At 34.7% G+C, this 72,089-nt stretch overlaps 1 non-coding gene and 2 pseudogenes across 1 annotated transcript; all 3 read right to left on the bottom strand.

Moving 5' to 3' along the window:
* Window positions 1-6,653: 6,653 nt before the first annotated feature.
* LOC129287633 (ribosomal protein S12, mitochondrial-like) lies at window positions 6,654-7,032 on the bottom strand (annotated as a pseudogene).
* Window positions 7,033-7,085: 53 nt separating this feature from the next.
* LOC129287634 (NADH-ubiquinone oxidoreductase chain 3-like) lies at window positions 7,086-7,429 on the bottom strand (annotated as a pseudogene).
* A 26,075-nt stretch (window positions 7,430-33,504) lies between these two features.
* On the bottom strand, window positions 33,505-33,611 carry LOC129289717 (small nucleolar RNA R71). The gene has a single exon (XR_008588207.1). It is a non-coding gene; the product is annotated as a small nucleolar RNA R71 (small nucleolar RNA).
* Window positions 33,612-72,089: the final 38,478 nt, after the last annotated feature.

Here is a 72,089-nt window from a genome sequence, read left to right on the forward strand (position 1 = left end):
AATAAATAAATAAATAAAAATATATAAAATTAATTTAATTTAATTATTTTAAGATTTATTTTATTTTATTTTCTATTTTTAATATGCTCGATTTTTGGAAAATTTTAATTTAATTTTAAAAAATATATTAATTATTCAATGTTATTAAATAAAATTTGTTAATATTTTTTTATCTAGACACAATTAATTTAACTTAGATATTACATTATTTATTACGAATATAATAAATAATTTTTATTTATTATAATAGTCTCTAAATAAAATTCATTTAATATTTTTTTATTTTAGATACAATTAATTTATCTTCTATATTACATAATTAATTATGAATATAATAAATAATTTTTATGAAGTATAATTATGTTCTAAATAAATTTATTTTAATATTTTTTAATTTAGAAAAAATTAATTTTCCTTAAATATTAATTTATTATTAATAAATAATAAATAATATAATTAATAATTGATTTCAATTATAATTATTTTGTAAATGAATTACATTTATGTAATAAACATTTAAGTAATAATTTATTTTAATTATTTAATTAAAATATTTAATTTAAATATTTTCATAAGCATTTATGGCGACAGTTTATCATGGAACTGTCGCTGTAAATGATCTACTTTTTAAGTTAATTACCAATAAGCCATTATCTCATGTATTACCACTACCATAGGTTTTTTTCGAACTGTGGCAAAAAATATATCGTTAAATTACTATTTTGCATTAGTGTATGAAAGCCTCTATACTAATGTCTGGATCAAGAGCTATAGTACTACTACAAGTAAGCAAGATACTGCCTCATCCAACCCTGATATAAGGACCCCTCAAAGAAGTCCTTCATACTAGGATAAGGAAAAGCTACGTCTGGAGGGCAGTTGAGGTCACGAGGAAGAAAATGTTTTCGCAGCCTCTCAACCACCTTACCAATCACACTAGGTGATGGGATGAATCTTATAGAGACTGCTAGCCATGGAGAACATGGCAATATGCCATAGTACCTTATAATCAATAGCCGTCTAGATCATTTTCTGTGTTTGGATGAGCTGATAGGTCTTACAGTAGCTCTAAACTTGAAGCCAATAATTTAAAGTTGAGTAGAAATGCGCAACTTTCTAGGACATGTCAATATATAATTGTACCATCCAAGTAGATTTCGAGTTCAAACTACTTTCTTAATCGACAATGGTGACACATCAACCGTCATCTTGTTGAGGTGAAAGCCTTTCGAAAACTCGCAAGCACCTCCTCTCGAAGTAAGAAACTTCATGAGTGATATGAACACACCAATTCTCTCAAGGAGAGAAGTCATGGCTACACGATCATCCATGATAATGATATCATCTTTGAGGATGGCGTATCACTAAAGGTTGCTTTAAGGTAGCATTATTTTGCCGTGTGCCACACCAGGACATGGTGGGATAACGCGAACAAGGCTATGAGGAAGAGTATCCTAACAGCTAATTGGTGACAAAGCAGATCTTTCATCTTTTCTTAACAAATGCTATGTCAAAGACGTTTGTCCTAATGCTGAATTAATAATAGCTGATGCAAATGACTTATTCAAAGAGACACTATACCAACTCAAACAAGAGTAAAGGAGGCCATCTATTAGTAGCCGACTTCACTTTGATATCAGCAAGATGATCTAGAGATATTAGTATTCCTATCAATTCCTTTTAAATAAACCTATACTCCTTTAAGCCTTTGAAAGTATTTCAAATAGAATATTTTCAGGCCTCTACCAACAGTAAAGATGTATGAAAGTAGTTTTTGGCACTGCTAGGCAGAAAGACATGATGGCATGAAACTCGATTACATACGCTGATTATTCATCCACTTCAAATTCTCAAAACATACCATTTTTTGTGTGAAATGATAAGGATTGGTTGGTTACTTAGGGAATTCCAAGCAAAGCAATCTACACAATTTTCAGGTTCAGTAGTAGGAAAGAAAGGGATCTTTCACTCAATTCAATAACATGTATATTCTAGGGCATCCTTTTAGAATAATAATGTTCACATTTTACCAGGCTTTTCAGGCGTTCCATGATTAAACTGCCTAGGGCGCTTTCGAGATGCCACCTTTTTTTAATAAAAAACAAGTATTTTAAAATTCCATTTGACTCGGGGCAACAGGGACCCTCCAATAGAAACCTCATCTTTTTTGTCATCAATAAGTTCTCCCTTATTGCCCTACTATTCATTAGAGATACTGATTTATGAAAGCCCGATGAGGCCTCAAATGATAGCTAACTGTGGTAGTTTTCAAGCTATCACTCATTTCAAACTTAAATGTGAGGACACATGAACTGTGAAATCCATAAGAAAAATTTTCCTACCCTACTTAGCCTTATCCAAAGGCTTGGGTGAGTTTTTAGTCTTTGGTTAAGGGCTAGAAAAGTAAAATCATTCGCCAAAGGAGAAAGAAAAAAGTCCAGGCTTGCCTGCATGGTTACATGACTTCTTAATGTTCTTACCTATAAACTTATAAAAGGTCCATATTTCACCTGCTTCGACAGAATTTCCTTTAAAATTCTTTTTTATGGTTGAATTTCTCATTCTCTACTTTTATCAGGTCAATCATAAAAGAAAAGGAGAAATCCCTGATCATCTTTCATCTTGGATTTGTCACATCTGAGAAGACTAAAAAAGTGGAAAGGCACGGGCTATCAAGAAGCCAAAAAAGTAGATGGCGAAGAAAAGGAACAACCCATGAGAAGCCTTATTTATAAAAAGAGAAACTACAACACATTCAGTTTGGCTCTTTGCCACTAAGCGTCCTACCATGCAATATGGTGTTCACTTTGCTTTTGGCTTTCGAGCAAAGATCGGGAAACCCCGGCAAATCTAGGGGGTATGCTATGCTTGGCAGAATAGCCAAGAAAAGTCATGTCTAAGATAGAGAATGGGGAAGATGACCAGCCTAAAGAGAACAAGGCTGGTGAGTTTTTTGGCAAACAATAAAGGGAGCAAATTGAGCCTATCGCTTGGATTAAAGGAAGTCCCATGATTACTATCATCTAAAAGAACCAAGACATGACCTTCCTTCAACTAGTTAGCTTAGCTTGAGTCCTCACAGATTGACCCCCCTTTGCTATAACTATACACCTAAAGCTGCTCTATCTATATAATAGAAAAGTATATCTTAATGGAGTTTCAGTGTCTTGGGTATTGGTCGATGGCAGGGCCATAGTTAATATCTTACCATGGTCTGTTCTAAACTGACTTGGGAAAAACAATGATGATTTGCTGCCTACGGATTTATGCATCATTAATTTCATAAGAGGAATTTATAAAACAGTAAGGGTATTCATCGCAGATGTGACAGTTGGCAGCATAACCATGTTAATAGCATTCTTCATCCTTGCACCAACTTTTGGTGTTTTGGAATGGAAACGATGCTGAAATCATCTGGGTAGATGAGGAGCCACTCATTGTTAAGGTACACACCTTAAAGGCATTCTTGTACTAAAAGAATATGGGCCCCGTACATTTTTTAGGATAGAGCTAGTATGTTAAACCTTATAATGTGACTTAGGACAAGAAGGTAGACATAGGCATGCATATATATGGCTCTACCTCATAAAGCCAAGCTCTTTAAGGCCAGCAAGGTTTATCCCCAATCCTCAAACCATGAATAGATCAAGCCCTTGAAAGCATCAACAAAAGGGTCATGGCCTATAAGGCTTTGACTAAGAAACTCAAGATATATGCTTTAGAAAGACAAATGGCGACCTTAAAATGGATTGGCCAGGTGAAAATTTAATAAAAACATATATATTTGAGGAGGTAATCCAGATCAAAGAACTTGAACTTGTATTAGCAAAGCTTGATGTTAGCCTGGCTCCGGTCTAAAATCTCTGGATGAGGTCAATTTGGTAGATGGCATCAACCTATTTACATTAGTGACTTAATAATAGGGGAGTTTAAAGAGACGTTAAGAAACCTTCTCAGGGAGTTCAAGGACTATTTTACTAAGGAATAAGATGAAATGCCTAGTCTTTTCCAGAGACCTAGTAGAACACTGTCTTCCTACCATAAAGGGATATAAGCCTTATAAGCAACCACCAAGGCGGATGTCCACGAAAATCATCCTGAAGATAAAAGAGGAAATAGAAAGGCTCCAAAATGCTAAATTTATTCGGATCTAAGGTATGTTGACTGGATTTTAAACATCGTACTTATAAGAAAGAAAAGAAGAATGGCAAGCTATGAATTTGCATCAATTTTAGGAACCTAAATGTTGCTACTCAAAAGGACGAGTAAACTATGCCAGTTGCAGATCAACTTTGCACGTGGTATTATCCTTTATGGATGAATACTCTAGCTATAACTATATTTTCATAGCTGAGGAAGACATCCCTAAAACAACTTTCTAATTCCCAGGGTATCTATTGGAACTTTTGAATGAACAATTCATAAAATCAATCTTTCTAGGATATTCAGTATATTCTATAGTTCCATACTGTGTCAATTTCCAATTCTTGGTCATTGAGATTCATAGGCAATACATATTAACATTTAAGGATATATATTACCTCCTTTTAAACAAATAAAAATGATTAAAGTTTTTCTATTTGGAATTGTGTTAGGTCTAATTCCTATTACTTTCGCTGGATTATTCATAACTATATATTTACAATATTGACGTGGTGATCAGTTAGATCTTTAATTAATTAACATTTTTTATTGACTTCCTATTTCTTTGTTTTAATCTTAATCCACAGGAGGTAAAATTAAGACTTTAGACTACTATTACATTATTTAAGTATCATTCTTGATCTAACAAGAATGGAATCACGCTCTATAGGATTTGAACTTACAACATTGAATTTTGGAGACCGCATTCTACCAAACTAAACTAAGAGCACTTTATTTTCATAAAATCAATTTATGTGACCTTAATTCATCTTGCATGCATATACTATCATAATCCATATATATAGAACTCTCATCATATATATATATTAATAAAATATCCATCTATTTCTATTGAGTATGTATGGTCTACTTTTAATCATCTCAATTAATCCCTTGTTACTGCTGATAAGATAAGTAATAGTTAGGGATAGGGATGACAGGATTCAAACTCGTGACATTTTGTACCCAAAACAAACATGCTACCAAGCTGTACTACATCTCTTTCAATTGGTATATGGGTGCTCGTTGTAGAGAATCCCTGGCCCATTTTCAAATTTATTATTTCCTACATCGATATAAAATTTATCTTGCCATTTCTTCTTTTTGATCTTTGTTGATTTATATACTAGTCATCATGCCACCACGCCTACCAACGCTCACTTACTTATAAAAAAGGTTATAAACAATCAGCCCTTTGAAGAAGCAAAGCGAGCCTAGAGTAGCAGCTTATCTTATTATGTTTTCAAGCTCGCTTACCTTTTTTTTAATAAATAAAGAGCTAGTGCCCTATCCTATAGAGTGAGTAAGGCTCTTCTACTATCAATGAAATTGAAAGAAACATAAAAACCCAGTGCAATGCATTTTGTATAGATCGAGACTTATAGCTTGATTCTTTACTCATTCCATACTGGGAAGAATTACAGGAAATCATTCAATAACACTTCTTCCTATTTTTTAATGATATTCGATGATCAAGACAATTTCACAAAAATCTTTCATTCTATATTAGTTTCTTCTTCTTCTTACAATGCAAATAGCATTTCCTATTGATTTTGTCCCCTAAACTGGACCTATTTGGATTCTGAATCATCCATCACTAGGCTGTTCCCAAGAACTAGTAAAATCGAAATAGCAAAATTCTACATATCGACTTAGAGGAAGGTCTTTTCGTAATGGATGACCCTCGAAACCATAATCAGTTGATATACAACATATATCCAGATGATTGATGGAAGAAACACCAAACATATCGCAAACTTCTCGCTCCCACCAACTGACTGATGGAAATAGATTGACTAGTGGAGATATTCATGTTAGGTTTGTACATAAATGCATGAGTTATAGTAAGTACTTAGTAAATTATATGCCACTTCAAATCTTCATTTTCGAGAGGGATAATCAACTCCGTAAATATTGATCAAAACTTGAACTCTTGTATAGGTATTCAATTTAAGAAAGCACAAAAATGGAAATGGGTAGTCCATATTGGTATCAGATCTATTCCCATGCTCCAATCTTTCCATTTTTTTGCTCATTTCTTGTGTAAAGTCTCCTAGCTATATTTTAAAATGGATTGTTTATCCATAAATATAAAGAAAGCTTTCTTGTAATTTTGATTCTTGCTCTAAAAAAAAATGAAGAAAGGCTTATCAGAAATCGCCAATTGGGTTAGTCCAACTAAGAAAGGCATAGGAGTAAAAAGGCATTGCTTGGGTCGAGTTAAGTAAAGCATCAACCCAAGCATGAATATAAGGACAAGCTACAATGAAATACCTTTTTTTTTATGATTCTTCCTTTACTCACCGGAATGGGCGAATGGATAGGATAAAAATAAACTCTTTCTTGTCTAGTTATTAGACTCCATTATAGGTCATTCGGACGGGCTCCGTAAAGTTCTATTTTAAGGCATAATATTATGGTTGTTCCCTCTTCTTACTTTATTCAATAGGGGCGAGTGACCTATTACGTTAGAAGGCCTCTCTTGACAAAGAAAAAGAAGTTCTAGAGGCTCATATCAATTTGGGTTTTTCTACACCACATTTTGATCTGCCTCTTCTTTGATCCAAAATTCCCAGCAAATCCTTGACTCCTCAAATATAATGGGATTTCACACCTGGAAAATCTTTCATCCTACCTCCTCTTATTAATACTATAGAATGTTCCTGCAAATTATGACCTTTGCTCAGAATGTGAGCAAATATATCATGTCGATTGCTTAACCATACTTTGGCTATCTTATGTGGAGATGAATTAGGTTTTTTTGGTGTTCTCATTGAAACATGCGAGCATGCTCCTTGCATATGGGGACATTGATTTTGAACCTCTAGTAAGGTTTGTGTATTGTTTTTCTTTTCTACCATTATGAATCAATTGATTTAATATGGGCATTGCTCTTTTCTTTGTCCATCCTCCTATTTTTGCCCTATTACTAGTGATTACTCTCAATTTGAAACACCCTTTTTCCATTCATAGAAAGATCCAATCGTCAAAATCAATAAAAAGGCCATAATAGACCAAGATCTAAATAGATCAATCTTGTTTGGAAGTACTGCCTAAGGAAAGGAAAAGGTTACTTCCGGATCAAGAATAATAAATAAAATTGAAACAAGAAAAAATCGTATATCAAAATGACTTCTGGCATCACTGAAAGAATCAAAACCACATTTGTAGGTCGATAATTTTTCTGGATAAGTTGAACTATTCAAAGAAAAGGAAGACTGAGTAGGATCAAAGAAACTAGTAAACTGATCACTAAATAGATAAAAATTGGTGCAATTTCTAACATTACCACTGTAATGTCCACCTTGACTTTACCAGGACAACACTCACACATTATTGTGATAACTAGGATTAAATAAAATCCTCTAAAAGAAACTATCACGACTTAAGGGTTTAAAAGATAATTAGTTTAAAACATTGCGATCCCAAGAAAAACCCTTTTATTTTAAAATATTGTTTGAGCTCAAACCATGGTTAAAAATCAATTTAGAACAAGTACGAAAGCATGGAAAACAAACCACATCAAAATTAGGCTAAAAATGCCATTTTTCAGTAATACTAGTTCGTCTGCTATGGCGCAAGCCATGCCTACCACGGCAGATGGCACAGAGGGATAAATCTCTCGAAGGCCTCTTGCACCATGGCACAACAATCACGCGCTATGGTGTGCACCTGTTGTCATGGCTTCTCTTTGAACTTTCAGAGCATGCCGTTTCACCATCAGACATCCAATTTGAGCAGTTCAAGTGTCCACATGAAGCTCTTTGAGCCCTCTAGCTAATGGCACCAATTTCACACTCAAACAATGATCCATTTAAAAGATAGACACCCAAAACCAAAGTGGCTCATTTTTACAATAAAACACACACCATGGTATCCAATTCATAATACCAAATGCCATTAGCCCCAAAGGTACCTTGACCACCTCAAATTGACCACACACCACTTAACACAATTGAGTAATCATGCTCAAAATGAACAACAAAGCCCCAATTAACAATAACACAATAGGGCGGATAAAATTCAACATACAATTAATTGGTTATTTTGACACTCAAAACACTTGAAATATATATCACTTGTAAATATTACTTGGCTAAGCATATACTTAATCCACAACATCAATCTTGGACCAAGATACACACATTTATCACAAATTTATACAAGTGATATCCAAATAATGTCATGTTCCTAAGTTGGCAATATTTAGTGACAATATTCATTACAATACCCAAAAAGAGAAAGGAAAATGCTATACAATGATATTCTTCACTCTTCAATTGCCCCTTCCTTCCCCTTGCCCCTATCGGAGCCCTCACCTGTAAAAATATAACCACGGGGTGAGATAAACATACCAATAACCAATATAGCTCATTAAATGTTTATTATTACAAATAACCATAAAAAGTATCAAAACTATAATAATAACAAGTATATTATAATTATGAGATAAGGGTATCTTTTCACAACAAAACATATAGTTTCATATTAGAATGACCATCTAACCACCGAACCTCTAATGCTTCACGACATGAAACTATAGGCTCTCCTGGATCAACCACTTATTGACCTGAGCACAATTTCGGTGGTAGAAATACCTGGCTAAAGGTAATCTAACCTGCCTACGGACTATAATTTTTCCCTCTTCACACACATGTGATAGAGGCATTGTTGACTCCTAACCACACCCTAACGGGTGCTAGGGAGTTGCCAAGTTGCCCAGATGTCCCATGGTAAAGGTCCCATATAATGCTACACCAGATGTTCCATGGTGTCAGCTCGACCATATGGATTTTTCACTCATATATCTCCACATACACATACTCCACATATCTTAAGTAAACTCCCACCCCCTATGATCATGCTCTTTCACAAATTTCCACTGCTTTTTTATCACATTTCCATATCACAAACTTATATAGATAGTATATACATTTCAATTTGAATCAATAACCATTTACAAATCAATTTTTCATGCCAAAAAAATCATTTACAATGTCAAATTAAGTACAAAACTCTTCAAAACCATAACTTCATCATTGGTAATTACTTCTACATAGTTATAATAGTTAATAAACACAATAAACTATATGGTTACCTTAACCCTTTATCACATAAAAAGGGTTACCATGGCTTAATGTTAGCTCTACACATTCTATATGCACGATATGGCCCAGGCAATGTTCAATCTACATCAATAAGTAACAATCGTTAATTATCACTCTTGATAACTCTGAATTTTCTAGGTTATAAGTGTCTAAAATACTTAAATTCCTTTTCTTACAATATCAACCATTCCCACTCACTCTAACCATCCTATTAAACATTTCAACACACTAAATTCGCTAATCAATGTCCCATATTATCTTAAAATCCTCAAATTATACTTAGGGTTCCAAACCCTTATCAAAAATTCTTAATCACCACAAACTCATAAACATAAGGTTAGAAGCTTGATTTAACTCTTCATGATCTTAAATAAACCAATGGGTTTGGTCTAAATCCAAGAGAACCAAAATCAAAGCCTCCATTACCCCAAATTTTATATTTTTTCATAAAAGAGGGAGAAGAGGAAATGTACAATTTACCTAATAGTGATTCAAGCTCCGAATGCCCTCAAAGTAGCCTAGGGATCGTGCCCTAGTAGACCATAAGCCTTCCTTTGTTACTCTCTCATCATCTATCCTTTTTTCTTCTATTTTTGATCTATTTTTTGCGTCTGATAAGTGCCAAGAAATGCACTGACTTGATCAATCGATCCACAATCACCCATATTGCATCATAACCTGCTTGAGTTCTAGGCAATGTAGTGATGAAATCCATTGATATGCTATCCTACTTCCACTGTGGGATCTCTAGTAGTTGCAACACACCACTAGGCCTTTGGTGCTCAATCTTAACCTTTTGGCACGTCAAACACTTAGTCACAAACTCTGTCACATCTTTCTTCATTCCTGGCCACCACTACATATGCTTCATATCTTGATTCATCTTGGTGATACCAGGGTGAATAGTATACTCACTTCAGTGTGCTTCCTCTAGGATCGTCTTCCTTATCTCCTCATCACTTGGTACACAAATCTGATCCTGATAAGTCACATATTCATCACCATTGAATCCAAATTCTATGGGTTTTCTCTCTTTAATATCCTTACGGATCCCGAGTAGAGTCCTCAAACTGAGCAGTTTGCAACTCTTTCCAGAATTTATTGGTAATGACCGTAGAATTGACATTGTATAATGTCATATGAGGTGCTTTCCTTCGAGTATCTAAGAAAGTCTTAAGTAATCAATACTCTTGAACCATCATATGAGCAACATGTACTGTTTTCCTAGTTAACACGTCCGCCACTATGTTGGCTTTAACCAGATGGTACTTGATCTCAAAGTTATAGTCCTTGAGAAATTCCATCCATCTGCATTTCCTCATGTTTACTTCCTTTTAATCCACTAAGTACTTAAGACTTTTGTGATTACTAAATACTTCAAACATAGACCTATAGAGATAGTGTTGCTAAATTTTCAAGGCAAAAACCACTGCTTCTAACTCGAAATCATGAGTCGGGTAATTCTCCTCATGTGGTCGGAATTGTCTTGAGGCATAAGCAACAACTTGCTTATCTTTCATTAAAACACACCCTAAACCTTTCAACGATGCATCCGTATAAACCACATACAGTAATCGAGGATTAAGAATAACCAGTACTGGAGCAGACGTTAGTTTCTTCTTCAACTCTTAAAATGCGAACTCACACTTATCGGTCTACATATATGGCTGATTCTTTCAGGTCAACTTAGTTAAAGGAGATGCAATTTGTGGAAATCCCTAAATAAATCACCAATAGTAGCTTGCTAATCTCAAGAAACTTTTAATCTCTATCACTGAGGTAGGCAGTTCCCATTTCAACACAGCATCCACCTTATGTGGATCTAGGGTAATTCCGTCTACTGACACCACATGACCAAGGAATCCCACTTCCCTTAGCCAAAACTCACATTTGCTAAGTTTGGCATATAACTTATTGTCCTTTAAAAGTTGCAGGATAGTACAAAGATGCTTTGCATGCTCTTCCTTGTCTCTTGAGTAAATTAGAATATCATTAATGTATACTACCACGAACTTATCTAGATAAGGATGGAATATTCTGTTCATATAGTCTATAAACACTATTGGAGCATTCGTCAATCCAAACAGCATCACTAAGAACTCATAGTGATCATATCTAGTGCAAAAGGCAGTCTTTGGTACATCATCGACCCTAACTCACAACTAATGGTAGCCTGATCACAGGTTAATCTTTGATAACACCGCAGCTCCAGCCAACTAGTCTAGCAAATCATCAATCCTAGGCAAAGGATACTTATTCTTGACTATCACTTTGTTCAGCTGTCTATAGTTAATGCAAAGTCTCATACTACCATCTTTTTTCTTCACAAATAACAGCGGTGATCCCCATAGGGACAAACATAGTCTTATGAACCCTTTTTCTAGTAATTCCTCCAATTGTTTCTTTAGCTCTACCAACTCTGATAGAGACATCCAATACAGAGCTTTCAATATGGGTTTTGTTCCAAGTACAAGGTCAATAGAAAATTCCACCTCTCACTTAGGCAGTAATCCAGACACTTCTTCTGAAAGTACTTTAGGAAATTCATTCACCACTCCAATTCTCTCAATTCCTTTGTCATAAGCGGCATGAATGAAAAAGAACATCATATATGCCTGACAACCCTGTTGAATGCACTTTTCTACTTGCATTACAAACAAGAATCTTGACTGACTAGATTCACTATAGTTACAGTGCACACTGGCAAGGATATTATCTTTCCTGCACAATCTAGTGTCGCATTATTTGCCGACAATCAATCCATACCCTCTACTACATCAATCCTGATCATGGGCAGACAGATCAAGTTAATGGTACTTGATCTATTCTTAAATCTCAAATCAACACCCAGACAAGCACGGTCAGTACTTATAGAAATTCCCGCTAACGTAGGCATATTAATCACATATGGCAAGGTGTGCACGGATAATTTCAACCTTAATACACAGTCATCAGAAATGTAAGAATGGGTAGCACCCAAATCAAATAAAGCATTTATATCACAGTTATATAGAGAGATTTTACCTCTAATCAAATTTGGAGACGCACTTGCCTCCTCCTAGGACAATGCAAATACTCTTCTAAGAATAGTCAATCTCTGCTCTGTGGTACCACTTTGCCCTCTTCACAATACTTAGCTATGTGCCCTGACCTACCACACTTGAAGCAAACCCAATACTTTCCCATATGATATCTCCTACACTTCGAGCACTGAGGGGTTTTGGCCGTATTAAGAGTAGGCACAGGAATTGTGGAAGCTTGCTGAGATGGCTGTGCACCACTAGCACTGTTCTTTGGTCCACTACTCCACTGGAAGGACCCTCGAGACTGTGATCTCCTTTGAAAGGTCTTCTTCTTCCTAAAGTTCCCAGAACTACTGAAGCTAAAACCAAATCTCTTGCTAACTCTGTAACCTACTCCTATATATCCGCATCGTATAAGAGAAGATTATGGTGTTACCACTACCTTAACTCAATCATAATAATCAAATTTCATTTTAAAAGCTTCAGCCGAAGACTTACTTTATAAAATCAATTAAATCTCAATTCAATTAGAGAAAACATAGTGGAAATAAATCATACACTTTCCAAATACATAGTAGACTTAACCCACCAGCATTACTAACTCAAATGCATGCATTTCAGCACATAAAATAAAACTAAATCTTAGTACGTGCATCGCGGCGGACAGTCAGTGCGCTGCAGCATGTGGCACAGAGCCACATGCTTATCCTGTCTGTGACGTGTGCCACGACATTTGTCTCTATGCGCCGTGACTCGCCTATCCATTTTTCTGCTATCATTTTGAAGCAAAAATGATGAACTTCCAGCATGCACCATTTTTGCATACAACATCTGATTGGAGTGATTTAAGTGTCCACATGAAGTTTAGCTCGTATACTAACTAATGAGATAGATTTGGACTTGATCTAATAGTCTAATCAAAATTTAAACACCCAAGTATAAAGAGTCACTTTTTCTAAAAATTTTACACACCCAATCTCTCAATTCAATCCCTTTCTCTTATTAAACCATACTAGGCCTTGAACCAAGTTCAAAAGGATCTATTACACCTGATTGACGTCAATTAATCATAATCACACTCATATATCAAAATTTGACCCTTCTACAGCCAATTTCCATAATTTAATAATTTCACAAACTATGCCATTTTTGGCATCACATAGCCCACTTGGCTATTTCTTAACTCATACATATGCAATCCTATTCATAATACAATCTTAGCCCCTAAATTACTCATTTCATCATAATTTTGGCTTTTGGTTTAAGATTCATCCATAATAATTAAAATACAATCCTAGCCCCTAAATTACTCATTTCCGCATAATTTGTCCTTTGGCTTAAAATTCACCAACACACAACCATTGTATCCAAAATATATTCATTAAAGCCCCTTTGTCTCAAACAATACATATACACATAATTCAGGCTTTATTTCACAAAAAACTCAATTCAATACATGCATGCAACCTATGGCAACTCATATACACTTATACATACAATATTTCAGTTCAGTTCATTACAGAAACTTAGAGTACATGACTTCACAACTCAAGCCGATCCAAGCTCTCTTCTCATGGCCTAATCACTTCCTGATCCTGTAAACATGTAACCACGGGGGTGAGATAAAAATCTTAATAACAAAATGACTCACTCCTATTGACTATCACATGCAATAATATGAAAGTAAAACTTAGTATACCATTAAACCTTCATAAAGTAGTATTTTCATCATATATCACATATCATTTTTAATCTTTTCATCAATCTCAAAGGATTCTGTGTTATCTCAAGATATTTCATTATATCATAAAATATTAGCATGATCTCTACTAACCAAACCTCCAAATCACCCCGACATGAAACCGTAGGCTCATCTTAGACCAATGTACGCCCTCGTTAGTCTTGAGCTCACCTAAAATGGTAGAATCACCCAACCAAAGATGTTCTAATGCACAATATGGACTATAATTTTCCTTAATACATACAATAGGGCATCGTTGACTCCTACCCATATCACAAAGATACTAAGGAATCTCTCATCTCCAACATAGTACCTTAATAGGCACTCAGGAGATCTTCTCTAACATAGCACCTTTCAAGGCACTAAGGAGAATTGTTTCCAACACCGCAGCCTAATAGGGTACTAAGGAAACCTTACCATATGGTCTTTATCATCTCCTATACTTGGGTGAACTCCTATCACTCATATCATGCTTTCTCAAACCATTTAGGGTTCCCTTTTCACAATTTACTTTTTCTTATACATAACATATATATATCACTTTACATTACAAAACATAATTTCAATGCTCATTTCAACCAAAAGGTATTTTACACACACAATCACTCAATGCCACAAAACATACTCAATTTAAAACCAGTTCATGTATTACATAGCATACTAGCATACAGCCTTTCTATCAGAAGAAAGGTTACCCATGGATTTCACTGTCACACAGCCTTATCTCAAGCTTCCTTTCTCTACTCACTCATCCAATATGCCAATTGAACATATTTGGAACATTTTAGTCATTTAGCCCATTTTGACTAAAAACTCATTTTTACTATTTAAGGCTATATATATCCGTAGACTCTTTTCCATTTATCCATTCTGAGTCCATAACTATCCAATTACTACTTTACATTACCTCAACCAGTCTTATTTCACTCAAATCAGATTTACCCTAACTTTCTTTCTCTAAAGGCTAAAATTGAGCCTCCAGGTTCAAAGCTCTACCGTTCAGCTTTAAAACAGTCACAAAGCTCTAATTTAACTTCCAAGAACTTTTTTATTACTATTGGACAAGAATTAAACCCCTCAAATTCCATCGATTCAATTTCCCTATAACTCATTTCTAGAGAAATTTGTGTAGAATGGAAGGTAAGAGTTATACGTAGCTTACCAGGCAAGTTACCGATCTAAATCACCTTCCACTACTCCAAAATGACCTAACCTAGCTCCTCAGCCCTTCTCCTCTCTCTGTCTCATGTGTTTCTCAAATGCTCTCCTCTGAAATTTTCTAAATTCTTGACTTATGAAGTGAATTTTTGGTCCATATGCCACGGTACATGTTGCACAAGCCGTGGCACAGTGAGATTTATTCTCACCACGTGTACTGTCTTTGACCCGAAATACACTCTTATCACCCATATATGTTCATATATCACATAAGCAAGTCAAAATGCTAATTAATAATCTAAATTTCTAATTCCACTTTAATTTATACTTTACCCTTGATTAACCTATAAACTTAAGATTAAGAAATTCAAGATGTTACAAACTCCACCGGTAGGAACAAGCGACTGTGAGAATCTACCCTGACTATCCCTTCTCTTTTCAGTCTCTATAACTCTGCCCCTTCTCATAGCTATTCTCAAGTTATTGCACATCTCATTATAAGATGTGATCTCAAACAAGGCCAACTGTTGTCGGTACTCAGGCCTCATTTTCTCAAGTAACCTCTCAACCTTCCATTTTGAGTCACCATTCCTTATAAGGTAGGTAGAGTACTTCAACAATTGATTGAACTTGGTGATGAAAGCTTTTTCATTAAGATTCCCTTGCTTAAATTCATGAAACTCAGCCTCTTTTTCTGCTCTAAAGGCCACTAGGAAGTAAAAGTTGAAAAACCTCACTTTATATTCATCCCATGTCTACTTAACTCCACCCGTTGGTCTTATCGACTTCTACCAATGTTTAGCCTCTTTTACAAGCAACATTAAGGCTAAAGTCACCTTTGCTCCTCTGAGTATGGCACCACTTCAAATATTGTCTCAATTCTTTTGATCCACTCTTTAGCTTCGCCCTTCTTCATTATTCTAGTAAAGGTAGGTGGATGAAGCTGTGAAAAACTCTTTCATGCTCAATCTATGGAATTATGTAAATTACTACCATGCACAGCTCCAGATTGCTTGGGTGTGCTCTCTTCATAAAATTCATCTTCTTGCCCATACATCTCTTCTTCATTCTCAATTGTTTTACTGTCTCCTCTTTCCCTATCATTCCTTAGTATACCTTGTTCCCACACTGAATTACGTATTTCTTGCATCAAATTCTTCATCTCTAATAGCAAGACTTTATTACCCTGTGCTCATTCCTTGATTGTTCCAAGTTCTGACTAACCAGAATATGATTCTTTAATGGTAGCTCATTTGTCTCTGGTACCACATCCGTATTAGATGGGTTACCACCTGTAGCTGTTTTGGCGATTCTTCTTCTTGCCATCCTCTCTCTCCTCCTAAGGATGAAAGTAACCATACAAAGAGTAAGCATTAAATGAGATAACTATGCAAAGGGAAGGTATGTGTAACAAATATATATGCCAACTTCTAGACATGAATGCAACAAGCAAAACCAACAAACACAAGAACAACATATACTAGTCTCAGAATGCTTGATACTAATACCAAATTGTAATGTCTACCTTGACATTACCAGGATAACACTCACACATTATTATGATAACTATGATTAAATAAAATCCTCTAAAGAAACTACCACAACTTAAGGGTTTAAAAATAATTAATTTAAAACATTGCGATCCCAAGAAAAACCCTTTTATTTTAAAATATTTTTTGAGCTCAAACCATAGTTAAAAATCAATTTAGAACAAGTATGGAAGTGTGGGAAATAAACCACATCAAAATTAGGCTAAAAATGCCATTTTTTAGTAATAGTGGTCCGTCTGCCATGGCTCAAGCCACAAAAGATGGTACAGAGGGAGGAATCCCTTAGAGGCCTCTAACGCCGCAGCTCAATAATCAAGCACCACATCACGCACTTGCTATCATGATAGCAAATTGCTATCATGGCTTCTCTCTAAACTTCCAGAGCGCGCTGTTTTGCCATCTGATAGTCAATTTGAGCTATTAAACTGTCAACACGAAGCTCTTTAAGCCCTTTAGCTAATGGTACCAGTTTCACACTTAAACAATCATCTATTTAAAAGATGGACACCCAAACCCAAAATGGTTTGTTTTCACAACAAAACACACACCATGGTGTCCAACTCACAATACCAAATGCCATTAGCCCCAGAGACATCTTGACCATTGTAAATAGACCACACACCATATAACAATAGCACAAATTGAGTAATCACACTCAAAATGACCACCAAAACCCCAATTGATAATAATACAATAGGGTGGATAAAATTTGATACACAAATCAATGGTTATTTTGATACTCAAAACACTTGAAATATATATCACTTGTAAATATAACTTGGCCAAGCACACACTTAATCCACAACATCAATCTTGGACCAAGATACACACACTTATCACAAATTCGTACAAGTGATATCCAAATAATGTCATGTTCCTAAGTTGGCAATATTTAGTGACAATATTCATTACAATATCTAAAAAGAGAAAGGGAAGAGCTATGCAATAATGCTTTTCACGCTTCAATTGCCCCTTCTTTCCCCTTACTCCTACCGGAGCCCTCACCTATAAAAATATAACCACGGGGTAAGATAAATATATCAATAACCAATATAGCTCATCAAATATTTATTACTACAAATAACCATGAAAAAGTATCAAAACTATAGTAATAACAAGTATACCATAGTTATGAGATAAGTATATCTTTTCACAACAAAAGACATAGTTTCATATTAGAATGATCAACTAACTACCGAACCTCTAATGCTCCCCGACATGAAACCATAGGCTCTCCTGGATCAATCACTTGTTAACTCGAGCAAACTTTCAGTAGTAGAAATACCTGACCAAATGTAATCTGACCCGCCTACAGACTATGGTTTTTCCCTCTTCACACACTTATGATAGAGGCATTATTGACTCCTAACTGCCTCTTAATGAGTGCTAGGGAGTTGCCAAACTATCCAAATGTTCCTTGGTAACAGTCCTATATAATGCTGCATCGAATGTCCCATCATGTTAGCTTGACCATATAGATTTTTCACTTATATATCTCTACACACACATATCCCTACATATCTCGGGTGAGCTCGTAGCCCCTATGATCTTGCTCTTTCACAATTTCCACTGCTTTTTTATCATCCACATCACAAACTTACATAGATAGTATATACATTTCAATTTGAATCAATAACCATTTACAAATCAATTTTTCATGCTAAAAAAATTATTTACAATGTCAAATTAAGCACAAAACTCTTCAAAACCATAACTTTATCATTAGTAATTACTTCTACAAATTTATAATAGTTAATAAACATAATAAACTATATGGTTACCTGAACCCTTTATCACACAAAAAGGGGTTACTGTGGCTCAATGTTAGCTCCATACATTCTATACACATGATATGGCTCGAGTAATGATCAATCTACACCAATAAGTGACAATCGTCAATTATCACTCCAAATAACTCTAAATTCTCTAGGTTCTAATTGTCTAAAATAATCAAATTCCTTTTCTAACAATACCAACCATTCCCAGACACTTTAACCATCCTATTAAACATTTTAACACACCAAATTCGCCAATCAATGTCCCATATTGTCTTAAAATCCTCAAATTATACTTAGGGTTCATCCAAACCCTTACCAAAAATTCTCAATCACCACAAAACTCATAAATTTAAGGTTAGAAGCTTGATTAACTCCCCAAGATCTTAAATAAACTAATGGGTTTGGTCTAAACCCAAGAGAATCAAAATCAACACCCCCATTACCCTAAATGTTTAGATTTTCACATAAAAGAGGGAGAAGAGGGAATGTGCAACTTACTCAATAGTGATTCAAGCTCCAAATGTCCCTCCGTTTCTTTCTTGTTATCTTTCTTTCTCTCTTCTATTTTTCAATTATAATTCCCGATCTAATAAGTCTTAATTTTTCATGTGCACTACGGTGTGTCAACACGCCTGCCGTAGTGCATGTCACAGAATACCCCATAAAATTTTAAACTCCCTTCCATGCCATGGCCATCTTGAACATCAACTTAGCCCTTTTCTAAGGCTGTTCAAGGATTTAATAACCATATTAGTCTTCATAAACCTTGCTAAATTAACAATTTATCCAAATTGACTAAATTGCCCTTGAAAATATTGATAATTACTAATAAGGAAACTTAGGATGTTACAACCACAACACACTTAGTTCTTTCATTTCGCTCCTTTCCTGTCTTGCGGAGCGGCATATCGAAAAAAAGAAAGAAAGAAAAGTCTCATCCCATGCTTTTAGGCTTAGTTCAAATAGGATTCATTCAAAGAGAACCCTTCCATAATAACAACGATCACTCACAAAACACTCTTTATATCTAGTTTTTCACAAAGGGTCATCTTTCTAGCTTAGCTATGATCTTGATGGATTAGCCTTTAGGGGTTCAACTAGTTAGGCCAATTAGGAAGACTCCCTAATCAAAGATCAATTAGCCAAAACGGAGATCATGTCTTATCTTAGTGATAAAAGCCATTATGCTTAGAAGAAGTGCAGAACTTAAATCCCTATGGGAGAGTTCCTGTTATGCTCTGTCATCTACTACTATTGGTTTACTTTTCTCCTTCCTCCTTGGCCAATCCTTACTCAACAGCCTAGTCCTTACTAAGGAAAAAGATAGATGTTTGGTCAAACCACTATCTCTTGATTGATCTATTTTTTTCTACCTTTACAGCTCGTTCTGTAAGTTTACTAGCAACGTACTAATACAGTACTAGCGCTAGTTATAGCAATAACTAATACAATGAGTTAGGGGTAGGGTGAATTTAATAATAGATGCTTGTTGGCAGTCTTGCCTTCTTTCTCTATCTGCCTAAATAAATCTCTTACAATTTTCTATTACCCTATAGGTAAATAAAACATTGTTGTCTTGCTTGGCTATGCCTCCTTTCCCATTACCATCCATCTTGGCCTGGCCCGATCGTCCCTCGTTCTCCTCTCCCATCACTTAGTCCTTATCAAAACCTTAGGGCTAATTCTTCCCCAGACATTCCCCTTTTGACTCTACCCTCCCAGTTCACCTAGTTCCCTATGTCGGCTTACTATGCTATTAAGGTAAAGCTATTCAGTCAAGCACTCAACATAAGTGAAAGACATAAGACTCTACTCCCTATATTTTAGAGAGGATTGAATATTCCTCTTATCTTAGAGAAGACTAAAAAGAAAGATATTGATTTAAATATCAGGTGAACCTTTATGATCCTAGTTTGCAGGCTAGTAGCAATTTTCAAAGGAAGGGAACCGCAGCTTCTAGTCTAGGCAATATAAAAGCTACTCTTTTTAGAATGAAGGAGGCAGGTCGACTCAACTACTACGACTATAATGCAAGTCATAAGTAATAGCGAAGCCACCTATAAGCAAAGGAAGGGCTGAAAACATGGCTTGAAATGACCTATAAAAGCAATTTTAGTAGACTAGAAAAGCAACCTTCATCCACTTGCTCGGATCTTTTTAGTATAATGCTTATGGAAGACAAGGTCTTGACATTCTATACTTGAACTAGCATAATAGACATGCTTGAATTTATAAAGGCAAGACAAGTCTTAACCTACAGTTTAATACAAAGCAAACCGGGAGGGGCTCATTTTTCAAAAGTCTGACCTGTGTTCTTCCTGTAATCTGACCTCACAATAGCTTTCTTAAAGCTTTTGGCTTATTGATCTACAACTATATTTATATTTGTATCTAGTAATTATCTTTCTAGTGGATCAAGATATCAAGGCTAATCCACTCTTCTAGAAATTTCCCTTTATTAAAACTTTTTTAACTTATAAATGAGTTGCTTCTCTACTCACACTCCTCTTCTATCTTTTTAAGAGCTTCCATGGGCATTTTTCTTTCCTTAGATGCTATAAGAATGGGCTGGCTCTTGCCCCAGATGAAAATGGACAAATCCATTAAGAGTATTATTTGTTACTTCTCTTAATTTCCCACCTACCTACCTATCATCTATCAGTCTCCTGAAGCTCCCTTGCTTGGTAGCTAATCTTGCTCATTATTATCTGTGAGTCTAGATCCTAGCTTTTTTTATACTCTCTATACTTTGCATTTCCTTGAGCCTTTCTACTTATAGACCAGGACTACTATTTGTTTCATACTAGAGAAATACAAAAAAGGCAAGCAGTCAAACATAACTACAACATCCAAACATCAAAAACTTTTTGGCCATCCCCTAAAGCTCCTTTTCTTTGTTCTACACTATCCATCAAAAGCTCCTCAATTCTTTCAAAAAAGGCAAGGGTGCAAACAATGAGGTCGCCCACCCTGCCTTTAAATTGGTCTGACCAATTTATGGTTAGTTACTTGTGGTTGGCTCCAAGTCTAAAGTCTTCTATGTGCCTTATTCCACCCTAAACAAAACCACTTTTTTCATAGTTGATCACCTACCAAGGCTGCTAGCTTGCCTCACACTTCTACTTCAGGAGCTTGCCTTGAGGGTACAATGACGATCTTAGTCTGAATGAATGCCTAAGGTTAAAAGGCTCTTTTAACCACATATCTATTTCCAAACTAGGTGACTTTCGATCCATTCTCGAAGGTATATAAATTTATTATATATTATGTTAGTGTGCAATCTTTAGTCTTGTTTAACTGATAAATTGAAAAGAGGGAGTTGTTTTAGAGTGTTTTAGTAATCATAGAGGGACTCTAAGGTGAAGGTAGTAGCCTTTAGTATAAAATCCCAAAAATTAACCTAAGGGTAATTAAGTTAATTAGAGCAAATGAGTAATTTTAGAGGAATATTTAGATATAAATAATTTTAGTTAGAAGATTATTATTGGATTTAATTTAGATTAAATCCTAAGTTATAATTTTTAGAAAATAGAGATGATAATAACATTATTATAAAAAAAAGAATAAGGAGAAAGAAAGAAGAAGGAAGGAACATTAAATAAAACAAAAATGAAGCAGTGGGGCGGATGATTTCATTAGTGCACATGTGTGTTTAATGTATACATATATAAAACAAAAAAAAACTAGAGAGAATAAGAAAAAGAAAAGGAGATGGGAATGGCAACGTAGGCGTGTGTGTGTGAGTTTGATATTGTATATATAATAAAATAAGAGAGAGGAAGAAAGAGGTAGTGGGACCCATAATATTTTTTAATAAAGCCAACAAACCCTTTTGGCTTTTCATTTCTCTTCTTCCTTTTTGTTTCTGCATCCGCGCACAAAGAACGAGTGAGAGAGCGAGTATGCCACGACTAGAGCTAATTTGGAAGGTGAAGTTCCATAATAGGATACTTCAGATGAGATTTTAAGTATTCTAAGACTAGGTAGGTGTTCTAAACATTTTCTTAGTAATTTTTCCCTTTGAGTTGTAGATTTTGAGATTTTAGAAAACTTAGGGTTTGAAAGAGGGATGAATTTTTTATGAGTAAATCAAGTTATTGAGGTTGCTAGTAGTGTAGTAAATATTCTAGAGTATTATTTGGGTGATAGAATTGGAATTTAAGGCCTTTGATTTTCCCCCTAGATCTCTATGGGTAGATTTTTGGTTAAATATAAAAATATAGATTGATTTGTTGATATTTAGATGATTATTTGAGGTAAAAAATAAATAATTATGGGTATAGAATAATGATTCTAGGCTTGAGATCAAGTTTACAATTTTTGGGTATTTTTATGTGCGAATTTTTAGAATAAAAAAGGAGATTTTAATGTTAGAAAATTATTTGAATGATCTTTTTAGTCAAACTTCAATCAAATTATGGTGAAGGAGGCTATTGAACTAAGTAGATAGGTTCAAATATATGAAATTAAATTTTAGAAATCAAGAGGCTAAGACTAAGGTCTTAAAAAATGAAATAAAATAAAGAGGCTAAGACTAAGGTCTTAAAAAATGAAATAAAATAAAATAAATACGTAGGTGTTAGAGTATGAGTGAAAATTGTGTTAATAATATTATTGACACATTGGGATATAATCAATTGTAGATTAATTTCCTTTTGACACCATTCAAGCTTTGGAAAGCTTTGAAAGTATCATAACTTGAGAGGTAACATTTAACCTCTCAAAGGTTGAGGTAACCAGGAGAAATCTATTTATACATTTGCATGTTAATTAATTAATTATGTTGGTAAAAAAAGAATATATATATATATATATATCTAAATTTTGAAATGGTTGTTTGTAATGCATGTGGCTTTGTTAAGACTCTATAATTTGTAACCATGTTAATTGTGACTTGGTGTGAGTAATGAGATTGGTGGTTGATGATGATGTGCACACTCTTGATTATAAATTATGGATTATGCATAGTGATGAATTGTATATAAGCATGTTGAGTTTTATATGATGCTAATGTGGTTTATGTGGTAATATAAAATTGATGCAAGAGGCATGATTGAAAAATGATGATTCTTGATACTTATTGAGCAAGAAAGTTGATGAGCATATGGGATAATTGTGAATTATATATATATATATATATATGAGTTTTTAAAATGCATTTTCTCATGAGCATTATCATATGGTGGGAGTTTGCCTTAGTGAAGGAGTTAGTGGTTATGCAAAATCTATATAGTATTTGACTATTAACTAATAATACTAAGGGTTATAGCCGCTACTTACCTTGTAAGGTATTGTAACATTGTTCCTATTAAGGGACTTAACCTACTAGCCTACCTAGAGTTTTAGGTAGAGCTAGTCTTGGGTGTGACACCCTATAGTGCGTAATTTGGGGGAAACTGTGTTTATAAGTGAGTAAGGTAACCCTAGCTTGGTAGCTCTTATGTTATGATTAAGGCCTTGGGTAGTCTCACTACATAGATGATCCCTTTCAGTTATTGGCCTACGAATTTCATGTCAAAGGAAATAAGGGGGCATATAAGGAAGAGATTGATCATGCATATTATTATTATCATGCCATTTTAGTGATTTATAGCTATGTTGAGAGCATGATTATAATTGTAGAAATGAGAACATGTAGTAATTGTATGAATAATGTATAAGTGGCAATTTGTGTAAATTTTATACTTGACTTTATTCTTGAGATTATTCACATTAGTTATGTAATGTCTACCTTGATATTATCAAAAATTCACCATACAATCACAACAAAGTATCATAATTAGGAGCAAGGATTGCTCCTAAGCTCACATTATCTATATAAGGGTTAAAACTAATAATCTTTTAAAAATAATTGTGGAATAATTGGGATCCCATAAAAACCCTTTAAATTGATAGTTTAAGCTTAAACTTAATGATTTATAAAGGTATTGGAAGAATGGAAAGTTTTGGGAAGCAAACTACTTCAAAACTAGGCCAAAAATGTCATTTTTGAGTGTTTTAGTCCATACGCCATAGCATGTGGCACAGAAACCCAAGTTTCCTCACTATCCTGTGTGCCGCGGTGCCGTAGCATGATAGCTTTTTTGGACGAACTTCAAACACATGCCATGTTCACATTCGATGTCCAATTGGAGTGATTCAAGTGCCCACACGAAGTTTATTCAATAATCTAACTAATGATATAAGTTTTGTTATGATCCAATACTGTATGAGAATTTTAGACACTTGGATGCAAAAGTCAATTTTTTAAAGAAATTTTCAACCATCCAAGTACCCAAAACTTATAACTTATACCATTAACCCATTGTGAGGCTTGAACCAAGTCCAATGGACTAAAATACACTTGAGTGACCAATCAAACACACAAAAACATACCAAACATAAAATTTGGCCACTCAATAGCTATTTCACCCAATATGGCCAAAATACGAAAACAACACAATATAAACTGTTTGGCCTCTATTGCCACATAATACATCACAAATACATTGTCACCACATAGATAAAACATTTCTTGCACTTTTATTAGCATTTTAGCCCATCACCACAAATATTCTCACATATTCACATCATATACAATATTAGGCTAAAATACAAAACAACATAGTATGAAACAAGTGCAACTAATCACAATGATATGCATTCCTAGTTGGTAACATATAATATCATATAATAAATTTATGTACACCACTCAAACTAAAATCGGGCATTACTATTCGAGTAGCAAATCTATAAATCCTTGCCCGATTCCTTTCCTCACTCAGTCTTAGCTGTAGAACCTGTAAAATGGTAACCACGAGGTGAGATAAAAATCTCAATAACTAAGATAATCTACATTATTGATTAACATGCCAAGTTATAGACAAGTCTTAAATCAAGTAAAATAAGCACAACATATAAAATCACCACAAGTTACATGCATGATCCCTAACCATCCGGTCCTTCAATACTCTCGATCGAACCAGTAGGCTATTTCACAGAACTAAACCACATGTATGGTCCCCAAGCTCACCATCTATAGTAGGACTACCCAGCCAAGGTGTCCTAAACCACTTCTGGACTACTAGTTTCCCCTATTACAAGTAGTTGGGGTGTCATTACTCAAACACCACATCTTCCGGATGCTAAAGAGCATAGTCTCTAACTCCGCACCTTTTTAGGTACTAAGGAGAGTAAGTCCCCAACACCGCACTCATTTTCGGGCACTAAGGAGAGTAAGTGTTGCACCTGGTGTCCTGAGGTGCCAGCAATGGCATATGGACTTAGTCTTCACTATCTCCACTAGGGCGACCTTCCAACCTCTGATATGCCACATTTCACTACATATCTTCACTTGACCATGCATAAATAACTTTCCAAACAAATATAACAAATCTTACAATTTACTTTAAAAATATAGAATTTTACAAACCAATACTCCACTCATTTTTTAAAATAGTTAACCTTTAAATAATTTATACATATATACTCAACAAATCATAGAAAAGCAACTTGAGAATAACTTATATAAGGTAATAAACAATGCAAATTATCTAGTTACTTTAACCCGTTTGTTACTAAAAGGGTTACCCGTGGTACTAAATTTCTTCTTGTGTCAACGGTAAGTCTTCCCACACCAGAATCTACATCAACAAGTACTACATGTTAATTTTCAATTAACACAAGCACTATCAACTACCAATAGCCTCCCAATTCCCCCACTTCTCACTCAAATTCTTAACAAATAGGCTTGTCAAGATTACAATTTGTTCACGTAATCCCTTTAAGCCTCCTTCTAACTCTATCACAACATAAAACTCAATATCTCAACTTATCACATTTCAACACCCTATGATCTAGTTAGGGCTTGATCCAAAATTTACCTCACAACAAAATAGCTTCATATTACTACATATCCAAGATTAATAAACCTAAATCAAACCCGATCCTGATACACAACATATCCATCATTACTGAAACTAAAGTCTATGGTTTGCCTTTCCTTTACATCTTCTCGAATTTTCAATAGATTCTCATCCTCAAGCTGTGCTATCTTTAACTCTCTCCAAAACTCATTGGTAATTTCTGTGGAATATAGGCTACACAAAGTAAATTTTGGTGAGTCATGTTGAATATCTAAGTAGGATTCCAGCAATTTATGCTCTTACACCATTAAACAAGCAATATGCAATGACTTTCGACTTATGGCATCTGCAACCACATTTGCTTTTCTCGGATGGCATTTAAATTTGAAACTATAGTCCTTTAAGAACTCCATCCACCTTCTCTGCCTCATATTAAGTTCCTTCTGATCCACTAAATATTTCAAGCTCTTGTGGTCACTAAAAATACTGAACACTGCTCTATACAAATAATGCAACTAAATTTTTAGTGCAAACACAACTGTGGCAAGCTCTAAGTCATGGGTTAGGTAACTCTCTTAATGTGGCCTGAGATATCTAGAAGTATAAGTCACTACCTGCTCATCTTGCATCAACACACATCCTAGACCCTTTAGAGATGTATCCGTATACACTTCATATAGCAATCGTAGATTAGGAATAATTAACACCGGTGCCGTAGTCAGTTTCTCCTTCAACCTTTGAAATGCAATCTCGTACTTGTCATCTCAAATGAACGGCTAAATTTTTTTGGGTCAACCTAGTTAATGATAAAGCTATCTAAGAAAAACCCTGGATAAATCTATAATAATATCCAGCCTATCCCAGAAAACTCTGTATTTTAGTCACAGAACTAGGTGTCTCCTATTTCAATACTGTATTCACTTTATGTGGATCTACCACAATCCCTTCTGCCTACACCATATGTCCTAGAAATCAGACCTCTCTTACCAAAACTCACACTTGCTAAGCTTGGTATAGAGCTTGTTGTCCTTTAAAATTTGTAGCATAATCCTCAAATGCTTCGCATACTGCTCCTCATTTTCAAAATATATCAGAATGTCATCAATAAATACCACTACAAACTGATCTAGGTAAGGCCTAAATATGCAGTTCACGTAATCCATGAAAATTACAGGCGCATTTGTTAACCCAAATGGCATTACCTGGAACTCATAATGCCTATACCTGGTACGAAAAGCTGTCTTAAGCACATCCTCCAAGCGCACTCTTAATTGATGGTATCCTGACCTCAAGTCAATCTTTAAGAAAACTGAAGCTCTCACTAATTGTCTAATAAATCATCAATCCTTGGTAAAGGATATTTATTCTTCACCGTCACCTTATTCAACTGTCTATAATCAATATAGAGCCATAAGCTCCCGTCCTTCTTCTTAACAAATAGCACAGGTGATCCCCAAGGTGACACACTGGGTCTAATAAACCCCTTTTCAAGTAACTCCTCTATTTAGTTATTCAACTCAGCTAGCTCAGTTGGTGACATTCGGTATGGTGCCTTTGAGATTGGTTCAGTTCCTGGCACTAGGTTTATAGTGAATTCCACTTCCCTTTCTGGAGGCAAATTGGATATATTATTCATAAATACCTTAGGGAATTCATTCACTACCCCAATCTTATCAATACTTTCATTGTAGACCCCATGCACTGAGAAGAAAACCATATAAGCTATACACCCTTGTTACATCAATTTCTCTGCTTGTACCACTGATAAGTCCATAACTACCAATTACTACTTTACACTACCTCAAGTAGTCTTATTTCACTCAGATCAAATTTTGCCAAAACTTTCTCTCTCTAAAGGCTAAAATTAGCCTTTGGTTCAAAGCTCTACTGTTCAGCTCTAAGCCAGTCACAAAGCTCTAATTTAACTTTCAAGAACCTTTTATTATTATTGGGCTAGAATCAAACCCCTCAAATTCTACCTATTCAATTTCTCTATAACTCATTTTCAAAAAAATTTGTGTAGAATGGATGGTAAGAGTTATATGTAGCTTACCTGGCAAGTTATCGATCCAAATCACCTTTTACCGCACTAAAATGATTTAACCTATCTTCTTAACCCTTCTCCTCTCTCTACTTCATGTGTTCTCAAATTCTCTCCTTTGAAATTTTCTAAAATTCCTTTTAGTCTATGTGCCGCGGCGTACACAACACAAGCCGTGGTGTATGGTACAGTGAGATTTATTCTTACAACGTGCACTTGCTTCGACCCGAAACACACTCCTATCACCTATATTTGCTCATATAACATGCAAGCAAGTCAAAATACTAATTTCATCATCTAAATCTCTAATCCTACTTAATTTTTACTTCACCCTTGATTAACCTTTAAACTTAGGATTAAGAAATTGAGGATAGATAGCAGTAGACAAGGAATAAAGACTTACTCTTTCTCTTCTATTATATGGAACACATTTAAAGACTTACTTATTGACCGAAAAAATGACTCATATTTATTGATAGAATATAAACCTATTGTTTTTTCACAATCGTTGATCAAAAGTTAGGAATCGATTACAGCGACAAGCCTCTTTTGGCAAAGAAGCATGAGTTTCAGTGCGGGAGTAATAGTAATAAATCTTATCCTATCTAGAATCCAAAAAAAGAAATATGAATCTTAAGGGCTTTTAAGCTACTTTTTATATTCCTCTTGGGTTATTTTCAATCAGATCTTGACAAGGGTTAGTGCATTGATGCTGAGAACACACTATTTGATAGAAGTTAAAGAATCAACTGTTTGAAAGGTAACTTGATCTAGATGCAAATCTTGCTAAGGGCAATAAAAGGATGTTGCCCTTCCCATTTAAAGTGGGGAAGGGGCCCATAGAGATCTACTCAGCCTTGCTAGTCAAAATATAGTCGATTAAATTAAGAGGAAGGAAGAATCGGCATCGTCCTAGTTACTTGTTCATACTAAAATTGAGTAGGTTTTTAGACTAGTTAATCATGTATATGAAAGGCATTCTTTAAAGTGTCCTTTTTCCTACCTATGTGTAACAATGACTATATGAGTAGAGTATCTAGAAAACTTTGAGATTGGGTTTCTGCCATGAAAGTGGATAGGGGGCCTTAATGCAAGATTAAAGAGTGGGGGTCGTAAGGGAGCAGAGCTAAAGCCCTAGTTAGGAGTTAGTTTTTAGTCTGACTCTTGCTTTGTTTAATTTTTAGCAAAAAGTAACAATTCTATTCAGTTTAGTTTCAAAAAACTTTTTGTTCACGGATTAGTGCATTCTGCACCACTATTAGCCTAAACTAAAATAAAAGGCCTTTACTTTGGGGCTTACCGTAGATTAGCACTCAAAATTAGTCGATATCACACAAAGGACCAATAGACTGACATTTGTGGGTATAAGGAGAAGGAATCAATATTGCATTAGGTTTATGTAGATTAATAGCTGAGTAAACTAGCCCAATATATATTTACACATGTAACTAGTTAAAGAAAAGAAGAGCTAGCATGAATCACCTTTGTAGCATAAACTTCTGAATTCATTCATTACTCTAACGAGCAAGCACTCTTATTAGATAGATGTTGGCTAACAACTGTGTTGATTGGAAGATCCAGGATGGATAAGGACTAAGAGGCCTTCTAATGTAATGGGTAGTTGATAGAACACATTTGTTACCCACTTTTATTTGTCAATTAGGACCATTTTATTAATGATTTATCACCTTCAAGTGCACACATTGCATTAGATTTGGAACTTTGCCAAGTTTCTAATATCAGTGCACTAGGGGCATTTTGGTCCAAAAAATGAACTTTTGAGAAAATGTACAAGAAAAATTGACAAAGTGCATTTTATGTCCAGTTGATGAATGGTGAAATTATATTTTTAAAATTCATTTTAGTTTGGGAGTAATTAAATAAAAAAGTCAACACTTTCTTAAGTGTCTTAGTTTGTCCTAGTTTTTGGTTTGCCTTTGTGTGAAAATTTTTATATAATTTTGTGCAGCCTAAAACTTGGTTAATTTAATAAATTCTCCCTTCTAATTATGAATTTAATTCTGGACATGAATTAGATTTTATTATATCATATGCTATTTAATTGAATTATGTGATTTATGTGACATAGGTGGCATGTGACTTGTGCATCAATTGGGCAATTGAGGTCAACACTCCTTGAGGACAATGGCTGATGGTTTGCACGTGAATTATGATTATTTTGAGGGATTAGATCAGCTAAAATGATGTGGATGACACATGGGAAATTAGGCACACATTGGAATCATCTACAAACCAATAGGAAGTTGCCACCTTGCAAGTGTGACAAGGCTCCCATTTACATTTTAATTTCTTTTTCCTTATTTTAATTAAGCTTCAGCTGATGGGAGACACCAAGGAGCACGCCATTTTAAGTCCCAAATGGGATCCAACACATATCTCATTCATCTTCCACATTCTCTCTCTCTTGTTCATAGTGTTCTTCATTTTCTCTCTTTTGTTCTTCATTTTCCAGCACCCTAACCTCCATTTTCAGCCACCAAACCTCCACAAAACTCATACCATTCTTCTCCTCTCTTCATTTTCGTTCCATCCCTTCCATTTTCACAAGGATTGAAGCTCATTTTCATCATTCAAGAGCTATGGAGTTTGGCCTTCACAAGCAATCACTAGGGTTCTTGAAGATGAAGATTGGCTAAGTTTCTTTGTGGAATCCTAGAGAGATGAAGATGGAGGATGAGTCTTGAGCTTCAAATTGGCTAAGTTCTTTTGTTTCCTATCCTCTTCTCTTTTTACTAGATGGTTAGATTCCTTAATCTAGGGTTTAATCATCTTAGCTTATAAATTCTAATTTGAATTTGATGTTGATGTAAAGAGAGAGGATTGTTTCATTTAATTTCTTCCTTGGACAGCCATGACTGAATTTTGCCACTCTTTGTTTGGCACATAATCTTGTGTTTTTCAATTAGTGAATTTCTTGTGTTAATATTGCATAATCTTGTGGTGTTAATGCTTGTGTTGTTGAGTAGCTTGACATAATCTTGTGGTTGCTCAATTTATGTGTTTGACCATGGCTGTTGAGAGAGGATTTTGAGTGAATCACTTGGCTAATGTCTTCACCAATTGGTTAATTAAACTAGGGACTTTAATCTAAGACCTAGGGAGGTTAGCTAATTAGGTTAATTGGCTTAGGATAATTTTCTTAAGTCATGACAGCTTTAGTCAAGAGGAAAGGGAAGCTAAACTTAGCCTAATCATGAGAAGATAATGAGTCCAAAATCAACTAATCTCTAGGGTTCCATTATTGTAAAAAGGGAAGTTCATTTCACTCACTTTCACTAGCATTTTAATTACTTGCATATTAGGTAATTAGTTTAGATAATTAGCTAGATAACTAAATTCCTACAAACTTTGGTTGATTTATTTCACTAGATAACTTTCAATTAGACTTAAAACCATTCCTTGGGAGATGACCTAGGGTTGGCCCTATATTGCATTAGGGTTAGCTTTAGTGTAATTTTGAGGATAAGCGACTAATTTCCTATCAAAATTTTGGCGCCGTTGCCGGGGAATGGTTTAAGTTTAATTCTAAGGTTGTTTAGTACTTAATTTATATTTTTAGTGTTCCTGAAAATTTTTTTTGAAAAATTATAAAAATTTGTTTTTGTGTTTTGTTTAGTGTTTTTTGTGTGTTTTGAGTGTTTTTATTCTGTTTTGAAAAAGAAAAAAAAAATTAATGCAATTTTCGTTGGTTTGGTGTAGAGCTGAAAATACTCTGTTTCTAGTGTCTCTGTCTGAAATTGAAAAATTAACTGGGAATGAGTCTGGGGAATTTGAATGTGGAATTTATTTCATTGAAAGATCTATATCCTAGCTTCACTTTAAAATTGGTTTGGTCAATTTTGGACGTGGGAAGTGTCCTGTGGAAATTTTACAATCTAACAAGGTCCAGGGAGCCATTACAGAGGATTTCCAAAACCCTGTTTCAATTTTGAGTTAGCATATCTTCCTCTTTGTGCGTTCAAATTGATTGATTCCAGTTTCATTTTTCTTATCGCTGTCTTATCTTTGTTTCTTGTGTTTAGGATTTTCTTCAATTTTTCCATTTTCCTATTTGAAAGTTTGTTAGAAGCTCTGAAGGTCTTCTGGACGAAATCCTGTTTCTCCAGACTTGAGGACCAACTTGTGAAAAATTCTGGGAACGATTGGGAAGGATTTTTAATCTAAAAGTTTTATATAATTTTCCTGTATATCTCTTGTGTTTCTCATAAAAGTTTCAGGGGAATTTATCATGTGGATTTGCTGATAGAAAATTCACAAGTTCACTGTCTCCAGAGAGCCTACTGTGCGAATTCCAGAATTGCCAAAGCTTCTTGATTGAGCATTTCTAACTCTCTTTCTACTTGTTTGGTGTTTTTTTTTTCATTTTGTTGCTATTGAGTTTAATAAAAAAAATAAAAAAATTATTTCTCTTGCTTTTGTGTGTTTTGAATTGTTTCATGTTGATTTGCATTTTAGTTTAGTTTGTTCTTTGTTCTTAATTTTCTTGAGCTTGATTAGTGCATGACCCGAAGAAAACATACCTCTTTTGTTGAATTAGATCCAGAAATTGAAAGGACTATTTCTAGATTGAGAAGATCACAACCTATTCTTGATTCTCATTTGGTTTGTAATTCAACAATGGAAGGTATCTTAGGACATGAGCATGTGCATAATGAGGGCCATGGGAATGGGAATGAGAATTTGCATGATGATGGCCATGTTAATAATGAATTTGAAGGCTTGCATAACCCTAGAGAGGAGAGGAGCATTAGGCAATTAACTCAACCTAATTGGCATGATAATCCTTATGGCTTATATGTTCCTCCTACTAATGTTCAATTTGAAATTAAATCCTCTTTGATTAATGCATTGCCTAAATTTCATGGGTTACCGGGAGAGGATTGCCATAGGTTTTTGCATACTTTCCTATTGGTTTGTGATACTATGAAGCCTATGCATGTAAATGTTGATGATGTTCAAGCTAAGGCTTTTGTATTTTCTCTTGAAGGTTTAGCAAAGGAGTGGTATTTCAACTACCCTTCTTATGTGAAAGTGAGCACATGGGCCGAGCTAAGAAGACTCTTCTTAGATAAATTCTTTCCAAATTCCAAGGTCACCAATTTGAGAAAGCAAATCTATGGGGTCCAACAAGGAGAGGATGAGAGTCTCTATGAGTATTGGACTAGATTCCAAGGCCTTTTGGCTAAATGCCCACACCATCAAATTTCTAGTGAGAATTTAGTCCAATATTTCTATGAGGGCTTGATTCCAAGAGACAAAGTTAACATTGATGCCGCTAGTGGTGGATGCTTGATTGACCTCACTTCCTTAAAGGCTTGGGAACTAATTGACAAGATGGCTTCAAGTGGTGCTCAATACTCTACAAGGGAAAAGAGAAATGTGAATATGGTAGGTTCCTCAGTTCTTAATGATTCATATGTGGACTTGCTAGCTGCCAAGATTGGGAGAATGTTGGCTCCACAAATATCTCAAGTGAGCAATGTAAGTACTTCTCAAGCACTTGTCCCTTATTCTTGTACTTTTTGTGACTCACCTATGCATGTAGAAAGCAATTGTCCTATTAAGTTTGAACAAGTAAATGCTATCTACAATGGAAAACAATCCTATGGTGGGAGGCAAGGGCAAGGAGCTTATTCTAATACTTACAACCCTTCATGGAGAGACCATCCTAATTTCTCCTATTCAAATCCAAATGTGGCTTTACAAGACAATCAACAAAGAGGATCCTATCAAAACACCTTTGGCCGTGACCCTCCACCTCATTTGTCTCAAGGTAGCTCTTCTCAAAGCTACAATCCAAGTGGTAATTCTCTTACACCTTCTTCTAATTCTTATAGTGATAGGAGGCTTGTTCCAATTGAGAGTTCTTCTAATTCGAACTCTTCTAATGATGTGAATGTGTTACGTAAGCAGTTGATTGAAATGAACTCTTTGTATAAAAACATGTATGATGGCTTAGGGAACAAGGTAGAGAGTATGGGTAACAAGTGTGAGAACATGAACTCTAAAATTGATGCCCTTACTTCTCAAATGAATATGCTTGCTAACCAATTAAGTGCAGCCAATGCTCAAGCCTCTACATTACCATCCAACACCGTTGCTAATCCTAAAGCTAATCTTAATGCTATCACATTGAGGAGTGGCAAGGAGTTGGGAGAAAGAGTACAAGAAGACAAAAGACAAGGGAAGGCCGAGAAGCCCTCTTTAAATTCTTCAATTGATGTTAATGTTTCTAGTTTTCTTTTGCTCCTAATGATGCATCTTTTTGTAGAGATGATGAGGATGAAAACATTGAGGAGATCATATGTGAGCAACCACCATCTAAGGTGGAAAAGGGGACTATGGCCGAGTTGTTTAGTAAGGAAAAAGAGGGAGAGGCCGAGCAAAGTGAAACAAGAAAGGAGAGTTCAAGGAAGGAAGAAGGAAAGCAAAGTCAAGAGATTATGAAGAAGCTTCCTTTTCCACAAGCACAAGTGGTCCCTAAGCAAGTAAAGGGACAATTTGATCAAGAGGTATATGATTTCTTCCACAAGATTCATGTTAATGTACCCTTGATGGATGTAGTTAAGAACTTTCCTAAGTATGCCAAATTTTTGAAAGATTGTTGTACAAATAAAAGAAAATTTAGGCCTAATGCAAGGGTACAATTACCCTCATCTGTGAGTGCTATCATGAAGCCTCAACTCCCTATAAAATGTGAAGGACCCCGGTTCCTTCACAATTCCATGCAAGATTGGCAACACACATTTTTCTCATGCATTGATAGACTTAGGTGCAGCCATTAATGTTATGCCTCTTTCAATTTATCATGCCTTGAGTCTTGATTGCATGCATAAGACACCTATGATATGCCAATTAGCGGATAGAAGTGTTAGAAGACCACATGGAGTAGTAGAAGACTTGTTGGTTTGTGTTAAAGGTCTATTATTTCCTGTGGATTTCTATGTGCTTGATATGTCAAAAGAAGGGAGTGGGGATGATATTTTGATTTTAGGAAGGCCATTTATGAGGACTGCCCGTACATTGATTGACATGGAAAAAGGTAGTTTGATTTTGAAATGTGGAGAGGATCATGTTATTTTTAATATATATGAAGCAATGAAACATCCTTTTGAGGATTATTCTTTGTTAGGTGTAAGTTCCATTGAGTTATTGCTTCATGATGCTTGTGAGTCTCACATGCTTGATTCTTTCTCACATGTTGATGATGATTTGTCTCTTGTTACTACTACATGTATTGATGGATGTAGTTGTCCTATTTGTTTAGAGATTGATGCATGCTTGAATGATGCAACTACTTCTTCTCATGATTTGTTTAAAATATCTCCTATGCTTGATCTTGAAATGCTTGAGAAGGGTATATCTTCTTGTGTTGTAGGTACTAAAGCCATTAAGGCCGAATCTATGAGTTTTTCTCCACTCGAGCTTGATGTTCTTAGGATTCCCAAGCTATTGGAGGAAAATTCTACACTTTCACATGTCGAGGCCGTGGCTCAAGTCCAAGCACTTGAGGACAAGTTGCAAGAAAAGGGGGAGGCTGTAAAGAAAGAAGAGGAGAAATCAAAAACAAGTGAGAAGCCTAAAAGACAAGATAGTACCATGGAATATTCCACCAAATTAGACTTGAAGAAGCTCATTCCCTCTTGTGTAGAGCCACCTACCTTGGAGTTGAAGCCTTTACCATCCAATCTCAAGTATGCATATCTCATTGAGAATGAGAAGCTTCCGGTAATAATTTCTAACTCTTTATCTCTTGAGGAAGAAAATGCATTACTTGATGTGTTGAGAAAGAACATACATGCTATTGGTTGGACTTTGGCTGACATTCCTGGTATTGACCCTATTGTGTGCACACATAAAATTTTTCTTGAGGACAATGCTAAGCCCATTAGGCAACCACAAAGGAGACTTAACCCATTGATTTTAGATGTGGTAAAGAAAGAGGTTGTTAAGCTACTTAGTGCTGGGATCATCTATCCTATAGCTGACAGTGAGTGGGTGTCTCCAACCCAAGTTGTACCTAAGAAAGGGGGGATTACTGTGGTAAAAAATGAGAAAGGAGAGCTTGTTCCAACTAGAGTTCAAAATGCTTGGAGAGTGTGCATAGACTATAGGAAGCTCAATAATGTGACTAGGAAGGACCATTTTCCTTTGCCTTTTATTGATCAAATGCTTGAGAGATTGGCTTCCAAGTCCCATTATTGCTTCCTAGATGGGTTTAGTGGGTATTTTCAGATTCCTATAGCTCCTAGTGACCAAGATAAGACTACCTTTACATGCCCCTTTGGTACATTTGCCTATAGGAGGATGCCTTTTGGTCTTTGCAATGCACCTGGTACTTTTCAAAGATGCATGATGTCCATATTTTGTGATTTTATTGAACATTGCATGGAAGTCTTTATGGATGATTTTACTGTGTATGGTGAGTCCTTTGATTCATGCTTGCATTCTTTAGATAAAGTGCTTGGTAGGTGCATTGAAAAGAAGCTTGTGCTTAACTTTGAAAAATGCCATTTCATGGTAGATAAAGGAATTGTTTTAGGCCATTTGATTTCTTCCAATGGCATAGAGGTGGATAAGGCCAAAGTAGATGTGATTGCTTCTTTGCCATATCCTGTTTGTTTGAAAGATTTGAGATCATTTTTGGGACATGCAGGCTTTTATAGGAGATTTATAAAGGGGTTTAGTGAAATTGCTTTGCCTATGTCTAAACTCTTACAAAAAGATGTTGATTTTGTTTTTGATGATGCTTGCAAAAGGAGTTTTGACACTTTGAAAAGCATGCTCATTTCCCCTCCCATTCTTAAAGCCCCAAATTGGTCTTTACCTTTTGAGTTGTCATGTGATGCTTCTAATTTTGCTGTGGGAGCTATGCTTGGTCAAAGAGAGGGCAAGTTATCATATGTGATTGCTTATGCATCTAGGACCCTAGATTCAGCTCAGGTTAATTACACCACAACTGAGAAAGAGTTGTTTGCTATTGTTTTTGCACTTGATAAATTTAGATCATATCTTCTTAACTCTAAAGTTGTTGTGTACACTGACCATGCTGCTGTGAGGTACTTGTTTAAGAAGACAGATTCTAAGCCTCGCTTGATTCGATGGGTGATCTTAATGCAAGAATTTGATGTGGAGATAAGGGATAGGAGTGGTTCTACCAATCAAGTAGCGGATCATTTGTCTAGACTACCTCATTTAAAAGCTACTATGGTAAACTCTAACCCTACTATTCCTTGTGATTCATTTCCTGATGAGGCATTGTGTGCCATTTCATCTAAGCCTCCATGGTATGCCTCTTTTGCTAACTATATTGAGTGTAGAGTCTTGCCTCCTTGTGCTTCACGTTTTGCCATTGAAAAATTGAAAAGAGAGTCTAGATTTTACATTTGGGAACCACCTTTGATGTGGAAGATTTGTAGTGATAAAGTGATTAGGAGGTGTGTTGATGATGTTGATGTGCCTTCTGTTCTTGAATTTTGTCACTCTCATGCATGTGGTGGTCATTTTAGCTCAAATAAGACAGCTAGGAAGGTTTTAGATTGTGGATTGTATTGGCCTAGCTTGTTTAAAGACTCTTATGAATTTTGTAAAGCATGCTTGAAATGTCAAAAGGTTAGTAGTTGGGGTAAGAGACATGAAATGCCTCAACAACCCATTTTATTTTGTGAGATTTTTGATGTTTGGGGCATTGACTTCATGGGTCCCTTTCCACCATCCTTTAGTTTTGAGTACATATTACTTGGTGTTGATTATGTTTCAAAGTGGATTGAAGCCATTCCTACTAGAACTTGTGATGCTAAGATTGTTTTGAAGTTTCTCAAATCTAATATTTTTTGTAGGTATGGAGTTCCTAAGGCCTTGGTAAGTGACCAAGGATCCCACTTTTGCAATAAGATGATGAAGGCTCTCTTGGCTAAATATGGAGTGCATCACAAAATCTCTACACCATATCATCCCCAAACTAATTGCCAAGCCGAAGTATCAAATAGAGAAGTCAAGAAAATCCTAACCAAGGTGGTGAACACAAATAGGAAGGATTGGTCTTTACACTTGGAGGATGCTTTGTGGGCTTATCGGACCGCTTATAAGACTCCCATTGGCATGTCTCCTTTTCGATTGGTGTATGGAAAGGCTTGCCACCTCCCTGTGGAGATAGAGCATAGGGCCTATTGGGCCATCAAGAAACTAAACTTGGATTTCCATCTTTCGGCTAAGGAGAGATTTCTTCAAATGCAAGAACTTGAGGAGCTTAGGTTGGATGCCTATGAGTCTTCTAGAATCTATAAGGAGAAAACAAGGATCCTTCATGACAAGCTAATCTTGAGGAAAAAGTTCCAAGAAGGAGATCAAGTCCTCTTGTTCCAAACAAGGTTTATTCATAAGCATGCCAAGTTGAAGTCTAAGTGGGAGGGACCATATTCAGTGACTAAGGTGTTTCCCTATGGGGTTTTGCAACTCTTGAATAAAGCCACGGGTTCCACTATGCAAATCAATGGTCACCTATGCAAGCTCTACAAAGATGCCAAATCACTTCAAAAGGAGGAGGACTTCTCTCAACATGTTTTTGAACCACCATGATAAGGTTGTATCTCTCTAACCTTGAGCTTTTACCTTCCTTTAATTGATATATTTAATGATAGGTATAGTTCAAGTGTGGGGGAGATGAACCTAGTAGGAAAATTAGAGTTTATTTGCTTTATTTGACTTCTTTGTTTTGTGTTTTAGTTTGAAAAAAAAAAATGCACCACACTTTTATTATGCATTCATTATTGATCTCACTTTATTTTATCACTAGTCTATACATACATTGAGGACAATGCATGATTTAAGTGTGGGGGAGAGAAATAAACATTTTTTTGTTCAAAAAAAAATGTTTATTTCTCTCCCCCACACTTAAATCATGCATTGTCCTCAATGTATGTATAGACTAGTGATAAAATAAAGTGAGATCAATAATGAATGCATAATAAAAGTGTGGTGCAGATTTTTTTTTTTCAAACTAAAACACAAAACAAAGAAGTCAAATAAAGCAAATAAACTCTAATTTTCCTACTAGGTTCATCTCCCCCACACTTGAACTATACCTATCATTAAATATATCAATTAAAGGAAGGTAAAAGCTCAAGGTTAGAGAGATACAACCTTATCATGGTGGTTCAAAAACATGTTGAGAAAGTCCTCCTCCTTTTGAAGTGATTTGGCATCTTTGTAGAGCTTGCATAGGTGACCATTGATTTGCATAGTGGAACCCGTGGCTTTATTCAAGAGTTGCAAAACCCCATAGGGAAACACCTTAGTCACTGAATATGGTCCCTCCCACTTAGACTTCAACTTGGCATGCTTATGAATAAACCTTGTTTGGAACAAGAGGACTTGATCTCCTTCTTGGAACTTTTTCCTCAAGATTAGCTTGTCATGAAGGATCCTTGTTTTCTCCTTATAGATTCTAGAAGACTCATAGGCATCCAACCTAAGCTCCTCAAGTTCTTGCATTTGAAGAAATCTCTCCTTAGCCGAAAGATGGAAATCCAAGTTTAGTTTCTTGATGGCCCAATAGGCCCTATGCTCTATCTCCACAGGGAGGTGGCAAGCCTTTCCATACACCAATCGAAAAGGAGACATGCCAATGGGAGTCTTATAAGCGGTCCGATAAGCCCACAAAGCATCCTCCAAGTGTAAAGACCAATCCTTCCTATTTGTGTTCACCACCTTGGTTAGGATTTTCTTGACTTCTCTATTTGATACTTCGGCTTGGCAATTAGTTTGGGGATGATATGGTGTAGAGATTTTGTGATGCACTCCATATTTAGCCAAGAGAGCCTTCATCATCTTATTGCAAAAGTGGGATCCTTGGTCACTTACCAAGGCCTTAGGAACTCCATACCTACAAAAAATATTAGATTTGAGAAACTTCAAAACAATCTTAGCATCACAAGTTCTAGTAGGAATGGCTTCAATCCACTTTGAAACATAATCAACACCAAGTAATATGTACTCAAAACTAAAGGATGGTGGAAGGGACCCATGAAGTCAATGCCCCAAACATCAAAAATCTCACAAAATAAAATGGGTTGTTGAGGCATTTCATGTCTCTTACCCCAACTACTAACCTTTTGACATTTCAAGCATGCTTTACAAAATTCATAAGAGTCTTTAAACAAGCTAGGCCAATACAATCCACAATCTAAAACCTTCCTAGCTGTCTTATTTGAGCTAAAATGACCACCACATGCATGAGAGTGACAAAATTCAAGAACAGAAGGCACATCAACATCATCAACACACCTCCTAATCACTTTATCACTACAAATCTTCCACATCAAAGGTGGTTCCCAAATGTAAAATCTAGACTCTCTTTTCAATTTTTCAATGGCAAAACGTGAAGCACAAGGAGGCAAGACTCTACACTCAATATAGTTAGCAAAAGAGGCATACCATGGAGGCTTAGATGAAATGGCACACAATGCCTCATCAGGAAATGAATCACAAGGAATAGTAGGGTTAGAGTTTACCATAGTAGCTTTTAAATGAGGTAGTCTAGACAAATGATCCGCTACTTGATTGGTAGAACCACTCCTATCCCTTATCTCCACATCAAATTCTTGCATTAAGATCACCCATCGAATCAAGCGAGGCTTAGAATCTGTCTTCTTAAACAAGTACCTCACAGCAGCATGGTCAGTGTACACAACAACTTTAGAGTTAAGAAGATATGATCTAAATTTATCAAGTGCAAAAACAATAGCAAACAACTCTTTCTCAGTTGTGGTGTAATTAACCTGAGCTGAATCTAGGGTCCTAGATGCATAAGCAATCACATATGATAACTTGCCCTCTCTTTGACCAAGCATAGCTCCCACAGCAAAATTAGAAGCATCACATGACAACTCAAAAGGTAAAGACCAATTTGGGGCTTTAAGAATGGGAGGGGAAATGAGCATGCTTTTCAAAGTGTCAAAACTCCTTTTGCAAGCATCATCAAAAACAAAATCAACATCTTTTTGTAAGAGTTTAGACATAGGCAAAGCAATTTCACTAAACCCCTTTATAAATCTCCTATAAAAGCCTGCATGTCCCAAAAATGATCTCAAATCTTTCAAACAAACAGGATATGGCAAAGAAGCAATCACATCTACTTTGGCCTTATCCACCTCTATGCCATTGGAAGAAATCAAATGGCCTAAAACAATTCCTTTATCTACCATGAAATGGCATTTTTCAAAGTTAAGCACAAGCTTCTTTTCAATGCACCTACCAAGCACTTTATCTAAAGAATGCAAGCATGAATCAAAGGACTCACCATACACAGTAAAATCATCCATAAAGACTTCCATGCAATGTTCAATAAAATCATAAAATATGGACATCATGCATCTTTGAAAAGTACCAGGTGCATTGCAAAGACCAAAAGGCATCCTCCTATAGGCAAATGTACCAAAGGGGCATGTAAAGGTAGTCTTATCTTGGTCACTAGGAGCTATAGGAATCTGAAAATACCCACTAAACCCATCTAGGAAGCAATAATGGGACTTGGAAGCCAATCTCTCAAGCATTTGATCAATAAAAGGCAAAGGAAAATGGTCCTTCCTAGTCACATTATTGAGCTTCCTATAGTCTATGCACACTCTCCAAGCATTTTGAACTCTAGTTGGAACAAGCTCTCCTTTCTCATTTTTTACCACAGTAATCCCCCCTTTCTTAGGTACAACTTGGGTTGGAGACACCCACTCACTGTCAGCTATAGGATAGATGATCCCAGCACTAAGTAGCTTAACAACCTCTTTCTTTACCACATCTAAAATCAATGGGTTAAGTCTCCTTTGTGGTTGCCTAATGGGCTTAGCATTGTCCTCAAGAAAAATTTTATGTGTGCACACAATAGGGTCAATACCAGGAATGTCAGCCAAAGTCCAACCAATAGCATGTATGTTCTTTCTCAACACATCAAGTAATGCATTTTCTTCCTCAAGAGATAAAGAGTTAGAAATTATTACCGGAAGCTTCTCATTCTCAATGAGATATGCATACTTGAGATTGGATGGTAAAGGCTTCAACTCCAAGGTAGGTGGCTCTACACAAGAGGGAATGAGCTTCTTCAAGTCTAATTTGGTGGAATATTCCATGGTACTATCTTGTCTTTTAGGCTTGTCACTTGTTTTTGATTTCTCCTCTTCTTTCTTTACAGCCTCCCCCTTTTCTTGCAACTTGTCCTCAAGTGCTTGGACTTGAGCCACGGCCTCGACATGTGAAAGTGTAGAATTTTCCTCCAATAGCTTGGGAATCCTAAGAACATCAAGCTCGAGTGGAGAAAAACTCATAGATTCGGCCTTAATGGCTTTAGTACCTACAACACAAGAAGATATACCCTTCTCAAGCATTTCAAGATCAAGCATAGGAGATATTTTAAACAAATCATAAGAAGAAGTAGTTGCATCATTCAAGCATGCATCAATCTCTAAACAAATAGGACAACTACATCCATCAATACATGTAGTAGTAACAAGAGACAAATCATCATCAACATGTGAGAAAGAATCAAGCATGTGAGACTCACAAGCATCATGAAGCAATAACTCAATGGAACTTACACCTAACAAAGAATAATCCTCAAAAGGATGTTTCATTGCTTCATATATATTAAAAATAACATGATCCTCTCCACATTTCAAAATCAAACTACCTTTTTCCATGTCAATCAATGTACGGGCAGTCCTCATAAATGGCCTTCCTAAAATCAAAATATCATCCCCACTCCCTTCTTTTGACATATCAAGCACATAGAAATCCACAGGAAATAATAGACCTTTAACACAAACCAACAAGTCTTCTACTACTCCATGTGGTCTTCTAACACTTCTATCCGCTAATTGGCATATCATAGGTGTCTTATGCATGCAATCAAGACTCAAGGCATGATAAATTGAAAGAGGCATAACATTAATGGCTGCACCTAAGTCTATCAATGCATGAGAAAAATGTGTGTTGCCAATCTTGCATGGAATTGTGAAGGAACCGGGGTCTTCACATTTTATAGGGAGTTGAGGCTTCATGATAGCACTCACAGATGAGGGTAATTGTACCCTTGCATTAGGCCTAAATTTTCTTTTATTTGTACAACAATCTTTCAAAAATTTGGCATACTTAGGAAAGTTCTTAACTACATCCATCAAGGGTACATTAACATGAATCTTGTGGAAGAAAACATATACCTCTTGATCAAATTGTCCCTTTACTTGCTTAGGGACCACTTGTGCTTGTGGAAAAGGAAGCTTCTTCATAATCTCTTGACTTTGCTTTCCTTCTTCCTTCCTTGAACTCTCCTTTCTTGTTTCACTTTGCTCGGCCTCTCCCTCTTTTTCCTTACTAAACAACTCGGCCATAGTCCCCTTTTCCACCTTAGATGGTGGTTGCTCACATATGATCTCCTCAATGTTTTCATCCTCATCATCTCTACAAAAAGATGCATCATTAGGAGCAAAAGAAAAACTAGAAACATTAACATCAATTGAAGAATTTAAAGAGGGCTTCTCGGCCTTCCCTTGTCTTTTGTCTTCTTGTACTCTTTCTCCCAACTCCTTGCCACTCCTCAATGTGATAGCATTAAGATTAGCTTTAGTATAATTTTGAGGATAAGCGACTAATTTCCTATCAAAATTTTGGCGCCATTGCATGATATAATTTTGAGGACAATGCATGATTTAAGTGTGGGGGAGAGAAATAAACATTTTGTTTTGTTTGTTTGGTTTTGTTTGGTTTTGCAAAAAAAAAAATTCAAAAAAAAATTTTATTTCTTTGTTTTGTTTTGTTTGAGGTTATTTAATTACCTAGCTCTTGAATGGATATTTTGATTCTTGAGATGTGGTAATTTTTAGGATTGAATAGGTGTGAAGTGAACATTCTTTTACCTTGAATTAATGGATTAGAGTGGCATATTACCCATTCATGGAAGAGGCTAAACACTCATGTGTGATTAATTCCTTAGTGATGTTACCCTCTAGAATTTGTTTCACTTCTTAATTAAGACCATATATCTTGCACTTGTTTGATAGGAGATGAGAGATGGCATTCATAAAAAATAGCCAAGAGCCAAATAGCCAACCTATTATTATTTATTATCCTTTGTTAGCCACTTTGAGCCTTTGGTTTGATTCCTAAAAAAAAAAATATTCACCCTATTTTTCCCCAAGGAATGCATGTTACACTTTTATATGTCTTTTTAATATTCATTGCATGTCCTAGATCAAATGAGTGGATGCCTATTATCATTTCTCTATCCATTACTTCTATTGTTTTCAAAGAGTTAGGGGCAACCAAAAAAAAAAACAACAAAGATAGATTTGAAAAAAAAAATATAGTCAAAAAGAAAAGAAATAAAGTTGCTAGAAAAAGAAAAAAAAGAAGAAAAAAAAGAAAAGAAAGAAAAAAAATAAAAATAAAAATAAAAAGTTGCCTAGCTCATCCATTCCATTTGTTTTATTATTTCTTATCATTTCTTTCCATCATCATTGTGTTAATGTGTTCACTCAATTGAGTTAGGTTATGCTTTGCATATTAAGGGGATATATCTTGATTTAGCATTATTTTGATGCTAACCCTATTTTTTTTTTATATACATGCATTTCTTAGACATCCTTTCATTACCTATATCACAACCTAATAAAGTCCATTTGATTCTTGATTGCAAGTGCTATTTAGTGATGGAGAAGTAGAAGGGTTACAAATTCATAGTAGGGTTTATCCTAAGAAATTTTGAGTGAAATTTAATACCTTATACACTTTGAGTGATGAGAGCAAACACTTAACCTAGAGAGGCTTACTCTTTGACATTGATTCTTGGTAAGGGTTTGTTTGTGATGTGCATAATTCTTTCGTAATTATTGCCACATTGATTGATAATTTGTAGAAGTTCATGAGCTAGTATTTTAGTGACTTGAAATAATGTTTTTCTCTTATTTCTTTGTCTTATAGTTTCTTTTGGGACCTTTTTCACTTGATTTTGCCCGGAGTGCAAAAGCTAAGTGTGGGGGAATTGATAGAACACATTTGTTACCCACTTTTATTTGTCAATTAGGACCATTTTATTAATGATTTATCACCTTCAAGTGCACACATTGCATTAGATTTGGAACTTTGCCTAAGTTTCTAAGATCAGTGCACTAGGGGCATTTTGGTCCAAAAAATGAACTTTTGAGAAAATGTACAAGAAAAATTGACAAAGTGCATTTTATGTCCAGTTGATGAATGGTGAAATTATATTTTTAAAATTCATTTTAGTTTGGGAGTAATTAAATAAAAAAGTCAACACTTTCTTAAGTGTCTTAGTTTGTCCTAGTTTTTGGTTTGCCTTTGTGTGAAAATTTTTATATAATTTTGTGCAGCCTAAAACTTGGTTAATTTAATAAATTCTCCCTTCTAATTATGAATTTAATTCTGGACATGAATTAGATTTTATTATATCATATGCTATTTAATTGAATTATGTGATTTATGTGACATAGGTGGCATGTGACTTGTGCATCAATTGGGCAATTGAGGTCAACACTCCTTGAGGACAATGGCTGATGGTTTGCACGTGAATTATGATTATTTTGAGGGATTAGATCAGCTAAAATGATGTGGATGACACATGGGAAATTAGGCACACATTGGAATCATCTACAAACCAATAGGAAGTTGCCACCTTGCAAGTGTGACAAGGCTCCCATTTACATTTTAATTTCTTTTTCCTTATTTTAATTAAGCTTCAGCTGATGGGAGACACCAAGGAGCACGCCATTTTAAGTCCCAAATGGGATCCAACACATATCTCATTCATCTTCCACATTCTCTCTCTCTTGTTCATAGTGTTCTTCATTTTCTCTCTTTTGTTCTTCATTTTCCAGCACCCTAACCTCCATTTTTAGCCACCAAACCTCCACAAAACTCATACCATTCTTCTCCTTTCTTCATTTTCGTTCCATCCCTTCCATTTTCACAAGGATTGAAGCTCATTTTCATCATTCAAGAGCTATGGAGTTTGGCCTTCACAAGCAATCACTAGGGTTCTTGAAGATGAAGATTGGCTAAGTTTCTTTGTGGAATCCTAGAGAGATGAAGATGGAGGATGAGTCTTGAGCTTCAAATTGGCTAAGTTCTTTTGTTTCCTATCCTCTTCTCTTTTTACTAGATGGTTAGATTCCTTAATCTAGGGTTTAATCATCTTAGCTTATAAATTCTAATTTGAATTTGATGTTGATGTAAAGAGAGAGGATTGTTTCATTTAATTTCTTCCTTGGACAGCCATGACTGAATTTTGCCACTCTTTGTTTGGCACATAATCTTGTGTTTTTCAATTAGTGAATTTCTTGTGTTAATATTGCATAATCTTGTGGTGTTAATGCTTGTGTTGTTGAGTAGCTTGACATAATCTTGTGGTTGCTCAATTTATGTGTTTGACCATGGCTGTTGAGAGAGGATTTTGAGTGAATCACTTGGCTAATGTCTTCACCAATTGGTTAATTAAACTAGGGACTTTAATCTAAGACCTAGGGAGGTTAGCTAATTAGGTTAATTGGCTTAGGATAATTTTCTTAAGTCATGACAGCTTTAGTCAAGAGGAAAGGGAAGCTAAACTTAGCCTAATCATGAGAAGATAATGAGTCCAAAATCAACTAATCTCTAGGGTTCCATTATTGTAAAAAGGGAAGTTCATTTTACTCACTTTCACTAGCATTTTAATTACTTGCATATTAGGTAATTAGTTTAGATAATTAGCTAGATAACTAAATTCCTACAAACTTTGGTTGATTTATTTCACTAGATAACTTTCAATTAGACTTAAAACCATTCCTTGGGAGATGACCTAGGGTTGGCCCTATATTGCATTAGGGTTAGCATTAGTATAATTTTGAGGATAAGCGACTAATTTCCTATCAGTAGTTACTCAACCAAACAAGCAATGGAGTGAGATGAGACTGATCAATTTCAGTTACAACAGTAAGGATCACATCACATCTACTGTATGTCCTGTCTTGAGGATCGTTTGTGTCCCATCTTCATTGGATGAGTCACTTCACTACCTTAATTGCTTAAGGCAATTTAAGGGAATAGAAGAGTAGGAACATGGATATTATGATTTAGCTTTTCCCCTTCGGGGGTACCCAATGGGGCTAGTTACACTTTAGTAAACAAATACCTATACCAGCAATTGCTACCTATTCAAAGAGATATTGTATATGATGAATTACGTATAGAGAGAATAAGACTTAGACTAACACAGTAAAGAATAAGACTCACTATATAAGGAATAAATAAGACTTAGACTAACACAGCAACTGATACAAATACTATGTTGACGGATACTCACTATAGACTGATATGAGATAGTTACCTTTACTGTACAATGAGAAAGAATTAATGACTGAGATATGAGATATAGAATTATATGAACAATGAATGAGTACACTAAGACTAAAAAGTAAGGGATTGAACTATTAGATAGATTGATTTTCTTTCCTCAATATTGTACTGAAACAAGTAAGTAAATTAAATAATCCCACTTCGGTCAATGAACTCACTTCATATCAGTTCGCACCTCATACCAATGTGTCACTTCACTTACCTTAAGGAGGAATTGATTAGCTAATTAAATAAAGATAACTAGGTGATAAGCCTTTATATGAAACCATTTCTCTGGGAAAGATATCTTTAACCCTTCCTTCTCAGAGATGGCTTTTTATCCGGTGAGGGCAAATATAGAAAGCTTATCATAGGGGAAGGTTGATAAGAAAAGTTAAGTATGTTGTCACTAGGCTCTTCAAGCTGAATATCAGTCCTTATATATGAGTTATAAGGCAAGGAAGTCTTACTATCAAATAAAAGAAGAAGGAGCCACTATTACTCTATTACTAAGAGATCTATTCATATGAATCAAAGTCAAATCTGAATCCACTTTTCATTCACTTTGTCTTTGCTATTGGACAATGAGAGGAGTTTTTCCCTTATCTTCTATACCTAGATAAGAGAGATGATTGAGATGGGAGAAAAGGGGGTTGGAAAAAGACAGTATCAGATGAAGGGTCATCATCCTTCCTTAAGGGGATGGAGTCAGGGATAACATTCATTTAGGGCAAGCAGGTCTATTGTAAAAGCAAGGAACTAATAGCCATGGGCTTGAGATGAAGAGTTTCACCCTCAAGGAATGTAGTCTCAAGATGAATGCCCAAAAAAGCAAAGTCAGAGACTAGATAATTGTCTAGAACAACTAAACTTCTAGCATTTTAACTTAAGTTAAGGAGCTTAAAGCCACTTAAACGAAAGGGTAAGTAGCGTATCAAACTAAACAGGGAGGAAAGTAATGGGTAAGGCTAAATTTCCTTAGCCTATTTCCATCTATTATTTGAAATCCTGTCTTGTCTATTGTCTTTTAAGATAATGAGACCATTTATGTACCTAACCACCCCACTTTAATAGTAGGAGAAACAAAAATGTTTGATTTATAGAGTCTGTCATCAGATCTCCCCATTGACAGATAGAGTTGAGGAATCAATTTGCTCGAGATTTAATATTTAGGTCTTCAACTACTTTCAAGAGGGTCTCATGCTATGATACGAGTAGAATACATAGGGGTATAGTTTGGGTAAATAAAAATGGATTTGGATGCATACCTTTTATTGGAAATCCACAAAGTCACGATCTTGACTATGAGAGAAGACCTTTTTGAGATTTATTCTTACATTCCAATCTAACTCTTCTTTCTGTCTGTCATAGGATCTCCACTAGTTGACTTGCAACTTGAGTTAACAAACTAACCTTTATCTTGAGTGAGAACAAAGGTAGACATCTCTTTTTTAGACTAAATTGCTTGAGCTATAGCTTTAGACTTAACGAGGTATTAGGTGCTTGTCTTATTGAGAGTATCTTCTATTCTCTCTTTACCAGACAAATAGAAAAATAGGCAATCCTATATATTATGGCTTCCTCACTATTTGCATGCTCCCATAAATGATGAATTTCTTCTGACTTCTTCATTCAGTTTGTAGCCAGAGTAGAGTGAAAAATGACTTTTAGTGGGAGTAGCTAGATTTAAGATAGCATTCCAATGAAACAATCCTTTAACAATAGGCTCTGTCTAATACTAGGACTGACTTACTTTATACAGAGAGAGGAAAAGCTACAATCCAAGCTCCTTTTAAATCAGATATTAGATTGGCTAAGTTAAGTGTAGCCCGCTCTCTATACGGTGTTTTTGAACACCCTTTGGGGAATTTTTAAGAATGATAGATTATGGGATTTCACTTTCTAAGATTGAAAGGGATGGCATGGATTAAGAATCTTTCTAAAGTAGCATGATTGGACCTTCCTCTTTCTCTTACAGCTACCTAAATACTTTATGTTTAGGTACTGGAAAGAAAGAGAAAGATGACCAGTAAGCCGAGTGACTCTGTATCTTTTCTAGAAGACCAAACCAAATGCTTTAGCAAGAGAAATTGGAAGCTAGGCATAAACGATACCAGTCAACATAAGAGAAAGTGAAATAGCTTGGTATGAGGGTCTGCAAATAGGATAAGTGCCAACGATACTCAAAGATAATACACTCACCAGTAGAAGAACTCCATTTGATTTTGAGCCATTTGCTATGTAGTGATTTTAATCGTTTTGTTTTCAAATTCTATTAGGTTCTTAGTACAATCAGCAACCTTCTTGATTCTTTCTTATACTTCAGAATTTTTGACTTATTATTCTCTCTTCTAACCATGTTTTTTCTTATTATTACTTTTGTATATATCTTTTTCTTCTTTTTTATATTTTTAGATGGTGGTTGTTGTAAATCATTAATTAAAGTAGATTTCTTTTAGTCATAAGTTGTCTTACCAAACATATTTATATTGAAACTCTCATAGTAAGTTATTTTAGACTTTAAATCAATGATTTCTTTATTTATATTTTCATTTCTTGAATAAGAAGCATCTTATGATATTTAAGTATCCTTATTTCTTGACCCACTAAGTCTGTAACAACCAATGGCATAGTACCCACACAATATTCATTCTCATCAAAGATAGGATTCCTTTGATTATTGATTTTTTATTCTAAGATTAATAAGAGTTTCCTTTTTGGTCATGTTCAGCTTAACCCAATCAATTTTGAAGTCAGATGTAATAGGGGTTAGCATTGTTTTATTAATATCTTTGTATTGGGACTTAAACCATTCTTTATTAACCAAAGCTTTTACAAGACCCTTGTGCTTAATAATAATCTTGCCTTCTTAAAACATAATATAATAACTCTTAGGTGAAGATACCTTCAAGAGCATAGTTTTCTAACTCAAACTTCCCCAATTTAGTTAATGATACATCTTCTTCAAGAAGAGGACTACCAAGAATGACTAACTCAGTATCAGTGTAGTAAGAGTCTAGTCTGGAAATATAGGGATACATATGAATCCGAGCACATGATGTGTCAACTATAGCCAATTAAACAGCTGATATCCTTGGAGGACACTAGTCAGAGTAGGAGACCTGTCTAGTATTGCTCCAGTAAGTGATAATATAGTAATGTTTGCTAAGCTTGTCCATAAAGATGTAATCACTTGTCTTTATTAATAGGTTATATCAATCAAGATCATAAACCTCAGTGATCGTTCATTTAGGATTTATACCAAATCTAACGTATAGTAAGTTCATGAGTATCTTATAAACATAATCCATATCATCATTATCAGTTCTCTTTGCATCTTTTCTTTTATCATAAATAGTGTTTACAAAGCTCTTGAATGGGCTATTCATCTTTTCAAAGATGTAGCCTAAGATAAGAGTAACCCGGTAGCCTATGTCATGCACATACTTAAATTCTTTGCTAAATTACACAACCATGAATTCCTTGATTGGGAAGACTATTGTTTTAGTTAGATTATTGCTATAAGTTAAGAAATGTTTATTAATAGTAGGAAGACAGACAATATGAGCCTTAAAATATCTATACAAGTTGTCTATATCCTAATCTTCTAATTTACTATATCAGATAGGGTTATCCCCAGGCATAAGAAATGTTTTCATGATATACAGATATAAAAAGTTCACATTGTAATAATATAGATTTTCCCCTTTAGGTTGATAAGTATCAGCATGGTCCCCATAGTAAGCATGACAAATAAAATTGTCTTCATTATGATTTAGGATATGGATAGGAAATGTATTAGGATTGTAAAAGTAAGTATGATAAATACAAAGAGCTAGCAAAGATAAGGTCAATTTATTCACGAAATCCACTTTGAACTCATCAAAATAAATAGATTATGCTTCCAGCATCACACTACCTAACAAATGAATATCTTGTTTCACGTATGATATCAATTAGTCTATAGGTTGGCTCAAATTTGACACTTGCACATTCTCATATGGGATAGATCGCTTAAACCTTAAGTGAAGACAGAGATTTTTAGTTAAGTTATCAACACTACTCAGTAATAGTGTGAGGGAATCCCTCAAACGGAATAGTAGTTTCTTATTATGATAGACAAATAACTTGTAAAGACAATTATTCCTTATAAGAGGTGTTAACATGTACTTCACACCATGAGTTAATATAAATTTCACTAGAATAATTCTATCAAATCATGAGAATTTGTGAAAGTAAACTACTTTTATCAAAGGATCTTTCTTAACTGCTACCACTATATGTTTTATAAAGTCGAACAAGAGCTTATTTCTTTGTTCTTCAAAGGTTGAAAATGCTATATTAAGGTAATCCTCACTAAAATATATTAGAATGCTTTATTCAGTCTCTAAAGATAGAAAATCATTAGGTCTAACTACCAACCCCACCGCGTAAGGTACATGGACATCATTTATAAGTAAAGTCTCCATATCAGCTACAATGAATGGTTACCTTTAACTTGAACTAGCATTGAGTGCAATGATATGTTTAGGGTAACAACACTTACTTTGGCCAATCTTTCTTGATTCTCTAGGCTTGAAGGTCTCCTTATTATTGAAGCTTTCCCAAATCTTGCTAGCAATATCGTTATCGGATATATATGGCATTGCATTTGACTTCAGTTTAGAAAGATAGATTTGAATATATAAGCTAGAGATCTTAACGCTATCATAATCCTTTGCTTTCTATCTGACAAGTTAGTCTATCAAAGTATAAGGATAAGGTAAATCTTGACCATCTTCTTTAAATGGTATATCATTGCTTATTGTAAAGGATACTTCATTGTAAGAGTACTTATAACAAAGCTAATGGTAAACTTTCTATAGTTAGACTCTGTTGTATAGGCGTACTTAATTAGTAGTCACAAAATAGCTAAAACAATCAAATCATTACATCTTAAGAATGGCGTATGGAATGTGATTTCTGATATTATCAATCTAGGATAGGGTACCTTTTTTTGCTAAGCTTTTAAGTGGTGATATGTCCCGAACAACAATATCACTTCTATAGCTACCCTGGGCCATACCTCTTTAGTCAATAAAATAACCCTCTCTCTAACAATGATAAGCTGATTCATGTCTGTTATACTCTTATCTAGAGTTTAGACTTATTGTTTAAGAGAGACAACCCTAGATAAGGATTTTTAGGGCACTACTGGTATGCTGGGATGGGATAATTCATACCCCCAAATGAGAATTAGGAGTATTCTTTTCTCTATAGAATAACATAAGTTGTATACGGTATTTTATAAATATCTTATTCTCTATAAACTAACATGTGTTATAAGGAGTCTTCTTTTCTCTATAGATTAAAATAAGTGTTATATGGTATTTTATTTCAAACTGAACTTCTTCTTTTTCTCTATAGATTAACATATATGTTATAAGGTATTTTATACATTTCTGGGTAGGTATGATTTAATTGAAGCATTAACTTAGCTAAGACAAATAAGGTATGATTAACATCATTGGCGATAAGGCATTTTTCTTGTGTGATAGCAAAAAAGGCCTGTGGGGTTACTGAAGGCTTAAGTTCCTTTAATGTGGAAGGGATTTCTTGACAAGAGTGCCATTATAGAGGTCTATAAAAGTCATTCCAAGTGCTATGATGGGGAATAGATAGATGGAGGAGGGCGTTGATTGGGTAAACAAGAAAGCTGAAAGGTGCTGGCATCCTTACATGATAAATCTATGTAGGCCTTTCCCTCCTATTCCTTCAATATGGGCATTCAAAAGGTCTTGTACCTGTGCTATCAAGTCAAGTGTTATAGGTAATGCCTCTTAAATGTAGGCCTTTGTACTGCGTACTCACATAGCTAAGGTGAAGAGCCTTTAGTAGGCCAATGGAATTGTGAAGTAGATAGAAGTTCCATAATTGAGATCTGGGTAGGAAGAAAATCTTTAATTGGTTGGGTTTATAGAAGATATAAAAGGATGGCTTTGAAAAAGCAAGCTGAGTCCCAACTAGTTGGTTGAGACTGTGGCTACGAATGATAAATTAATCCTGAGCTGCTAGTATTAACCCATGCTATCTATAGCACAACGGAGGGGTATTGATGTAAATATATTCAAGCCTCAATAGAATGGGCCTAGCCAAGTGTGGGATAGCCGTTCTGCTAGATTTCCCTACTATGTCGATAGTTGCCTTGACCGATGCTTGGGGTAAGGTAGCATAAGTCATTAGGGGTGAGCGGTTTTGGAGGATCTACTAGCTCAAGGACTGAAATGTTTGTAGTACTCTAATATAGTTGAGGATTTTATGCTATTAAAATGGGCATAACCATAAGAGAAAGAATCATCACTAGTAGTTGCTTAGGTGCCATAGACTGCTTGTCAAAGTTTCCATAGTAGGGTGGTACCACACCATAAGAATAAGAAGTCTAATTAAGGCGAGCTTGTTCTTGTTTTGGCATGCTTGAAGATGTTTGGCTCTCTATGGGAGCCTTGCCCTTTCTCTTCACATAGTTCACGAACCACTTCTTAACTATATGAAGAGAGAGGTTTGATAGGGTAGCAGTGGATGTTGAAGGTTAGATAGAATTCCCATTAAGTTAGATCTTACCCTTCTCAATGAGGTATTGAAAAAAATGCCTAAAACCTGTGCATCTGTTAGTGTTATACATGTGATGGAATTTGCAGTATTTGTTGGGGTAAAAGCCTAGAGGCTTAGGTTCTGGAAGGTAAGCAAGCCTATCATGTTTAATGAACTTTACTTGTCAAAGAGAACCCGATTAGTAAAAGAAATCAATTGTCGACACCTACACTAGCTATTGCTTTGATTTGATCATTTGACTATTAAACAAGAGCACTCTAGACCGTTAAAGTGATGGGAGCTACCTGGTATAGCTGTTAATTTTGATGTTGTTGGGGTAAAAGAGATAGGTTTTTTTACCCTTTCCTAAGAAGCAAGTTGTTGCTGTTGGGTTGTCACAGCTTAGATGTTGTTCCATCTCCCCTACGTCCCCCTTCGGTTGCCTTAAAGTTGTTAGGGAACAAGGAGGGTGAATATAAGACTTATATAATTTATAAAATCTTTTTTGGTATAGCTCTGCTCTTGGGATGGATGCAAGGAAAATGGATAGCGATCAATAGATACGAAAGGGAGGACAAGATATAGAATGGAACTAGATGGATGCTTGCATTAGTGGTAGAGGTGCTAGGAGATAAAGTCGTAGCCACAATCTGTAACATGCATATAGCAATTGACTTTTTCATGTGGGCTAATTCAGTAATACACCATATAGTTTAAGGATGAACAAGGAACTATATGCTCTCTATTGTTCGATAGTAAGAATAGGTGGGAGTGAGATCAGAAGGAATTTACGCAAAATTGGTGTAGAGCTGCTTGCTTGCATAATGAGTAAGCCAGGAAAGGGGAAGAGCTAGCTGATAATTCAGCATTTATTTTATATTAAATCAATCCTTCACCTTCGATTGTGCTAGCCTTTATATCATGGGAAAAGGTAGAAGAGAGATGGGGGAACTACCTTTAGGATCGTACCCAACCTAGATAGACCAAAACCCATGAATAGTTAATTTCACTAGTGCAAAAACCATTTTTCGCCACGATTAAAATATATTTTTGATGACAGAAGACACTCTGTGGTAGAAAATAGTGTGGTAATAAATGTATATTTTTTATAACAAGTATAATGTAACTGTGGCGAAATATGCTATTTTTCGCCACAGATGAAGTTGAGACCTGTGGCGAAAGAGGCTCTCTTTCACCACAGGTGTATTTCATACCTGTGGCGAAAGATAGCATCTTTCGCCATAGGTCCTACTTTCACCTGTGATGAAAGATATCATCTTTTGCCACAGGTCCCAGAGACACCTGTGGCGAAAGATGGTTTCTTTCACTATAGGTCTAACCTTCACCTGTGGCGAAAGATATCATCTTTCGCCACAGATCTCTCTTGGACCTGTGGCGAAAGATGGTTGAGTGGCACATCTTTGGCGACAGTTGTGGTTACAACTGTTGCCATAGATTTATTTTTTTACCACAGTTACAACTATAACTGTGGCCGTTAATGCTATGCTTTTTTTTATATAATCACCTATAATTATATACATCCCTTACTTTTACAAAACCTGCATTAATATGTAAATAGCAACTCCAGAGGCCAATACAAATATATATATATATATATTACAAACATTTCAACTAAAATCTCCATTTGAAAATACACATATTTAAAATATTTCTACTCTAACCCTATTAATTCTAAGAAAAAATGAGACCAAAGATTCCACATATGTCTCAACTCTCACTTAGAATATGGCTTTAAATTTTGGAAGTACTACAATTTCAATAACAATATATATATAAATAATAACTCAAGTATATGACAAATTTCATAATATAAATCATTATTAGCAAATTATTACCTGATCAAATGAGTGAATAATACCTTGAGTAATGATTTCATACAAAAAAATCATTACATAATAACCACACTCTACACTTTCTGGTTGTTCAGGACACTATAAAGATAATAAAAATAATAAAATTTATTAAATCAATATTATAATCTTCATTCTAATAAGAGAATAAATTTGAAATACTTACTTGCATTTGCACCCACTTAATTTCATTCTTTTTCTTGTCAACCATTCTCGCTGATTTCCAATATGTTGCGAATGATCTATTTACAAAATGTAAACACTTAGAAAATATTAAATATATGTTATTAATAACACAAAATAGAATTATTTAAAGACGTACAATTCAATCAAAGACTTCATATCATCCCTTATTTCCCTTCATAGTGAACAAAGCCAATATATAGTATTTTAATATGGGCAAATGATAGGAAGCATCCAATGATGACTACAATATATTAATTTATATTAATATCACATCATTAAGCAAATTTTTATTAAATTGAGGGATGAATTTAAAATTTAATACCTTTTAATAATTGGTAAAAACTAACACCTCTTCTTTTGCCTACACATCGTCTTTCCAATATAAAAAGCTCTTTAATTCACTTTCCCGATTGCAGTTAAAAGTGGAGACAAGAACCCATAATTATAATTGACACCAAGTTCGGTGCATATCTTATGGAGGTACCTTTGATAATAAAAAATATGTTAACAAGAAAACAAAATATTAAATATTAATCTAGAAATAAAAATGAACACTTACATAATAAACACTTGAATTATTGCTAAGTCCAACCAATTAAAAATAATGAGATCATTAATGTCTTTTCTGGCGACTCTGAAAGTAATAGGCTTCCCAAGAATCATTTCGCTTACTTTTATTTCATCAGAAAATTCATTCATATCAACCACTACTAAAGCCAATTGTTTCAAATAATCTTACACCGATTGGGGATTAGAACCCAGAGATTCTTTTGACTGTAGGAGTTTCTATAATTAGTATATAATAAAAATTAGAAATACCTATAATGTTAATTAAGAAATATAAAAATTATAACTTTTCATACCTCATCGATAACCTGTCGGGCTAGTCTTTTTAGCTAAATAATAAAATTATGCTTAGCTTGTCCTACTGTTTGCACCTCCTCAGTAGGGAATAACACAGGAGCATTGGCATCCACAACCTCTTCAACTGTGACTTTTACTTGGTTATGTTGTATCGGTTGGTGGTGCACTGTACTTGCATGGTTATACACCTTTCCATATGCAACTACTCGTTTGCCATGATTCTCCACATAAAGTATGCATGGCATTCCTTGCTCTGATAGGTCAGGATCAATCCCTAGATTTGGAACACCATCATTTGTTGTGATTGCATCTGGAGATTGCTAATCATTGATTGCATTTCCATCATCATGCTTGATTTGCATTCTGCTATCATCATTTGTACTTGATGCATTGGTACAAGATCAGGACGTGATAGTGGTCCAAAATATTGTCTTATGCCCATGCCTTTTGGAACCCCCCTAACACGGCTAGAGTGCTCTTCACTCCCAAATGCTGTGGCCAATATATCCTTCCTACCAGTAGATACAAAGGTCCCTTGAGAGGATGCTTCTGTAAAGCATCCTGAAACATGTAATCAGCCAATGCAATTAGTAGACTTAAATCATATAATTGAGATGTTGACTATAAAGATACTTACAATTTTTTCAGCCACTTTTCTAGCTTCCAAGGAAATATACTCTCCGTTTTTAGTCATTCATCCTCTCTTCCATGCTTGTGCACGATTAATAGGAGATGGAGGAGAAACATCTTCAACATTATCAACCCCCGCCACTTATCTTTTGGCTTCCCACTTCTCTTGAGTCATTATGTCATAAACATATGCATACCCTCCTCGAGACATAGTATGGTTACATAGATTTTTCTTCCAACGCTCTTGACCCCTTTGACTTTTTTCCTATTAACAAACAATGAAAAACATTTTTGTTAGAATAAAATTTTAATAATACTAGTTTAATATAATATTTTTCCTTCGCTTACCAAAAATTTAGGATCGTGTCTACTATGAACAAATCTCATCCATGTGTCATAATCAATGAATGGATACTTCTCCCAAGGTTTTTCCATGCCAATATCATTGTCACTATCATCATTTTCATTGTCATTCTTGGGAAACACATATTTTCTTATAAGTTTGGACTTAAAGTCCCTCCATCAATCCCTGACATATTTTAGCCATTTGTCATTTAAAAATGGAGTTTCCTTTATGTCATATGTAATCTGCAAAAACACGCCAATGATAAATTTAGTGACAACATATATTTCAAAATAAAAAGTAAATATGATATGAAGCAATTAGAAATACTAGTATTGTTTCCCAAACATCATCTCTATCACTTTTTTTTTACATTATCCCACTCTTCCTCCAAGATGCTAATATTTTGACGAGCCACAAGACCCACAAAACTCTTAAAAATATTTTCTTTTTTCTTATCAATTGGTTGGCCCTTTTCATCAAAGTCAAGATGAATCTTTCCATGTGCTTGGGCTAACTTAATTAGTCGCGTGGCGCCTCTTTTACCTCTCTTAGTCTTTGCTTTTTCAGTGCCACTGCTACAAGGATTTTCCATATTTCTCCTTAAATAAATAAGATAAATAATATTAGTAGCAAAAAATATAATAAATTTAAACTTATATAAATAATGAAAACATAAAAAAACAAAAGAGATAAAATAAATTCACTAATATTATGTTACCATTATAAATATATTTTAATTCTCCCTTAAGCCTTCATCATGATCAGTTTTAACATCATAGACGTCATCGTCATCTTCCACATCTAACAAGGGTTGTGTTGGCATAAAAGGAGGAATCTCTTCAATGCCAAAACTTGTTTCATCATTTTCATGATTTTCACATGAGAGAGGAGACTTTTTCCTAATAGTACGATGGACAATCTTTTATTAGCTAGATCGGTAACATAAAAAACTTGTTTTGCATGAGTTGCCATAATGAAAGGCTCATCCTTATGTTTTGCCTTATGAAGATCCACTAAAATAAAACCCAATTTATCTTCTTGAATACCATTCTTAATATCAACCCACATGCACTTGAAAATGGGCACTTTAAATTTAAAGTAATCAACTTCCCATATCTCTTCAATGACTCCAAAATATGATGAAGATACGACAGTTGGATTTTTATCTTTAGCACTGGAAAAATGAGTTGCCTCAGCTTCTACCGTTACCCCACTATTTTGCATAGTGCTGTTATCATCTTGTATTTTTGTATAGAATGAATACCCATTAATGTCATATGTACTCCAAGTTATAACATCAAAGTTAGGCCCATTAGCTAACTACCTTATTGTATCAGAAACATTGGCCTTTCGATGATCCTCCTTTACCCTTGCCCTAAACCAGAGTCAAAAATGTTTTTTATGCTCACTTAACAACTGTTTATCGGGCTTTTTAGGGTACCAATCCCTTAATTCATTTTTATGCTCATCTAAGTAATCCTGAACATCATTAGTGTTATTCAGAATGTACAGATATGCTTGTTGCATTTCTTCATATGTCATGCGCTTTATTTTCGTCCCTTATGTCCTTTGCCCATGAACTCTCATTCCCTCGTGGTGAGACTCAGGAACTCCGATAGACTTTACTTTGGTTAGGTATTCAGTACAAAACTCGACAACCTCCTCATCAACATATCTTTCAATAATAGAAGCTTCTGGACAATGGGGATTCTTCACATACCCTTTAAGAATTTTCATATACCGCTCAAATGGATAAATCCAACGCAGATAAACAGGGCCACATAACTTTATCTCTCTTACTAATGTACAATTAAGTGTACCATAATGTCAAAAAATGAGGGAACAAAATACATTTCAAGTTGACATAAGGTAATGACAACTTCATTTTGCAATTCATCTAATTTTCCAGGATCAATGACTTTGCCACAAATTGCATTGAAGAAGACACATAATCTAATAATTGACTTTCTCACCTTTTTGTCCAATATGCCTCTAATTACTACTGGTAACAATTGTTGCATTAGTACATGGCAATCATGAGACTTCAAACTAACTAATTTTAAATCTTTTATTGATACAAGGTTCTTGATATTTGAAGAATATCCTTATGGAACCTTAATACCATGTAAACACTCGCAAAAACTTTTTTTCTCTCTTAGACAAAGTATGAGGGGCAGGGCTCATGTAAGTCCTCTTTTCTTCTACTTTTGGACCCAAGTTTGTTCGTATTCCCATGTCGAGTAAGTCTAGCCTTGCTTTTTAAGTCCATCCTTAGTCTTTTCCTTTATGTCTAATAGTGTTGCAATTAGACTATCACACACATTTTTTCCACATACATCATATCAAGATTATGTCTCACCTCAAGGGTGCTCCAATATGGAAGATTGAAAAAGATAGACCTCTTCTTCCACTGATTCTTTTGAGCTTCTTTTTTCTGACTCTTACTAAATACCACATTAATGTCTCTCACCCACTTATATGCCAAGTTTGCAGTTAATGGCTCTGGAGCTTCATCATACTCTTGATAACTATTGAATCTTTTTTTCTGCTTGCCATAAGGGTGGTCTCATCTCAAAAATCTTGAATGACCAAGATAGACTATCTTTTTCCTGTGTTTCAATTATTAATGGGATGTGTTCTCTTCACAGATAGGACATGCTTTATGCCCTTTCATACTATATCCAAATAGGTTTCCATATATAGAAAAATCATTTATCATGCAAAAAATCATAGCTCATAGCTTGAAAGACTCATTTTGATATGAATCAAACACTTCAACACCTATCTCCCACATCATCTTCAAATCTTCAATCAAAGGTGCCAAGTAAAAATCTATATCATTTCCTGGTTATTTAGGGCCTAAAATCATCAAAGATAGAATGATATATTTATGTTTCATGTATAACCATGAAGGAAGATTGTAAATTACTAACAGAACAGGCCATGAACTATGTTGACTACTAAGACTACCATAAAGATTCATTCCATCTGTACACAATCCAAGCCTAAGATTTCTAGGCTCATTGCCAAATTCAGGAAATAATTTATCAATTCCCTTCCATTGTGGAGAATCAGCTAGATGCCGAAGTATGCCATCTGATGACTTCCAATATTTTAATGAATTTAATAGTATTTTTAATGTAATTGGAAGTCATTTTGTGGAATTAATTAGCAAATATGTGATTAAATGGATAAGTATTTGTGATATTTGAGGTGGATAAAGTCCAAGCAATTGTTGAAGTTAGTGGATCAACTATGGCATTAAATCTGAGTTTTATTCATAAAGGGAGGCCCAAATTATGGGCCCAAAGCTGATAATTTTGAAGCCCATAAGAAATTGAATTCTGCCCAGTGATGCTGCAGCACCAATTTTGGATGTCGTGACATCAGACCAGTTTTTAACAAAACACACAGCTTCACTTAAAATCGTGTTTTAAGGGTTTCTGGCTTTCAATTCCGTAGCTGTTCGTCTTCAACCAGCAGCTGCACATCCAGGGAACATTCTACGGTGGTGAAAGAGTTGGAGAAGCTTAGGGAACACTTTGTCTTGAGATTTGTGACAGAAATCATCCTTCCTAAGCTTTCTTCTCCTTTTTCTCTACATTTTAATATATCTTTTGCTGAATATTGATGCTTCATACTATCTTAATGGCTGTTAGTGGCTGAATTCATTTGACCTAGAGTAACTATGAACTTGTTGGTGGATTAGAGCTTGTTGTTACCCACTGTTTATGCTTAATATTAATTTTGGTTGCTCAATCTTGCATTAATTTGTCTATTTAATGTTTGGCCATCATTAAATATGAATTTAGGTGTTGGGGTTTTTCCTTGACAAAGCGGAATCTCATTTAGACCCTTAGATTGAGTAATATGAGATTAGATTATGATCTAATTTGTAATTAGGATAGAAATATACCTAATTGCCTCATGTAATCAAATTAGAGTGAGTTGGAATTAAAGTTGCCTCTTGGATAATTTTGTTAGAAATAACATAATTAATTTGAGAGAGGGTTATTTGAGGTTCCAAAGGCCCTTATAGCCATTAATACTCTAGATTAACAAAATTAGCATTAAAATTAATTAATTGGGTAAAAAGCAAGATCTATGAAGCTAGCAAGGGATTAGTGACTTTAGGTTGCATTGGACATTTGTGGTTATTGGATTGGGAATCTCATTGCATTTTATTCATTTCACTTTCTAATTTTTGCTTAATCAATCGCTTCTAATTAGTTTTGCTTAACGTGAACAAAAATAGGGACACTTTATTGTCTAATTGCTATTTTGCTTAAGTCCTTGTGGGATTGACCTTGACGCACTATTATATTACACTTTGACCCATACACTTGTGGTGAAACATTTCGTGTGCATCAAGGCTGTATTTTGGCTTCATTAAATAGACAAATTAATGCAAGATTGAGCAACCAAAATTAATATTAAGCATAAACAATGGGTAACAACAAGCTCTAATCCACCAACAAGTTCATAGTTACTCTAAGTCAAACGAATTCAGCCACTAACAGCCATTAAGATAGTATGAAGCATCAATATTCAACAAAAGATACATTAAAATGTAGAGAAAAGGGAGAAAAAAGCTTAGGAAGGATGATTTCTGTCACAAATCTCAAGACCAAAGTGTTCCCCAAGCTTCTCCAACTCTTTCTCCACCTTAGAATGCTGCCAGGACATGCAACTGCTAGTTGAAGACGAACTGCTATGGAATTGAAAGCCAGAAACCATAAAACACAATTTTAAGTGAAGCTGTGCATTTTGCTAAAAACTGGTCTGATGTCACGACATCCAAAATTGGTGCTGCAGCATCACTGGGCAGAATTCAATTTCTTGTGGGCTTCGAAATTATCAGCTTTGGGCCCATAAGTTAAGCCTCCCTATATGAATAAAACTTAAATTTAATACCATAGTTGATCCACTAACTTCAACAATTGCTTGGACTTTATCCACCTCAAATATCACAAATACTTATCCATTTAATCACATATTTGCTAATTAATTCCACAAAATGACTTCTAATTACATTAAAAATACTATTAAATTCATTAAAATATTGGAAGTCATCGAAAACCCCCACACTTAAACATTAGCTTGTCCTCAAGCGAAAGAAAATCACTATACAAAAAGGTCTAAAGAAATTGTGAACATTGCAAAGTCACATACAATCTAAACTTTCAAGAACTTGGTCTAACTAAAAATTTGTCTCCTCTTCCAAAAATAAAGAGTAACATAGCAATTAATTAAGCAAAAATAATCTTCAACAAGTTATCCCTCACCCGTCAAGTATTTGCACTCTACGCTTAACGTGTTTACAGGTTAGTGTTTTACTCAATTCCATTTATTGCAAACCATCTACCATAAGCTTGTTTGTCATCTTAATCTCCACTTAATTATGCCAATGCACACTCAAATCAAAAGGACTTTTCAAAGGTTGTAATGTCAAGGTATGGTGATGAAAGAAAATTATTCAATGGGATAAAATCACATACTATAGTCAGTGCTAAGCATCTCAAATGAGGAGCAAGAAAATTGAAGGGTAAGCCATAAGTCCATAACTATTTACAAGAGGTAAAGATCAATACAAATTTTTTTTTCCCACTTCATTTTGTTTCTTTTGGTATTATTCATCATCTTTTTTTTCTTCTAAACTTTCAGTCTTTTCTCTTCTTTTTGCATCTTCTCTCTGTTTTTTTCTTTTTTTTAACCACTATTGAAAACCCAACTAACTCTTAATTCCTCCATTTTCTTTCATGGGTGCATCACTTAGCACTTACTAGGGCAGTAAATAAGAATAAGAAAAAAAAATGGATGAAGAGTGGATAAATCTTAGCAAAAAGGCTTATGATTTTTTTTTAGAATAAGGCTAAGGCTCAAATGGGTGAAACAAATGAATTTTTTTAACTAGGATGGATGTTTGGCCAAACTAGCTAAGTAAATGAACGCCTTAATCATTTTTGTATATGCAAATGGCTATGGTAAGTCTCAATAAAGATTCAAAACAAGTTCTAGAGATAGAATTGCAATAAATGTACTCCCTCTTGAAGGAAAATGATATGTAGGCTCAAGTTTCTTACAAGCTTTTTGGACAACCTATATTCAATTATTTGAGCTTAATTCTTTGTCTATTTACTCAATTTTTAAGAAGGAAAGATTGACTCCTTATCAAACTTAATTCTTATAAGTCTAAATCAATCCAACCTCAACAAGATTCACCAAAAGACAAACAAAAATACCAAAGAAAAATATTTTTGAGATATTAAATTAAAAAAAAAACTATTTACCAATATGTACAATTACTCCTAACAAAACAAACAATAAAACTCAAGGACAAACAATGTAACAAAAGTGAACACAATCACCATCCATTTTTCTCTCATCAGCATGCCATCTCAAGTTCTTTGCCTCACTTAAATTAGTGAACAAATGTTTAAACCATAGTATTATAGGAACATACCACAACACCTTTGCTGGAGGCCTCTTAGTAATGGAATCATCACTACCATCCATTTCTTTTACTTTGTAGCATGATGCCTTATAGACCGGACATGCATCCAATTCTTCAAAATCATTTCTGTATAATATATAATCATTGGGGCAAGCATGTATCTTTTGGTACCCCAAATCCATTGGACACAATATTTTTTTCGCCTCATAATAACTACTGGAAGTGTATTACCCTTTGGAAGCATCTCTTTCAACAATTTGAACAACTTTGTGAAACTCTTATTACTCCATCAATATCTTGCTTTCAAGTTAAACAACTTCAACACTGCTGTTAGTCGTGTATATTTTGTGCACCCTGAATACAAAGGAGTTTCTAAATCATTGCACAAGCTATCATATTTGTGCACCTTCGCAACAGCTTCAACGCCAATATCACATAACATATCCTCTATTTGATCACCAAAATAATCCATATCATCATCCACCTCTTGTGGCACACTACGTTTTCTAGATTCACCATGCAACACCCATTGTGTGTATGCTTTATAGAACCCAAAACAAATTAGGTGATCTTTAATCTCAACAGGACTTCGTTGCAACCCATTCAAATATTTAACACAAGGACAATAAAACAGTCCTTTATCATTAGGAGCATTATTCTTTGCAAATTTCAAAAGTTGATCTACCCCTCTCTCATATTCATCACTTGTCCGTAAAGAATCTATTCAACTATGGTTCATCATTATCTAATTAAAATATCAACAAATAATTTATGATTTGAAATTTTAAAAAATTTGACAGCATAACGACTTATAAATTAAGATTTTCCAGGCACTAAACCCTCCAATTAAGCCTATTAATTTCCAATAAATCACCAATTTCAACTAATTAAATGAAATGCATGATATTATCTACTAATCAAGTATACACACAATTAAAAAATAATAATAATGTTTCACCCAAATAATTTACATTTTATAATTTAAAAAAAATTGCTTGCGCAACAGCTTAATAAATAGAGATTCTCCAAGATTTAAAACAAAATTTAAACTAATTAAACTCAAGGCATGATGGATTACAATTAAATTTAACAAAATTAAAATTTAAAAATATGCATAATTATAATTAGAAAAATAAAACTCAAGTTTCAAAATCAAAAATGAAAAATTCCAGGAAAAAGGATGAAAATTAAGCAAAAAAATGACATAAATTGTCAAAAAGTAATAAATTTCAAAAAATAAAAAATAAACTGCAAAAAAAGGATGAAAATTAAGCTAAAAAAATGACATAAATTACAAAAAAAAATTAATAATGAATTGAAAAAAAATAAACTGAAAAAAGGATGAAAATTACGCTAAAAAATTAACATAAATTATAAAAAAATAATAATAAATTGAAAAAAATAATAATAAACTGAAAAAAAAATAAACTGAAAAAGGATGAAAATTAAGGTAAAAAATTAACATAAATTGCGAAAAAAATTAATAAATTGCAAAAAAAACTATAAAAAAAAATAAACTAAAAAAAGGATGAAAATTAAGCTAAAAAATTAACATAAATTGAAAAAAATTAATAAATTGCAAAAAAATAATAAACTGCAAAAAAAGAGGGGAAAACCTTTAGCTGGCACCGAAGGAGACAACAAGCGGAGGAGATAGCAGGGCAGCGGAGCTATGGACATCGAGACGAGCTGGAGCTGGAGCTGTGGGTAGACAAGCTGTGGGCAGATGAGCTAATGGTGGACGAGGGAGCTAGGGGAAAAGGGGGTGAGCTGCGATGGATAAGGGAGCTGGGGGAATAGGGGTTGGAGCTGCAGCAGCTGAGGGAGCTATGGGAATGGAAGCTGCGGTAGACATTTTGGGAGCTGAGGGCGAGTGAGGAAGTTGAGGGCAAGGAAAAATGAATTTATTAAAGACATACGGCGACAGGTATCATTAACGCCTGTCGTTGTATGTAATAATGACTTACGGCAACAGGTGCCTGTCGCCGTAAGTTTGCTTGATTTCAGGCATAAATATGCCTGAAATCAGACATACTTACGGCGACAGGCGTTAAGAACACCTGTCACCATAGGTTCTGATTTCAGGCATATTAAATATGCCTGAAATCAAACATATTTAATTATATATATATATATATTTAATGAATAAATATTTATAAAAACTAAAATAATCCTAATTTTATTAATAGTTCAAATTTAATATGTCTGAATTCAGACACATTTAATATGTCTGGATTCAGGCATATTAATAATTTAAATAATTAAAAAATTTATGTAAAATTTTTAATTATTTATTAATTATTATTTTTTATGAAATTGAGGCATATTTAATGCCTGAATCAAACATATGGCGACAGGCATTTATCATGCCTGTTGCCATAGGTTTCTGATTTCAAGCATATTAAATATGCTTGAAATCAGACATATTTAATTATATATACATATATTTAATGAATAAATATTTATAAAAATTAAAATAGTCCTACTTTTATTAACAGCTCAAATTTAATATGTTTGAATTCAGACACATTTAATATGTTTGGATTCAGGCATATTAATAATTTAAATAATTAAAAAATTTATGTAAAATTTTTAATTATTGATTAATTATTATTTTTTATGAAATTGAGGCATATTAAATGCCTGAATTAGACATAGGGCGACAAGCGTTTATCACGCCTGTCGTCGTAGGTTTCTGATTTCAAATCAGACATACTTACAACGCCTGTTGCCGTAGGTTTCTAATTTCAGGCATATTAAATATGCCTGAAATCAGACATATTTAATTATATATATATATATATATTTAACGAATAAATATTTATAAAAATTAAAATAGTCCTACTTTTATTAACAGTTCAAATTTAATATGTCTGAATTCAGACACATTTAATATGTCTGGATTCAATCATATTAATAATTTAAATAATTAAAAAATTTATGTAAAATTTTTAATTATTGATTAATTATTATTTTTTATGAAATTGAGGCATATTAAATGCTTGAATCAGACATACGGCAATCGGCATTTATCACGCCTATCGCCATAAGTTTGCCTAATTTCAGGCATAATTAATATGCCTGAAATCATGCATACTTACGGTGACAGGCGTTCTTAATGCTTGTCGTCATAGGTTTCTGATTTCAGGCATATTAATTATACCTGAAATTAGAAAAATTAAATTTATTTATATATTTATGATAAAATATTTATAAAAATGAAAATAATCTTTTTTTTGAAAATAACTAAAATTTATATGTCTGAATTCTAAACTGAGACACGTTAAATATATATATATATATATATTTCTTAATAATTAAAATTTAAATATATATTTCTTAATAATGTAAATTTAAAATTTGAATTAATGATTTATTTTAATTATGTTATTTTTTTAAAGGCTTGTCAAATTATTTACGGCGACAGGTAGATTGTATGTCTGTGGCCATAAATCTTACATTTTTTCCCTTATTTACATTTTTGCCACTTTACCTTTTTTTATCAGAGTTTTCCTATAAACTGTGGCGAAAAATATGTAGTTAAAATTATATTTTGTACTAGTGTTTGCAATAGTAATAGCTCTCCTAGGCTTTACTGAAATATGAATTTAGCCTGGGAAGGCCTGCATCAGGCTCCACAGCCAATTGCCCTGATTCCATCTTTCACCTTGATATTTGGTAAACATACTTGGGGGGCAAACTATCTGTGTGGGGACATCCTTGGGCTGTAAGCACTTTTCAAGCTGGGTGCCCTTAACACGAGGCTAGAGCTTCTTATCTCTCAAGAAATATGAATCAGCAAGCAAAGGTTAACTGATCCTATCCCTATTAGAAGCAATCCCTATCTCTAAAGAGGGCTTTTCCCTATAATTCGTTGAAAAACATCCATTTTCTTGCTTGGTCGTGCCAACTCTACCTTGTTGGCTACCTTTTTGTGGGCTAGTTGAGACTTGTCCTACTTGTTGGCTATGTTTAGTAGCTATAGAGCAGTCTTTCGAGTTCGGATTAGTTGATGGCTTGGTTTAAGCTTGGTGCACTATTTTATGAGGTAATCAGAGGTATACTTCTTTCAGAGATTGAGTTATCAACAAAACATCGAGATGCTAGGAAACTTCTTCTATATCTCTCTTAGTCTTTGGTTACTTATGTGAACCTACAGGACATGTTGGCAAAGAAATACAAAGTGGTAAGTGGTAAGGGGTAACCATACTAGTTTAGAGGGACGATAGCCATAGCCATGTCGTGGGATCAATACCAGGACTACTTCTTACTAGAAGAGATGTGCAAGGGCATATTGAAGGAAGTCCCTCAGGGAAGAAGGCACGTGTAATGTTCTCACTCCACTAAACACACTTAACAAATAAAGGTCATGGTAATCGAGGGATTAGCCCCGAAGGGCAATTACCAAGTTTCAATTCAAAAGTAAGGGATACCAAGTTTTCTAAACAGAAACAAGTGAAAATCGATAAAAATCTTTTCACCTCCCCACTATATGATTAATGGCAATCTAGAAGACATTCCCTTAGTAGTTGAGATGTCAATAGAGTCCTCTAGTTGAGTTGAAAGATAACCCTTGAGACTTACAAGCTCCTAAAGCAAAGAAAGAAATAGACAGACTTAGACAAGGGCTTATTACCTCTCTCGCTATTGCTTGAGATCTTTTAAAACCTCTCCCTACAGTCGAGTTAGCCCATGACCTTAAAGATCAAGAAGAGCCAACTATATGTAGAAGACAAAGGAAGACCTTGCTCGACCAAATGAACATAGCAGCAGTATTATGAGATAGAACCTGATCTTATCGCGACTGTCCATCTGTGGAATATAAGGCTAAAGACCTCTAAAGTACCTACTAAAAGAAACATAAAAACACTTAACTAAGGGGACCAAACCTATAGAAGGGAGAAGCAAATGGACGATAGGGTCACTTGTGAAAGAACTAGCTGAAGGGGACCATCACAGTTGGGGCAATACCGAACCAATATCAAAGGCCCCTTATAGAATGTCACCATAAAAATTAGCTGAGTGAAAGAAGTAGATTGAAGATTTACTAGAGAATAGATTCATCAGACCAAGTGCATCACTTTGGGGTTTGTTGGTATTGTTTGTGATAAAAAAGGATCACAGTTTGTGATTATGCATTGATTACCAACAGCTGAACAAAGTAATTGTTAAGAATATGTACCCTTTATCGAGGATAGATGATCTTTTAAATTAATTGGTTAATGTCTCAATCTTTTTGAAGATTGACTTGAGGTCAAGGTATCATCAGTTGAGAGTCAGTATAGTAGATGCACACAAAATAGCTTTCAAAAGTCGGTATAGCCATTATGGGTTTTAGTTATGCCTTTCAGTTTGACTAATGCACCAATAGTGTTCATGGACTATATGAACTAAATCTTTAGGCCATACTTGGATCAGTTTATAGTGGTCTCTATAGATGACATCATGATCTATTCTGAGAATGAGTAGCATCATGTAAGGCATTCGAGAACGGTGCTTCAAATTTTAAAAGATAAGAAGTTATATGCTAAATTAGTAAGTGAGTTTTGATTGAAAGAAGTTAGATTTTCAGGATACGTGGTGTTGGTGGATGAAATTTTAGCAGATCCTCATAAGGTTGATGCAGTATTGAAATGGGAATGCCCTAGTTTAATAACAAAGATATATAGTTTTCTAGGACTAGCTGGGTATTATCAATGATTTATCTAAGGATTTTCCCAAATAACTTCTTCTTTGACTAAGCTAACTTGAAAAGATCAGCCTTATATATGGGATGACTGATGTGAAGTGGCATTTCAGAAGTTGAAAGAGAAGTTAATCACAGTACTAGTATTGATTATCCCTAATTCAAGGTTACCTTACGAGGTGTACATGAACGCATCGTTAAGAGGTCTTGATTGTATGTTGATGCAAGACAATCGAGTAGTAGTTTATGTTTCAAACATGTGAGATCTCATGAAGAGAACTACCTTATGCATGACTTAGAGTTGGTAGTGGTAGTGTTTACTCTAAAAATTTGGTTCCATTACTTGTATGGTGTAATTTTCACTGTGTTTAGTGAACATAAGAGTCTAAAATACCTGGTGGATTAGAAGGAGTTGAATATCAGGCAGAGGAGATGGATGGAGCTTCTTAAGGGTTACAATTTTAAATTAAAATACCATCCAGGTATACTATGGTTGCTGATGCATTAAGCCAAAGACTTTACATGTGGCAAGTCTTATAGTTAAGGAGCATAGATTGATGGAATCATTTATGGAGTTCAATAGGATGTGCCACTGAATTCATTAGTTGGTGCGTATTCCATAGAGATTAGTAATGATTTTTGGAGAGAGTTGAAGATAGCACATCTAGAAGATAAGAGTCTTCTGAAGATTAGAGAAGAAATCAAAGCAGATCAAGCTATTGAGTTCAGTTTTGATTATGGTGGTTTTATGATTTATTGAGATAGGATGTGTGCCTGATAGTATTGATCTAAGAAAGGTTATCTTGAGTGAGGCTCATTATAGCAAGTACACAATCCATCCGAGAGTTATAAAGTTGTACTAGGATGTAACGCGGTATTAATAGTGGCCTGGTATGATGAAGGATGTTACAGAGTTTGTGACTCAGTGTTTGACCTATTAAAAGGTTAAAATAGAACACCAAAGACTAGCAAGAATGTTCCAACCATTAGATATTCCTAAGTAAAAGTAGGACATCATTTCTATGAATTTCATAATTGGGTTGCTAAGAACTCAGTCAGGACATGATGCCATTTGGGTTGTAGTTGATAAACTCATGAAATTGACTCATTTTTTAGTTATTCTGATTAGTAATTATTTGAGAAAATTGACAGAGATCTATATCCAAGAAGTAGTGAGATTACATGGTGTGCTAAAGAGTATAGTATTAGATAGAGATCTAAGATTTACTTTTATGTTTTAGGGAGCTTTATAGGGTGCCATAGGTACTAAGTTGAGATTCAACGTAGTATATCACATATAGATGGATGGGCAGACAGAACAAGCCATAAAGACCTTAGAGAATATGTTAAGAGCTTGTGTATTAGAATTGAAAGGTAGCTAGGATAGCCATCTCCCTTTGGCTGAGTTTACATACAACAACAATTACCACTTTAGTATACAAATGGCATCACATAAGGCATTATATGGGAGGAAGTATAGATTGCCTCTTTGTTGGACAAAATTAAGCGAGAGGAGCATGTTGGGACTAGATATTATAGATCAAACAACTTAAAAGATTATACTAGTAAGGCAAAAGTTATTGAGAGCTTAGAGTAAGCAGAAGAGTAATGCAGATAGGTGTAGAAGGCTGTTAGAATTCCTGGTAGGAGACTATGTATTTCTAAAGGTTACACTAGTGATGGGAATTAGGAAGTCGA

Source organism: Prosopis cineraria, unplaced genomic scaffold (assembly GCF_029017545.1).
Source record: "Prosopis cineraria cultivar Desert tree isolate PC_DT_omini unplaced genomic scaffold, ASM2901754v1 PC12, whole genome shotgun sequence".
Lineage (NCBI taxonomy): Eukaryota > Viridiplantae > Streptophyta > Magnoliopsida > Fabales > Fabaceae > Prosopis > Prosopis cineraria.